We start from the raw sequence: 72089 nt of genomic DNA on the forward strand, positions 1-72089 counted from the left end.
ACTCTGCTTAGGGAAGGAATGGGTAAGATCTAAAAAGCATTAACTAGGGAAAAGCTGGAGTAAATGGGGCTTCCTACTCCTCCCACTAAGTATAGTTAAATATGTACTTATGTATAGTACATTTATATAAGACAAACGTAAGATTCTGAAAGATGGAACGAGGAATGAAGATGAGCTAGGGACCTCGGCACCTGATGAAGTACAGGGTGGTTAGTGTCACCGGAAGGCTGGTGGGGAGCCTGATCTCTCAGGTCTGCCCAGTGTTCATGTGGCGGCCTTCTCCTCCAAATCCCAAGGATGTCAGCAGAGGGCTAGTGGGAACCTAGACTTGTCTCCCCACTTGGCAGTAGTGAAGCTGCCCTCCACTTCTTCTGTTGGCGTGGTTTGAGAGGAGACCGGCTAAAACTTAACATTAATTTTGATAAAGTCCAATTCATTAATTTTCTTTTAAGGACCATGCTTTTGTTGTCCTGTCTGGAAACATTGAAACTCAAAGTAAAAACAGATTTCTTCCTATGTTTTCTTCTAGACATTTTTAAATTTCACATTTTACACTTTGTGATCCATTTGGTGTTAATTTGCCTAGAAAGTGTGAGGTATGTGTCAGGTTTAAATTTTTGAAAAGACGAGTGCGGTTACTCTAGCACCATTTGTTGAAAAGATTATGATTTGCCCACTGAAGAGCATTTGCACTGTTCTTGGGAAACGGATATATAGTTGTGTGTGTGTGTGTGTGCGCGCGCGCGCCTATGTACATATATTCCATGTATCTAAGACTTTTTTACTCTAGCTTATTAGTTAGGTCTTGAAATCAGGTAGTGTGAGTCCACCGATTTTCTTTTATATGAATTTTAAAATGAGCTTCTTGATATTTACAAAAAGGCATGCAGGCATTTGAAGTGGGATTGCGTTGAATGTACAGATCAAATTAAAGAGAATCGACGTCTTAACAATATAGAGTCTTTCAGTCCATAAACAACATATACCTCTCCATTTATTTAGGATTTCTTTCATCAGTAGTTTTCAGCATACAGATACCAAGGTTTTCTGGTGTTGTTTTTTTAGTGCTATGGGAAATTATATTGTTTATCTGATTTAAAATTCCAGTTGATTGTTGTTTGTATATGATTGGCTTTGTACATTGGCTTTGTATTTTGGCCTTGCGGAAAACACTTATAGTTTGAGGAGTTTGGGGAAGATCTTCCATGTAGACCTACTCCGTATCTTTCATTTTTGTTCTTGCCTTATTGCATTGGTTGGAACTTCCATTACAGTCTTGAGTAGAAGTGCTGAGAGTAAACACCCTTGTCCTTTTCCCAATCTTAGGTGTAAAGCATTCTGGTTAAAGCATTCTGACTAAGGCATTCATCACTCTTAGGTATGATGTTAGCTGTAGGCTTTTTATAGATTCCCTTTATTAGGTTAATGAATGGATTTTGAATTTTGTGAAATGTTTTTGCCTTAATTGATGTGATTGTGTAATTTTACTTCTTTAGATGATGAATGTGATTGGTTTTTGAATATTGCAACAGTTTGCATTCTTGGGATGAATCCCACTTGATTCTAATTTAATATTTCTTTTTATATATTGCTGTAGTCTTGGGCTACTTTTTCTTTTTTCAGGATTTTTGCATTTTTATCATGAAGGATATTGATCTGTAGGTTTCTTTTCTTGAGCTGTCTTTGGTTTTGCTATGAGGATAATACAGGCCTCATAAAATGATTTAGGAAATAGTCACTCATCTTGTGTTTTCTAGACGAGATTATATAAAATTGGTATTATTTCTTCTTGAAATGTGTGGTAGAATTCACTGTAGTTAAAACCATTTGGTCCTGGAACTGTTTTTTGAAACTGCATATTTTTTGACCACATAAGTCAATTTCTTAAACAGATACTGATCTCTTTGGGTTATCTCTTTCTTCTTGAATGAGTTTGGTAGTTTTTTTTTTTTTCCCCAAGAAATCCGTCCATTTTATTTATATTGTCAAATTTACAGACATAGGGTTTTTCTGTTATTATCTCTTTAATGTCTGTTGTGTCAGTGAGTTACATCCTCTTTCGCATATATCTTTCTGATATTGATAAGGTGTGTCTTCTGTTTTTTCGTCTGTTTTTATCATTAAAGAAAAATCTTTCTAAGCACTAAGCTCAGGTTTGATTGATTTTTCTCTGTTGTTTTCAATTTCATTGTCTAATCTTGGTTATTTTCTTCCTTTTTCTTTCTTTAGATTTAACTTCTCTTTGTCTAGTTTCTTAAAGTGGAAGCTTAAGTAGCTGATTGGGGGTCTTTCTTTTCTCATATAAAAATTTTAAGCTGTAAATTTATCTCTGAGCACTACTTTAGTCGCATCCCACAACTTTCTGTATGTTTTAAACAGTTTTTGTTTTCGTTCACTTCAAAATATGTTAATTTTCTGTGAGACTTCCTCCTTGACCCATGGGTCAATTAGAAGTGTATTAATTTATAAATACTCTGCATTCTCCAGGTAAGTTTGCGCTACTGATTTCTAGTATAATTTCTCTATGGCTTGAGATCACACTTGATATGATTTCTGTTCTTTTATGTTTGTAAAGATGTGGCTTATAGCCCAGAATGTGGTCTGTCTTGGTGAACACTTCATGTGCATTTGAGAATAATGTGAATTCAGCTGTTTTGTAGTGTATTGTGCCCTTGGGTTGTGAGGGTGTGGTTTTCACAAGTGGTATTTCCTCTCTTCTAGCTGTGACTGTGGGCTACCGTGTGTTCCTGCCTCTTTTCTTGTTCCTGTGCTGCCTTTTCTTCCTTCTTTGCTTCCCCTACCTGCCATGAATTGCCACCAGTGCCTTAAAGCAACGGATTTGTTAGAGTAGATAGGAATGTGGTTCTGGGTGGAATTTTGGCTGTGGCTGCTGATACCATCACCCAGAATGTCCTGTGAATGGAACTTTCTCAGGATTTTTGTTGTGAGCTCTTGGTTTGGCTCATGGAGGAAAATTTTGCAAGACGGGACAAATCCTTTATTTCTGTGGGAAGAAAAATCCTTTATTTCACAGGGAAGAGTGTTCCAGGTTTTTTTTGGCTTGAGTAGGGTTGATGCCGTCAGCAAGTTTTTCTGTTCTGTTAGACAACCGTTCTCTCAGACCTTTGGGTAAAAGAAACAGGCTTTTCTTGGAGCTCTTCTGTCTCTGCCTTTTATTGTCTTTGGATTGCAGGCTTCTCCAGCGCCCCATATGGGATATATGAGAAGCAGAAAGAAAAGCCTTGGAATTCTCTGCCATGTCATTTCTTAAGTCCCAAAGTCCACTTTTCCATTTTGTAGCATCTTCATTTGTTAATTTTTCTTTTCTTTGGTCCAGAGATTTTTAATGGTAAGAGGGAGGGACCTAGGAAGATGGGGCTGCTCCATCTTGGCCAGCACTGGAAATAATACCTGTTTTTTTTAAACAACATAGATGAGGAGAGAGAGTATCTGTCTTTCTGTCTGTGTGCATGAAGTATTAATCTTTGGAAACAGGCAAAAGATACGGCTCTAAGCACCTCTTCATAAGTAATGTGAGTCATAGGATGTTTTCAATTTTTCTCATTTTAGGATTTTACCAAGTCGATGTCCACGTTGAGGGGAACCAGGAAAAACAAGAGAAACCTCTGTGGCAAGTACTATTCATGGATAACAAAACATTGAGTACAGAAGTACAGAAAGTTTTAGAAAAACCATTTAATCTGGATTCAACTGCAGATTTTTCGGGAACAATGCCCTATAAATGTGACTCTGGTAGAATGAATTTGCCGGTTGTTTCTGAATTAATTATTAATGATAGAAACTATTCAAGAAAGAAAGCTGATTACCTGAATGTATGTGAAAAGTTGCAGGTTGATGTTAAGCAGGAGAAAACTCATAGTGGAGAGAAGTCTTATGAATGTAATAAAAATGTGAAAGCTCTCAGTTATGAGAAAGATCATCAGAAATTTCAAACTCTGGAGCAATCTTTTGAATGTAATGAATTTGGGAAAGTTTTGCATGATAAGACTGTCGGTGTTACAGCTAAGAGTTCTCTAACAGGAGAGGAATCCTGTAAGAATTTTGAATTTAGGAAAAACTTTGATAAAGCAACTCTATTTAACCACATGAGAAATGGCACAAGGGAAAAGTGCTTTAGTCTTAATGAAGATGGGAAACCCTGTGACAAAACCACCATTGTGGAATACAATAAAGTTCGCATGGCTATGACACGCTATGAATGTCATGAAAGTGGGAATAACTTCAACAGGAATTCACCCCTCACTCAACCTCAGAGAACTGTTATAGGACAGGTTGCTTTTGAAAGCGGTAAATCTGAAGAAAACTTGAGCCAGAGCTCAGCCCATGTAGTACATCAGAAGACACAAACTGGAGATAAATTCTGTGTTTATAATGAATGTACAAATGCCTTCTGTCAGAAATTAGACCTTACAGTACATCAGAGAACTCACACAGAAGAGAAATTCTACCAGTGTGGTAAATATGGGAAATCCTTCCATCAAAACTCAGCCCTCCATGTACTTCAGCAAAGTGACACAGGAGAGAAGTCATTTGAATATAGTGAACGTAGGAAATTCTTTTACCAGAAAGCACACCTCATTCAGCATCAAAAGATCCAGTCAGGGGAGAAACGTTATGAATGTGAGGAATGTGGGGAATCCTTTTCTCCCAATTCACATTCTATTCATTATCCTGGAACTCATATGGGGGTCAATGTCTGTGAATGTAGTGAATGTGGGAAAACTTTCTGTCAGAAATCAAACCTCAGTGAATATCTGTCAGCTGATACAAAAGAGAAACCTAGTGATAACAACGGACGTGGGAAATCTTACAAGAAGTCTTCCCTCACCGTACACCAGAGAACACACAGAGATAGGAAACCCTTTCAAGGTAATGAATATGGGAAAACATTCTCCAAGATGGCACATCTCACAGAATATCAGAGAATTCACACAGGGGAGAAGCTGTATGAATGTATCGAATGTGGGAAAACTTTCTCCAAGACATCGCATCTGAGAGCACATCAGAGAATTCACACAGGCAAAACAGCCTATGAATGTATTGAGTGTAGGAAAACTTTCTCTCACAAGACTCACCTCCTTGCACATCAGAGAATTCATACAGGGGAGAAACCTTGTGAATGTAATGAATGTGGGAAAACTTTTGCTGATAATTCAACCCTCAGAGCACATCAGAGAACTCACACAGGGGAGAAACCCTACGAGTGTAATGATTGTGGGAAGTCTTTTGCCCATATATCTGTTCTCAGAGGACATCAGAGAATTCACACAGGGGAGAAACCTTACGAATGTTATGACTGTGGGAGATCTTTTGCCCATCATTCAGCTCTCAGAGCACATCAGAGAGTTCACACAGGTGAGAAACCCTATGAATGTAATGACTGTGAGAAAACTTTTGCCCATAATTCAGCTCTCAGAGTACATCAGAGAGTTCACACAGGGGAGAAACCATATGAATGTAATCTGTGTGAGAAAACTTTTTCCCAGAAGACGCACCTCAGTACACATCAGAGGATTCACACAGGGGAGAAGCCCTATGAGTGTATTGAATGTGGGAAAACCTTCTCCCAGAAATCATACCTTAGTGGTCATGAGAGAATTCACAGAGGGGAAAAACCTTATGAATGTAATGAATGTGGGAAAACTTTCTCCCAAAGGACACACCTCAGTGCACATCAGCGAACTCACACAGGGGAGAAACCGTATGAATGTAATGAATGTGGGAAAACTTTCTCCCAAAGGACACACCTCAGTGCACATCAGCGTACTCACACAGGGGAGAAACCGTATGAATGTAATGAATGTGGGAAAACTTTTGCCGATAAGTCGTCCCTCAGGGCACATCAGAGAATTCACACAGGAGAGAAACCCTATGAATGTAACGAATGTGGGAAAACTTTCCCCAAGACCTCACACCTCAGAGTGCATCTGAGGACTCACGCAGGGGAGAAACCTTATGAATGTAACGAATGTGGGAAAACTTTCTCCCGCAAGTCGTATGTTAGTGCACATCAGAGAATTCACACAGGGGAGAAACCGTATGAGTGTAATGTATGTGGGAAACCTTTTGCCCATACTTCAACCCTCAGAGTACATCAGAGGATTCATACAGGTGTAAAATCCTATGAATGTAGTGAATGTGGGAAAACTTTCTCCCGGAAGTCACACCTCAGAGCACATCAGAGAATTCACTCAGGGGAGAAACCTTATGAGTGTAACGATTGTGGGAAATCTTTTGCCGATAATTCCACCCTCAGAGCACATCGGAGAACTCACACAGGGGAAAAGCCCTATGAATGTAATGACTGTGGGAAAACTTTTGGCCGTAAGACAACTCTTAGAGTACATCACACCAGAATGCACACCAGAGAAAAAACTTTTGCATGTAATGAATTTGGGAAGTCCTAAAGGAACTCATATGTTATTAGGTAACACAAGGGAGAAGCTCATGTCACGTAGACTGGCAGATTATTTCCCTTAACTATTTCCTTTTCCACTAGGCACATACCTTGCCTAAGTTTCCCAGTCTGTCCTTCATCCAGGTGTGGCTGGTCATGGAATATGAGACTACTACATTTAAGCTAAGTCTGGACTTAAAAAGTCCCCTTAGATTCTTCCTGTCCTGTGTTATACTGGAATGGAGAGACTTCCATGCAGACTTGGCTGCTGTGTGTTGAAGATGGTAGAGCACAAGGTGAAAGAGACTAGAATCTGAATAACTGGGTGAAACAGAATTCTCCACTAACATCTTCACCAGTTGGCTTTTTGTTTTTTTAGGCAAGGATTAAGTTTGGCTCTGTTGAGCTCTTACAGATTTTGGTCTATTGATTAAATGCAATAGCTTAGCCAATTCTCTGTTAGAGTAGGATGAAACACTGAATATAATGAATGTCAGAAGACCACCAAGAATTCAACCTGTCATTGTACATCAGAGACTCCACATGAGGAGGAAGAAAACTTCTGTCAATATGTTGAATGATCAGCCTTCATCAAAAATCAGAGAAATCTCAGGGAAAAACACAAAAGCCTTTTACTGCAAAGTGAACTTCATTAAACATGAAATAATTAAAACTAGACTAAAATCTTATATTTTGATAAGTGAAACTTTTTACAGATACATTTGTGTGTTGCCTAACAATGGTATACGTTCTAAGAAATGGTTGTTAGGCGATTTTGTCGTGTGAACATCATAGAGTACTTACACAGACGTGGGTGGTGTAGCCTACTACACATCTGGGCTGTATGGTACTAGTCTTAGGGGACCACCGTCGCATGTGTGGTCTGGCATTGACTGAAACGTTATGTGTCTTGTGACTGTACTGAGTTTGCTTCAGAGAACTTTTTTCTGAGGAAATAAATCAGTTTCTGAATTGAAGATCAAATCTTCGCCTAGAACTGATGTACCAAAACTTGTGTTTTCCATGTAATACCAAGTTTTATAGAATATAAAAAAGAAAATATTTACCTCTACACAAACTGACTGTGGAATGTGAAGTTTTAAAGATGGAGGAGTAACTTGAATTCTTTGGACAGTACCAATAAATGTTTGTGACTAGTGTCTGAGCTATGTGGTACATCTGTCTGAGTCTCTGTAGCAGAGAATTTGTTATTACTGGTGAGTTCCAGTAGAAGGCAGTAGCCAAACCTGCTCTGGACCTCTCCACTTTCCTTTTCTGTGTGACAGTCTGTGTCCTTCTGTTGGCTTCCCTCAGCTTGATGCTGTGATTTTGGCCTGCCTGCTATGTCTGAATATTAGTCTGGTCCAGTTGTTCTAGGTCCTTGGAAATCTGTGAGATTTCTCAAGCATTCTTGTGTGTATGTGTCTGTGTGTGTTGTGTCTGTGTGTTTGGTGGATGTTGATTTTTGGAAGCTTTTTTGGCCTTCATTTTATGCCACTCTAGTGGTTCATTTTGCACGAGTAATTATAAAGCAAATCCTCCCCTCAGCCATCTTGTATGCATGTAGCCTGAGGATCCTGTCTGGGATCTTTTTTACACCCGTGATGCTTGCTCACGCTGCACTGTTGCAAACCAGTGTTGTTTCTGCCCTGCTTGGGCAACAGGCTTTGGAATTGGGGTGAGAAATCAGGGCTACTTTCATGTCAGAAGCACCGCATTGGTACTGAAAAGCAGACTCACTTTTTGGGAGACTATGTAGTATACATAGTATAGTCTTAGCCAGGAACATATTTGATCAATCTGCCATCATTTCAGGCTACATGGTTTGGTCAGCACAGAGAAGAAAGTAAATGAAACCCTCATTTTTAAAACCTGGACCACTAAAAATTTCTCTGAATCCTGGGCATGTTGCTTTCTGCAAGTGTAAGCTGGTAGATTGAGCATGAGGACAAGTCAGGTGGTTCTCAGGTTAAGTTTTCTATTCCCTATCCTCTGTTGATAACCATGTGAGGGAAAATGATGGTATATCTTGAGCATTAATTGGAGAATAGGTATTTCTTCAACACTGGGTTATCACTTAACTTAGTGGCATCACTGCCAGAGAAAGGAGCCAGGAGTAAGAGCCCACCATTGGATGAGGGTTTATCATCGCACCACCGGAGGTGGATCAACACTCCTTGTGGCAGAAAAGTTCCAGCAGCGGAGAGAATATGTTTGCCCCTCCTCAGTTTCTGACACCCTGATGCAACTAGAGCTTATTGCACAGTGCCAAAAGGGAAATGAAAGTCAAGAGATCTCTTTCTACATGCTTGATTTTTCAGAAAACTATAGATGAAAAGGAAACTATCTAACTTGGAGTGCTTTCCAAAAAAAATTTAAAACTAACTTCAGTTTAGAATCGTTTTAGATTTCAAGAAAAGTTACCACCATAGTTCGTGTATACTCCTCACTCAGTTCCCCGTATTAACATCTTATATTGCTCTGGTTCATTTGTCATAACTAAGTAACATTGATACATTACTAACTAAACACATCATTTTTTAGATTTCGCTAGTGTTTCCCTACTGTTTTTGTATTCCAAGATGTCATCTAGGATACCACATGGCATTTAATTGTTATGTCCCCTTAGCTTCCACTGGTCTGTGACCATTTCTCAGACCTTCCATGTGTTTGATTACCTTGACAGTTTTGAGGAGTGCTTGTTGAGTATTTTGTAGAATATCCCTCAGTTTGGGTTTCTGATACCTTTTTTTATGATTGCGCTGGTGTTACGGGTTTTTTTATAGGAAAACCACAGAGATGAGATGCCATTTTCATCACATCAGTAGTATGTCCTGTCAACATGAGTGATCACTGATAATGCCAAGCTTGATCACCTGGTCGAGGTGGTGTCCCTCAACTGAAAAGCACGTGTAGCAAGCACCGTGCTGGCTACTTGGTAAATATTTCTTTTATAAATTATCAATCTATCAAATTGTGCATAAAATGAGATCAGAATCCTTTTTATATGTTTTGATTTCAATGTTGGAAATAATAGAAATGCAGATAGGTTAAAAGTCATAGCACCCAGAATTTAAAAAGAGCCTCAAGCTGATCCTGTTGACAGTCCACATTTTTGGTTTTTAGTGTTTGTTGGAATAAGAATGAATCATTGCTCTCTTCTTTGCTCCCCAGGAATTAACTTCAGGATTTTATGTATCTTCATATCTCATTCTGAGAGTGGTGACCAACTCTTCTATACCTCTTAATCCCTGGCATTTGGACTTTGAGTAATGAAAGGACTGAAAGAAAGTTTGTCTGCATTTCATGAGCCCGTCAACCCATAGATTATTATATTAACTCAGATACCAACAGGAGATAGGAAGAATGACCAGCGGGTTTAACTAAGAAATGTATGACGATAGCAGAAATAAGTCAGAATTGAGAGCAAGGTGGGTTATCAAAAGCCAAATGCCTGTATGGGGTATTTTAAAAGCATTGATAAATTGTGTGGTGCTAGTAAGAATAGTTAGAAAGGAATGGGTGTGTTATCAGACAGAAAGTTAAGTTTAGACATGTAGGTTATAGGCAGGTGACATAATGAGAAATATATATAAAAGATGTAGGAGCACATGGTCACTCCCAGGTGGTAGCTTAGTAGCCAAACTGGAAGGGTTATAGAGAAGCAAGAGTTACTGTTGAAGCAAGAACATGTGGGCATATGTTATTGCACATGTACAATGCATATTGTCATCAGACAGTGTAGATGAAAATCTAACAGGAACTCCTACAGAAGTAACACCTCTGGGAGAGAAATATATCGATTGGAGTACATGTGGAGAACACGTGTTAACGGGCAACATGCTCTCAAGACAGGCGTATACCTCTGGTAGAAGATGATAACCCAGCAGCACAGGTAGAATGTAATCGTATCCCTACTGAGAAAGCAGAAGCAAGACTCTATTGTTAGACTGCTCAGGAAACCAGAGGAGATTCTTGGTGGCCAGAGTGCAGGTGGCTCCAAGAGAAGTAGGTCAGAAACCAACAAGCACTGAGAAAGTCATTAGCACAGAAAATAAGGGAAGGGCCAAAAGAGACCACTGAATAAACTGAACTTGAGAAAAAGAACTAGATTATACATGCCTCATGGATAGATAACTTGCAAGGAAGAGAAAAAGTGTACGCATTGAGAAGTAGCCGCAAGGCCGAAAACGACAGAACTGCCACGTTACCAAAAAATGTGGTGCACTAAACAGTGACGGTTAAACAGGGTTGAATGGCTAAAGAAGACTCACAGGACCCAAAATGACAATGCTTATAAATCTACAATTTATTAAGGGGAAAGGGTGCAATATAGCAACAGTATAAAGTAAGGATTTGCCTCACAGCCAGGGGTCTGGATAAGAGGCAGGCATGAGCTCCCATTTTCCTCCATGGTATGGACACAATTTCACTGTCAGAGAAGAACTTACGTGTGCACAGAACACCTCAGAAGCGTAAAATGGATTCACTGCTGGGGTTTTTTGTACCCTGCTGGGCATGTAGGCATGTTCTTGCTTTGTAACCAGCCCCAACAACAAAGGACTCTGAGGGTCTCAGTGAGAACAGGTGCCAGTCATCAATTGCACTGTTAGCAATAAACGCTGCTGATAAGCTGTTAAAAGCTGCCCCCAAAACCTTTTGGACCCGTGGCTACAAGGCAACACTATTAATCAATATATTTCATTCCTTGACCAATGATGTGCAGGATACTTCAGCTCAGGTCTGTTCCAGATCTGCTGGACTTAATTCTCACAGCAAAGTCCAGCCCCCCTGATTTTTGGTGAAAGCCTTTGACAAAAAAAAATCATCACTCTTAGTTTGACGGCAGTCATTTGCCTTTCAGCAGCTTGCAATCAAATAGAGAATCAAAATGCACATACAGACTTCAAAGAGTTGTAATAACAATGGCTCTCCAGAGATATATGGCTATCCCATCCACTAGGCAACCAAACATTTGCATTGTCGGGCCCAATTTGGTGAAATACAGGGAGAAGATTATCCATCCCATTAATCCCTTTGGAATTCTTGCCGTGAGTCAAAGTAGGAGACATAGTCTCTGGTTTTGGAATGTTTCCAGAGTCTTGGACCTTAATTTTAGCCCCATTGTAGAGACTTCCAGATCTGGCATTAAAAAAGAAATTGTTGTGAAGTAGGGATGAGTTGTTTGTAAATTGGAATGCATGTAAATTGGAAAAGAAGTAAAATTGTCTACAGATGACATGAGAGAGAAAATCTGATAGAATCTATGAAAAAGCTATTAAAAACTAAGCAGCTACTATTTATTCTTAATAAGCAAATAAAGCTACTAGTACTAATAAGTAAACTAATCAAGGTTGAAGGATACAGGATGAATATACTGAATGTCTTCCTATATACTAGCAACAAACAACTGGAAATTGAATTTAAAAATTACAGTTTACAATAGCACCAAAAACTATCAAATATCTAGGGAATATGTAAGATCTTTCTACTGAGAACTGTAGAACAATGCTGTGAGTAATTAAAGAAGACCTAAATAAGTTGAGATAAACCATGTTCATTGGTCAGAAGACTCCATCTTGTTAAGATATCAAATCTCCCAAATTATACGTTATTATATGTATTGTATACATTCAGTCCCATCCAATGAATGTATTATATACTTTTAACCCCATCCTTTCAAAAGCCCAAGTGATCCTTTTATGCAGATTGACAAGTTGATACTAAAATTTGTACAGAAACGCGAAGGACCTAGAATGGTAAAACTGCTTTGAAATGTGAATGAAATGAAATGAAATGTAAAGTTAGAGAATTAACATGACCTGATATTGAGACTGCATGTAAAGCTACCGCAATCGAGACAGTGTGGTACTGGTGTAAAGTTACACCAGTATAACAATGGAACAGAATAGAGTCCAGAAATAAACCTGCACACACGTGGACAACTGTCTTTTTAAACTTTGATCCCTACCTTGCGCTGTATTAAAAAATTAAATGGAACGTAGATCTAATCGTAAAAACTAAAACTAAAGAATTTGTAGCAGAAAACATTGGAGAAATGTTTTACCTTGGGTAAGGCAAACATTTCTTAGATACAACACCTAAAGAATGATACATAAAAGAAAAAAATAATTGATAAATTGGACTTCATCAAAACTATAAAACTGCTCTTCAAGAGACACAATTACGTGAATGAAAAGCCACAGCCTGGAAAATTTATATCTGATAAAGGACTTGTACTCTTTTTTAATAATAAGAAAACAGCCCAATTTTTAAAAATACGGACAAAAGAAGATATACAGATGGAAAATAAGCATGTGAAAAGCTGCTTGTGAACATCGTTAATCATTAGGGAAATACAAACTGGAAAGCTCAATGACACATCACCACACACCTATTTGAACGGCAAGGATTAAAAAGAGTGACCATGCCAAGTATTGACAAAGTTGCACAGGAGCTGGAATTCTGGTACATTGCTGATGGTAATTTTTCAATTGGTATAGTTTTAAATTGGTAAATTTTAAAATGGTACAGTACAGACACTTTGAAAATTATTTTGGCAGTTTCCTAAGAAGACAAACATATGCCCACGATTCATTCCAGACATTTCACTCGTGAGTATTTACCCAAGAGAAAAGAAAGCCTATATCTATACAGAGACTTGTACATGAATGTTCATAGCCATTTCATTTGTAATAGGAAAAAACTGGAAGCAACCCGGCTGTCCATCAACTGGTGAATGTGTAATTGTGGTACATCCATAAGATGAATCTCAAAATAATTACGGTGAGTGGAAGAAGCCAGATAAGCAAGAGTACATAAGGATTTCATTTATGTAGCATGCCAGAAAATGCGAACTAGTCTATAGTGATAGAAAACAGATCAGTGATTGCCTGGTTTGGCAGGGAGCAGTAGAAGAGGAGGATTGCCAAAGGGCACCAGGAAGATTTGGGGGGTGATGGATGTTTTTACAATCTTGATTGTTGGTGGTAGTTTCATGTGTTTATTATACATATGTCAAATGTCATCACATCGTGCACTTTCAATATGTGCAGTTTAGTGTACGTCAGTCATACCTCAGTTCTCTTTTGGGATAAGGGACAGATTGACAATACTCACTGAACTCACTCTGTTATTTTCAAGTGCCTCAGACAGAGACGGGGGTGCAAGAGTAGGGGGTGGAGGTGGTTGGCTGTCAACCACAACTCTGATGGCTAAGTTGGCCCAAAGATCTGTTTGAACTCATTGAAGAGAAGGTGTGAAAAGTCACTTTGCTTGTAAGTAATTTCTCTTTTTAACTTCTTTTGTAAACAATTATTAATTTGCCCTTTCCCTCTCTTTTGCCGTTTGATCTCAGAAATATCTTACAGGCAGACTCTGAACATTAACCTTGGTTAGAGTGGCAGGACAGTGTCCTGTAGGGTCTGAACAAACTATGGAACTTATCTCCCCGGCCTTAAAACTCGCCCAGCTTCTTCCTCCTAGGCATTACCTGTGCTACCACACAGAGTCGTTGCCGGCACAGGGAAATTGACGATTCCTCTCAAAGCTGTTAAGGGACTGAAGAATAAGTGAAATTGTTTCTTAAGTACCGAAGAATTTCCTAAAATGTGCAGACCGTCTCATAGACGGCTATTGAATTATTTGTTCAACTGTGTCTGGTGAATGTGTCTTCCAGAACTAGACTTCTTAACATTTCTAATGTAGAGACTAGACTTAAGAGCCACTTTTTATTTCCCGATGACTAATGGCCATAAACTGTGCAAGTAACTAAGGAGCCAGTGGTGAAAATCCTCAGAAATCTCCTTATTTTATTCGAATATGGATGAGACTGATATGGGTGAGGTATGATTCTTCCTGAGGCAAAGTTCCTTTCCAACTGTGAATCTGTGAAACCAAGCAAGTTATGTGCTTCCAAAAACAATGGTGAGACGGGCATAGGATGGACATTCCCATTCCAAAAGGTGGAAATAGGAAGGAAGGAAGGAAGGAAGGAAGGGGTGACGAGTCCCAAGCTCGTCTACAATCTAGCAAGGCAAACTCCAGAGGTCTTAAGCCTCTAGAATCATCCTCTCTGTCTCGATTCTCTGCCTCCCGGACCCACTGGGTGGCAAGGATACCCTCACAGTGGACCGAGTGCCACCCATTCCATAGCTCCCTGCCATGGTCCCACCAAGGCCATTGCTCTCTGCTGGGGCCTTCCCCGTGCCTGAGCTCTGCCAAGTGGGGGTAGGTCCCAGAGGGCCCCACTCCTGTGCCTTTGATTGGAGGCCATCTGCCCTGTTGAAACCTAGGCAGTGGTCCTGATGATCTCTGAATCGCCCTCAGGGTCCTTCCTGCCTTTTCTTGAAGGATAGCACACAATCACAGCCTGCCTTCATTCCATCCCATTTTCTCTGTTTCCTTTAGTCCTAGCTGGAAGTGTTTCTGCTGGTGTAATCCCGTTTCCATTCCTGAATTCTGTTGAGATGGCTGATTACGTCCATGGTTCGCACCCAACTATTCTCCTTATCAAATGCTCAGTCCACCACACCCTTAACTGTTCTCTTCAGGGCACACTTTTTCATTTTTGGTAAGCTGGACAGGCTGAGAATTTTCCACATTTTTCAGTTCTGATTCCTTTTGCTTAAAAATTCTGTGTTCAATTCATCTCTCTCGTCTCACAATTCACTCTGAGTAGTCAGGAGGAGCCAAGCCACTCCTTCACTACTGCTTAGAGAGTTCCTCAGCTAAATATCCAGTGTTATCACGCGCAGGTTCTACCTTCTGCAAACAATAGAACATTAGCACAATTCGGCCATGTGTCTTGCCACTTTATAACAAGGATAGCCTTTCTTCATTGTCCAGTAACATCTTCCTCATTTCCATCTGAGACCTCATCAGAATGACTTTTACCGTCCATATTTCTACCAACATTCTGTATACAGTTATTTGTGTGTTCTCTAAAAAGATGGAAGTTTTCACTACAGCGGCTCTCCTCTTTTCTTTCTCAGCTCTCACCAGAATTGCCTGTAAAAATACTTTCATGACAATATCAGCATTTTCTAGGATGAACTTCAAAACTCTTCCAACCTCTGCCCATTAGCCAGTTCCAAAGCCACTTCCATATTTTTAGGTATTTGTTATAGGAGCATCCCACTTCTCAGTGCCAATTTTTGTCTCAGTTTGGACTGCTACAACAGAATACCATAGACTGGGTGGCTTAAACAACAAAAATTTATTTCTCACAGTTCTGAAGGCTAGCAAGTCCAAGATCAAGGTGTCTGGCGAGAACCTGCTTCCTGGTTTGCAGATGGCCATCTTGTCATTGTATGCTGGCACAGACAGGGGAGAGAGAGAGAAAGCAAGCTCTCTTATATCTCTTCTTATGAGGACACTAATCCCTTTCATGAGGGCTCCACCTGTATGACCTAATTGTCTCCCAAAGGCCCCACCTCCAAATACCATCGTATTGGAGGATAGGATTTCAACATATGAATTTGAAAGAAGGGGGACACAAACATTCAGACCATAGCACTTCCCCAAATTCTAACTGAGCAACTTGGTTGCATTGCTGAAGACACTAGCCTTCTGCAAATTGCATTTAAGATGCCAAGTGTAGAAGACCTTGGCCTCAGGACCTGGCTGGAAAACATTGGCCCCGCTAGAATGTACCCAAAGTTCTCTTCAATATAAGCAAAGAATTGGTTGAGAATGGCTCTTACATAGAGAGATCCTGGGGAGGTTTGATGCCTATGACAAGTGATTATTGGTCCTTTGTTAAGAAGGAGGGAGAAAATTGTAAGGATAGGTAATTGCATTACTGAGATCTATGAACTAACATAGAATAATTCTCTGCATGAATCGGCTTAGTTTTTTTCCAAATGAGAAAGCAGCTCCACTCCCCAGACCCCCTCACATGTCCTTGAAACATGCCAACAGTCTGGGCATCTGCTGTCTTGATGGGGATTGTTTCTCTTGAATCTTCTGCATCTAATTTAAAACAACAAAATATAGGCCATTTTTATTGTGTTCTGCGTTTGCATCCTGATTTCCTACCTTTCTGTTCTCCTAGTTCTGTATTTTCTCAAGGAAGTAATCAACCACATTCTCCTGTAAGCTGTGATGATTAAGCTAGAAGCTACTTACTCTAGCTGTGCTGATTCCTACCAGGTTTTTTGCACCACCAGTTTTCTTGCTCATGGGCACTATGTTTTCAGTGGTTTGACTTTTGAACTTTGTGTTGATTTTGTACCTGTAAGAGACTTTTTCTGTCTTCATAATTTATTTATTATCCCTTACTATTTCTCTTCATTCCTGCTCATTTTAATCTCCTAACAGTAAAAGTATATAATGATGTACATGGGAGGAAGGAACTCATTGGCTGAGCAGATAACCAGTCAGCTTCAAAGAAAAGAACAGCCCTAAAACCTTCTCGGCTGTTAAGGACACTGTCTATCTAAACATAACATAGAGTAAACAGAATTGTTTGTTACAAATAGTTTAGGTTAATATGTGGAACTAATTCACACACACACGCACATGCATACATGTGTGTGTCATAGGTCATTTATATCATACATTGTTAGTGTCATGTATTATATTTTTGAAGTTATATGAACTTTAATAATTGAATCACTAAGACTACAGTGGTGTCTGTCATGCTGTGTGTTAAAGCATGCTTAGCCTCTCTGTAAGAGAGAGCCCCAGAGACCTGAGGACGTTTATCTATGTAGAACCACAGGGCGTCTGAATGTATGGATTTGTGATACTCTCGAAAATAATCCTGTACTTAGTGAAGGGTACAAGGGACTTCCATGTACGTTTTTGCGACTTCATATGAATCTACAATTATTTCAAAATAAAAAGTGTAAAGAAGAACTCTGTCAAAAGAAATCTGCTGATAAACATGAAACGGTAACTTCATCAGAAACATGCTGATTAGGCTTCTTGTGGTTGCCACCTTGTTGGTTGCTTAACTTGATGCAAAATCCACCTCATGCCAAGTATAACAACTAACGTATCTGTTACATAGTTTACTGAAACAGGTAACATTGATATTTGGGACATAGACAAAACAAGATGAATCATAGCATTTTGATATTCTTAGCTTATCTAAAACAATAATTTATTAAGGGCTAGCTGAAGCTATGGAAAGAGAGGTGTACTTGACAGTAAATGCCTCACCTGCCACCTCTGCCTCCACTTCCTGCAGGGCTCTCTAAAGAAGGACTCCGTGAAGAATTTGGAAGAGCAAGTGCCCCACTTCTACGTATTCATCTCTTCCCACTGATGTGCGGTGCTCCCTCTGTAATAAATCAAGTGTCAGTGGACCCAACGATGGGTGAGTTACTGAGCTTTTATTCTTTTCCAGTAGGATATTCTGTCCATCATGACATCTATATCATGCTGTCTTGATGACCAGTTTTATGAACCTTGATTGATAGTATGGCAATTTCTCCCATCTTTTTTTTTAATTCTACAGTTTTGGTTTTTTTTTTTGTTTTTTTTTACTATTCTTGGACCTTTGCCTTTTGTATAAAGGTAATAATTAGTTGTCAGTGTACTCAGAAAACCTGGTGGAAATTGCGAGGAGAAATGCATTGAGTGTATAGATTAATTTGAGAATTGAAATGCTTACTATAGTGAATGGTAGCATTCATGAACATAGAATAAATTTCCATTTAGCTCTACAAATTGCTGTGTTTCTTGCTCATGTTGATGGGTCAAGGGAATCAATAAATTATTATCTGTCTTTCTCACTGAAGTACTTGAGGAATTTAAGACAGATCAAGGGAGAAAAGGTGAAGGTCAAAATTTGAGCTTCTAATTAAATGGCATGTGGCAGACAGGCTTTAGATGAGTGTCATGTTACAGCAGACATTCCATTAATTACCTCTAAAGTGTTCTAAGGTCTCCATGGACCTCTGAGGCCCACATAAGGCTCCAGAGGAGAGAGTTCTAGGTATTCAGGGACGTGGGCTCTCGGGAGACGTCAGAGGCATTCTGAGACTGGTGGGGCTACCAAGTAAAGGGGATGGTGTGCCGTGAGGGTGAATTTTCTTCTGGTCCCTTGGTGAATAACAACAGGGAACATTTATAGGGGATTTAACTGTGTATCAACCACCATCAGTGCACTTTATACCTATTGTATAAACCAATCATTAATTAATTGTATCAGTTGTATCCTTCGTACCCAGGACACACTTATGATGTGAGGAATATTATTATTCACATTGTAGAAATGATGAAACACTAAATAACTTGCAGAACAACAATCAGTTTCTGGAGGTGCAGCTATCCAAACTCAGAGCTCTGTTCCCATAGCCTGCATTTTTTCCCAATGGCCCTCAGAGTGTGGGAAGGGTGGCCTGAGAAACGCAGCATCTAATTTAGTGGGGCTGTGTGTTTGGTGGAGGCCAAGGGGGAATAGCAGGGTGAAAGGCCCCTGAGTTCCCTTTACCCCCACTAGGCTGACATGAGGTCTACACTGTTCCTGAACATTCCTGCTGACTGTAAACCAGATTGCTCAAGGGAACAGGCACCACCTGGGCATGAAGAGACATGCTCCCCATGGCTGCATTTTTTATCATGTAAATTGCCCAGAAGAGCCTTCTTTTCCATATACCTCCCTGGGCATCTTGCAATGGGGAAAATACTTCTGACATTGTTGCTTCCTTCTCCCAAATTTTCTTCTCTCTTGTGCTGGAAAGGTACATATCCTTAAGTAATTCAGTAGTCTGGCAAGTATTAAAACTCTTTGAGAAAGGTGCTTGAATATGCATTCCTCTGCAACTCGCTCTTTTTTCTCTCCAGATTCCATATGTGAGAATCCTATTCTGTGTTCTTTATTTTCTCTCCTGTATGGTATTCTAAAGTAGGCATATACATAGATTATCAGCTGTCAGGTTATTTACGTGTTTATTTTGATCATATAAAGAGGGGTGCTATAAGCTTTCGTGTACAAAATGACCCCAAAAATCTCTTCCACAACAAATGTGTCCATTGTCAATTCTTTTATTTTGTTCCCGTTAAGCATAGAATCTGAGAGTGTGGAGGGCTGGGGAAAGTGTGTTAAGACAATGGAGGGAGCCTGTGGGTGAATGCTAACTATGATAGCAGACAGACGTCATGCCTGCCCTGTACATGTATTCACGGACACATCCCAGGAAGTTTCTCTGGCGTGTTTATTTGAGGATGAACTGAGTAAAAGAGGGTATTCCTTGTCTATTGCTGTATAATACTATTACCATTTACTTAGTGGCTTAAAACAACACAGTTTCCACAGAGGTTAGCCGGGTCGTCTCCAAGACTGCAGTCAAGGTGCTGGCCAGAGCAGATTTCTTGTCTGAAGACCCCAAATGGGGAAAGATTCAGTTCCGAGCTCACCGGGTTGTTGTGTCCAAGCTCACTTCCTTGTGGCTGTTGGACTGAGGGATTTGATTTCTTTGTGGCTGTTGGTCATAGGCTGCCCACAGCTACTTGCCAGTGTGGACCCCTCGACATAGTTGCTGGATTCATCAAAGTCTCCTCACAAGATGGAGGTCACAGCCTATGTGATGGTCATGGAAGTGATACGTCATCACACTTGCTGTATTCTCTTGGTTAAAGGCAAGGGGCAGGTTCCGCCTCCACTCACAGGGAGGGAACCACAAAGGTTGTGAACAATAGGAGGCGGGGATCATGGGAACCACCTAAGAGTCTATCTGCCACAGGGGTTGTATCAATTTCCAGCAATGTATAAAGCTTTGCCTTGTTCAACAGCTTCTCAAAATTTAGTATTGTCAGAATTTGCCAAACTGTTGGGTGGGCAATACCATCTTATTTTAATTTTTTAAAATAGCAATGCAGTGAAGCTTATTTTATATATTTATTTGCCTTTTTGGTAAATGACCAACTTCTGTCTTCCACTTAGTGTTCTATTTATTTGTGTGTCTTTCTCACTGATATTAGAAATTCTTTATATTTTCTGAGTATTCTTTATGGCATCTGGAATATTGCAGATACTTTCTGCCAGTCTGAAACTTGTGACTTTTTGTTTTCTGTAAGGAAGATATTTTTCCTTTCAATGTGGAAGAGTTAAATTATCCCCTCCTGTTGGGGTTTGGTTTCAGACAATATTCATGAGGAAATTCTCTTATTCTTTTTACTAAATGACTGAAATATTTGTGTTTCATGTTTAAGTCTTTAATCGCTCTGGGATGAATTTATTGTAAGGTGTAAGGTACAAATCCGTAGTGTTTCCATATGGATATCTGATTGGTCTAGCTACTTTTTAAATATCCGTATTTCTAAGCTGTCCTGCAGTGCCGCCTCTGTCGTGGATACCTGTGTCCATTTTTCTCTCTTCAGCTTCATTCGGTTGTTTGTCTCTACCTTGCCAAACAAAACTTCCTTAATTTATTTTTATTATAAATCTTAGTATCCAGTACTTAAGTTTCTTCATGTAATTACTGCACAAGAGTGTCTCTTGTCTTTTGGCAGGCCTTTGTTCTTTGATATAAGTTTTATGTCAGCTTATGAGGGTCCTCAGGAAATCCCATTGAGGTTTTGGCTGGAATCACACTGATAATTTGTGTAGAATTGACATTTTTTATGATTTTGGCTCTTTCTATTGATACTTGTCATATAAATCTCCATTTATTTGCTTTTCCTTTTCTCTCTTGTGAATAAGTTCACCTTTGAAATGGTGAGACCATGGTATCTGTTTCGCAGGGTAAGTTATAATAGAAGTGGGGGCTATACTTATTTATATTCTTCAGTCAGTTTGACCCCAAGTTCACAGTATTTCAAGTTGCTATTGAACATTTTATATATTTTAAATTAAATAGTACTTTATTTTACCAATTACTTAATTACCGAGTACCCTAATCCTATGAGTTAAATTATCTTTTCTCACCTCATTGCTATGTATGTTCCCTCTGTAAAAACCAACAAACTGAAAACATGTGGCTGTAAATACTAAGTATGTTTCTAGGGCCTTGATTCTTTTCTTGTGGGCTGTTTTGTCTCTGACTGCACCTACACCATGTTGTCTTGATGATTCTGGCTTTCCAAGCCTTTATTGGTAGCTAGGCACATCCTCCCAATGAATTATTTTCCTCTCCAGAGATTTTGTTAGTTTTCTCGTGCTCACTTTTTTTCTTTCAAATAAATATGAAAATCTAGTCGTCAGTGTCCTCAGTCAACCTGGTGGATATTTTAAGTGGAAAGGCATTGAATATATAGACCAAATTGAGATATGAGATGCTTCATATATGGAATCACCTTACCCATTAACATGGGCCTGATGCCCATTTAGTTTTGTACATTGACAAGTTGGAAGGACATCTTTAGGGTTTGAGGAGAACAATAAAAGACTTCCTCTCTTCCCAGTGGAGTCTCCTAAAAATTGAAACACATTAAGGGAAGAAAGTAGATGAAGTTCCAAATGTTTGAAAAAAAAATGTCTCATTGATAAAGAATGCATGGGATACAACATTTAGCTTTGGATCACAGCTGATTTTAAAGTCCCAGAACTTAAAAGTTCTGCTCAAACCTGAGGCCCTCATGATGCCTGCCAACCTTTGCAAAGTTGGAATGGGTTGGTACTTTGGTCTGGCCACCTTTGCTCCTGGATAGGTGCCCACTTTGCTCTATCAGCCTCATCTGTTCAAAGACCCTATACTGGGCGTATCACAAGGTGCCCGGTACAATGGGAATAGGTTGTGTGGAGTGGAGGAGACAGAGGGCAGTGAGAAGCACTTCAGTATGTGGGACACGTTAGCATCAACTCATTTAGCAACAATACCCTTAGTAACAATGCCTAGAACATGGCCCTTAGCAACAATGTACTTAAAAATCATGCCTTTACCAACAGCATCCTTAACCCCTAGCAACATTACCCTTAGTAGAAATGCCGTTTGTTACAACTCCCTTAGTAACCGTGGCCCTTAGCAACAACAGCCTTAACAACAATCACCTTAGCAACAAATAGCTTGACCTGAACACCCTTGTAAAAAAACTTGTCCTTAGCAACAATCCACTTAGCCACAGTGCTCTTAGCAACCAGGTCGTTAACAAAACTGGTCCTAGAGACAGCACTCATAGCAACAGTATTCTTAACAACAACGCTCTTAGCAACACTGTCCCTTAGCAACAATACCCTCAGCAACAATGTCATGCCCTCAGCATATCACGCTTAGTTAAAACTCCTCAGCGTCGACACCCTTGACAAATAAGGGCCTTAGTAAAATCTTTTATACCAACAATATTCTTAACAAATTCCAGTCCCCAAATTCTCTTAATAAAATTGTCCCTAGCAACAACACTCAGCCACAGTGTGCTTAGCAACAGTTACCTCACAACAGTGGTCATAGCAACAGTGCCATTAACAACAGTACCCTTAGCAAAACTTTCTTTGCAACAGCTCCCTTAACATTAACGCCTTTAAGAACAACATCCCTTTTAAAAGGCCCTTAACAACAACTCTATTAGCCATAACACGCTTGGTCACAATGCCATTAGCAACAACGTTAGCAACAATGGCATTTCTTTTAAAGCACAGCCCTGGCAACATATTCTCTTAGTTTTCTTCACTTTCTTTCCAGGATATTTTCTCTCAATATAGGATTCTGATTTGAGAGTTCCTTCCTTTCAGCACTTTAAAAATGCTTTTCCAGGGGCTGGCCTGGTGGCATAGCAGTTGAGTTTGCACATTCTGCTTCGGAGGCCTGGGGTTCGCCGGTTTGGATCCTGGGCGCAGACCTACTCACCGCTCATCAAGCCATGCTGAGGGGGCATCCCACACAGAAGAACTAGAAGGACCTACATCTAGGATATACAACTACGTGCTGGGACTTTGGGGAGAAAAAAGAAAAAGAGGAACATTGGCAACAGATGTTAGCTCAGGGCCAATCTTCCTCAAAAAAAAAAAAATGCTTTTCCATCGTCTTTTGGCCTCCATACTTTCTGATGAGAAATCTGCCTTAACTTCAATCTTCGTTCCCCTATATGCAATATGTCGTTTTTCTCTGGCTGCTCTCAAGGTATTTTCTTTATCTTGACTGTTCAGCAAATTGACTATTATGTGTTTGGATGTGGTTTTCTTTGAGTGCATCCTGTTCATGAGTTGCTGAGATACTTGGATCTGTAACTTTATATTTGTCTCCAAATTTGGGAAGTTTTCAACCGTTACTTCTTCAGATATATTTTCTGCACCAATCTTTGTCTCCTCTCATTCTGAGATGGATGACATAGTTTTTAGATCTTTTGATGTTGTCCCATGGATTCTTCAGGCTCTGTTCATTTTTTTCAATATTCTTTCTTTGTTTTCAGGATGAATAATTTGTAATAATCTGTCGAGCTCACCAACTCTTTCCTCTATCATTTCATTCTCCTATTAAGCCCCTCCAGTGATTTTTTTAATTTGTGTTATAGTGTTTTTTAGTTCTAGAATTTTCGTCTAGAAATGGATAAATAGCTTGTATTTAATTTCTAAGAACAACTTTCATTCCATTTATTTCAAGAGTGTTTGCTCTCACACATCTTGGAGCAGGTTTATAACAGCTGCCTTAAAAGTTTTGTCTGATTGTTCCAATATTTGGGTCATCTTATGGTTGCCTTCTGTTGATTGCCTCATCCCATGATAAATATTTAGGTTTTCCTGGTTCCTTTTATGCCTAATGATTTTTGGATTGTATCCTGGACATTTTGAATACTATGTTATGAAACTCCAGGTCCTATTTAAATATTCTGGAAATTTTTGTTTTAAAAGTCAGTCATTCTGGCAAGATTTAGACCACAAGTCCTTACGAGGCTTCTGCAGGCTTTTGTTCCACTATTGGCTTAGTTTCCCAAGGCTTCACAATGATATTCTAGTTTGCCCCAGCTGTGTGCCTCCCAGATGCTAGTCTGGGACCTAGGCAGCATCTACACCACAGTTCAGTTCTGAAATCCTTTGCTCTACTTATTCTCATTGTTTTCATGCATGCACAGCTTAGAGATGAGCTTAGGACTTGATAAACACAGGCTCTTCACAAACACAATCTGTGTGTTCCTCCACACACGCTCTTGTTCACAGGGGTACCCTTTCCTGGTTGTCTGGGTAGAAAGCTCTGTGTCACACGCCTCTTGCAACTAGGCTTACCTTGGAGACATGCACTGAGATAAAAGCCTGTGGGGCTACCACAGATGGCCTCACAGCTCCCACTGTCTCTTTTTGGTGTAGGCTGAGGAAAATCAAGGAGAACTTTTCTTCACAGAGACCTCCTTGTTGCCACTCAAGAGTCTAAAAGGTTTCACCCCACAGGGGCTATCTCTGCTTCAACAGTAGAGAGATTTGGAGGCTCTGTCTCATTCCTGGCATTTGAGAGGCCAAAGGACTCTGCCCCATGAGGGCTGTGTCTACTATACTGTTTGGAGTGGTGGGGGGAGCTTCCGTATCTTGCCTCGTGCTAGGGTATCAAAAGGTTTGCTAGCCTTTGAAAGTCAAAACAATTCCATACTGTACAGAACCCCCACTCCTGGTACTCTGAACAGAGATAGTGGGGTTTTATTGGAGCTTCCCTTGTCTGTTTTCAGTTCTGGTTCAGGCTGTTCTAGAGGTCAAGCCCGGATATATAAAAGGAAGAAGAAGGAGGAGGTGGAGGAGGAGGTAGAGAAGAGGAGGAGGAGAAGAAAGGAAGGAAGGAAGGGAGGGTGAAAGGAGACAGGAAGGAGGGAACCAACTCAACACTAGATAATCCTTTTGGAGTCTACCTGCTCTTATGCAACTTTCACAGTCCTCTGATACTTATCTTATGTATTTTATCCAGAATTTTTTGTTGTAATCATTAAGAGAGATAAGGTGGAGTGTGTTTACTCCGTCTTAACCAGATTGGAACTCTCCAACTGAGATATGTGGAGCTGTGCACTTTCAGTCTGTCCGTGTTGAAATGTTGGAACAAGTGATTGATATGACCAAAACACTTGGAAAAAACATCAAAGCAGTAATTCTAATTATACCATCTATTATTCCTTTTTAATAATGTTTAATGTTTTCATTTCAATAAAATTTAATTTTCACACATATAAATATATATATACATATACAGAGAGAGAGAAATAGTATGTAAAAAATGTATTAACAGGAGAATGCAGTGTTATTTAAAATCACAGTACACATGCTCAGCTCGTACTGTTGTAATTATAGAAAAATCAATTACCTCTTTGTCATTAAAGAGCATTTGATTTTTTTCATATATTTTATCTTTTACTCAGCTACTCAAAACAATATTAAGCTCTCTTCTAAAATGTACTTAGTAGAGGTTTATTTCTTTTCTTTTGTCTAACTAATAGCTTATTATACAATTGAGATCTTTGAATATCGGGAAAGATACATGTCAAAATTGCTTGTGAGGGCCGGCCTAGTGGCGCAGCTGTTAAGTGTGCACACTCTGCTGCGGTGGCCTGGGGTTCGCAGGTTCGGATCCCGGGTGCGCGCTGACGCACCGATTGTCAAGCCATGCTGTGACGGCGTCCCATATAAAGTAGAGGAAGATGGGCACGGAGGTTAGCCCAGGGCCAGTCTTCCTCAGCAGAAAGAGGGGGATTGGCAATGGATGTTAGCTCAGGGCTGATCTTCCTCACACACGTACAAAAAATTGCTTGTTATTATTCTGTCATGTTAATATTCTTCTGCTATCTGAAATCAAAAGGTCTCTGGTCTTTATAGGTATTAATGGAACCTATTTGTCTGCATTATTACTTTGAAAAAACAAAAAATAAAATTTTTTTCATGGTGTTAACTTTTAAAGAAAGTTTAATTGGCTCTAATTTGTCTGTTGGAATTCAATGCAGTTATTTTATATGTAACATCTTTTAAAAGTCACTATTTTCATTGAGTGTGTGTGGGCCCAGATAACATTGCTATGATAGTCTTCTTTTGCACAGCGCTGAAAAGCTCTGATTATTATGTGGGAAAGGAGTGAGCCAGCACAGTCTTTCAGAAATTAACCAGGCTATACCCCCTCTGCTGGTGGGTGAATGGAGGAAGGCTGCGGCCCTGACTGATGCCTCTGCAATTTCTTAGAAAATATGGACACCCTAGAAAATTACTCTTTTTGACCATACTGCCAGGTGCCTGAAGTAGCTATATCTCTTTACTGAGCTACAACTTGGATCAGACAAAAATGGACCGTCCTTGATGATGTTCAGAAGCAAAGAAAGCTTTGAGGAGAAAGATATGGTTCTTAAGTCCTAAAGGGGCAAGCCCATACCCAGAGGAGATTCCTAGTGACAGAGCCCTGTGAGTATTCCTGTAGAAGTCTGTGTCCACCAGGCTTCCTTGTTTTTATTACAAGATATGAGTCGTTGGAGGAAACAAACTAAGATCGAAAAGGTAAGACCCAATCCTAGAGATACTGTTTGTGCCGTGGATACAGCTGTAACTGAAGCCTGTTCTTGAGCATTCTGTTATGTGAGCTAAAGCCAAGGTTGAAGTATGTCTTTGCCGTTTACATCCAGAAGAGTCCTGGCCATGTTTACTGAATGTACCTATTCTCTGAAAATTCAGGGACATTTATATGGTGACCTGTTGTTTAATTTTTCAATAATATACATGTCAGTTACAAGAAAAGGAAACAAACACTAATAGCTTTCTTTCTCCTAAAAGTTATCCAGAATTTAAAGAAATGAAGAAACTAAACAGAATAAGTACATTGAGTTTATATCTAGTCTGGTCTATATTACCGTCTAGTCAACTATTAGACTAGCAAATATAGTCTCCAGAATGGAAAAATATAATTGTTTTTTTGGGCCAATTTATTTGGAGAAAATTATGAAAACATGCAGGCCATCAATAACACTGATAACTTATTAAGTGGACAGTCTGCTGCCAGGTGTTACTATGTTATATTATTATTATTATTATACATTATTGTTATATATGTCATATTATTATATATGTTTATTTCATATGTTTATTTTATAATTCCCTATCTTGTTTTATCCATTGTGTTTTATCCATGAACAGGCAATTATTGTCTTACTGTGTACTTTGCTACATTTTACCTATAAACCTACTATCCAACATCTTGCACACAAAAGTTGACTTTTCTCCCACTTCTTTCCCTACATCTCAGAATAATCTCGTAGAGACCATAGGTCAGATAGTCTTAGTGCTAAAAGGATTACAAGAACAATTGTTTTATTCCGCGCTCATCTTTGTGAATACAAAACCCTAAATCTCTGAAGTGTTTTGTGTCTATTTCTAACACTATGTTCCTGAGTTATTATTATTTCATTATTAGTTCTGAAATTAAAAACTTGACAAGGTATTGAATAGCTATTGCAGAATACTCCGTGAAGAACTACCATTAAAATAGCACTTATTTTAGTTGTATTTCATCACCTTATTTTGCAGGTCAGTGCACCGTTTCTTATTTCTTTTGAAATGATTGCACTTAACCAGTTCAAGAAGAATAACTATTATCAAGTTAATTGCAGTCCATATATTCATCTTTTGGTGAACTTAGGTTGAGAATTTAGCACTGAATTTCAAAAGATTCAGTTTTTATCTTTTAAAAATATATTTTATGTAATAAAGAATTTTATTATCCTTGATTAAGTCTTATAAGTCTGAAGCTTTCAAGACAGGAAAGAGACAGGGATTTCTGAGTTAAAAAGAACATAAGGATTGAGAAAGGAAATACTAATGTTGTTTTTAACTTTGAGGAAGCCAGTGAGTTAAGACCGTGAATGTGAAGACTGATAGTGAATGTAATGAGAGATTAGCATAGGCCAGAGACCTGTACTAAGTGCTGTATGTAGTATAGGATGCTTCAAGACCATCCCCATAAGGCAGTTTGCAAGTTTTGGGAAACAGGCAAAAGGCTAATTTATTTTTTCGATTCACAAGTTCATAAGAACAACGAGCTTTCCAAGAGACTACAGTCAACTACGTCTGGCTCTAAGAGAAAAAGTGCTCTAAACGTTACTTAGTTTGTTCTTTCTGTAAACCCTTCAGGAAGGCAAGACTGAATTAGAGAATTGTGGTGAGTTCTTTTCGGAATGTGTGTGTTGCCTGTAATGTCCTTATCTAAGAAGTCACCCCACAGTGGTGGGCCCTGCCTGCCATGTTTGTATCATGTATTCATGCCCAACACCTGAGCTGATTAGTTTAGAGGGAGACAAGTGACCAAGCTGGGCCAGCCACATTTCTTCTCCAGAACTTGGGAATTGGAATTGACGGATACTCGTCTGTCCTCACAGGACGCTTTTTTTTTTTTTTCCAGCTTTACTGCCGTATAATAGACAAATAAAATTGTAAGATATTTAAAGTGTACAACATGATGATTTGACGTACATATACATTGTGAAAGGATTCCTCCCCCGCTATCCAGTTAATTAACACATCCATCACCTCACGTATTTTTTGGGGGGGGTTGAAAACATTTCATTTCTACTCTCTTAACAAATTTCAATTATACAATACAGTGTTATCAACTATAGTTATCATGGTATACATTAGAGCCTCAGACCTTATCATCTTATAACTGAAAGTTTGTACCCTTTTACCAACCTCTCCCTATTTCCCCTACCCCCCAGCCCCTGGCAACCACAATTGTACTCTCTGTTTCTATGAGTTCAACTGTTTTTTTTCTTTTGAGATTCCTTATAAGTGATACCATGTGGTATTTGTCTTTGTCTGGCTTATTTCACGTAGCGTAATGTCCTCCAGGTTTATCCATGTTGTCACAAATGACAGGATTTCCTTATTTTTTAAGGCTGAAAATATTCCATTGTGTGTATATATACCACATTTTCTTTATCTTTTCATCATCTATGGACACTTAGGTTTTTTTCCATACCCTGACTGTTGTGAGAAATGCTGCAGTGAACATGGGAGTACAGATATGTCTTTGGGATAATTGTTTTACTTCCTTTGCATGTGTACCCAGCAGTGAGATTGCTGGATCATATGGTGGCTCTGTTTTTAATTTTTGCGGAAGTCCCATACTGTTTTGCATGGTCGTTGTGCCGGTTTACATTCCCACCAACAGTGCACAAGGGTTCCTCTTCTCCACATCCTCACCAGCACTTGTCATCTCTTGTCTTTTTAATAATAGACATCCTAACAGGTGTCAGGTGATACCTCTTTGTGGTTTTGATATCCATTTCCCTGATGATTAAGTGATGTTGAGCACCTTTTCATGTACCTGTTGGCCATTTGAGTGTCTTCTTTGGAAAATATCTATTCAGGTCTTTTGCCCATGTTTTAATTGGGCTGTTTGTTTTGTTGCTATTGAGTTGTATGCATTCCATGTACATTTGGGGTATTGACCCCTTAGTGGATATGTGGTTTACAGCATATTGTCTCCCATTCCATAGATTGCCTTTTCATTTTGTTGATGGTTTTCTTTGCTGTGCAGAAGCACTTTAGGTTGATGTAGTCACACTTGTTTATCTTTCCTTTTGTTGTCTTTGCTTTTGGTTTCGAATCCAAAAAAATCATTGCCAAGACCAGTGTCAAGGAGCTTACCCCTTATGTTTACTTCTAGGAGTTTTACAGTTTCAAGTCTCATGTTCAGATCTTCAATCCATCTAAGGTTGATTTTTGTGTGTAGCGTGAGATAGGGGTCCAGTCTCATTCTTTTGCATGTGGCTGTTCAGTTTTCCCAACACTGTGTATTGAAGAGACTATCCTTTTCCCATTGCATATTTTTGACTCATTTGTCAAAAGTTACTTGACCATATATTCATGGGTATATTTCTGGGCTATCTATTCTGTTAGATTCATCCATGTGTCTGTTTTTATGCCAATACAATACTCTTTTCATTACTATAGCTTTATAACATAGTTTGAATCAGAAAGTGTGATGACTCCAGCCTCGTTCTTCTTTCTCAAGATGGCTCTGGCTGGTTGGGGTCTTTTGCAGTTCCGTACAAATTTTAGGATTCTTTGTTCTATTTCTGTGAAAAATGGCCTTGGAATTTTGATAGGGATTGCATTGAATCTGTAGATCACTTTGGGTAATATGGACGTGTTAACAATATTATTTCTTCCAATCCATGAACAGGAGTTATCTTTCCATTTATTTGTGTCGTCTTCAATTTCTTTCATTGACATCCTATAGTTTTCAGTATACAAATATTTCACCTCCTTGGCTAAATTTATTCCTACGTATTTTATTCTTTTGATCTTATTGTAAGTGAGATTGTATACTCAATTTCTCTTTCTGATAGTTTGTTGTTGATTTATTAAAATGCAACTAATTTTTGTATGTTGGTTTTGTATCCTGCCACTTTCCTGAATTTGTTAATTAGTTTTAATAGTGTTTTGGTGGAGTCTTTAGGGTTTTCTATATGTAATATCATGCCGTCTGCAAATAGGGACAGTTTTACTCCTTCCTTTCTGATTTGGATGGCCTTTCTTCCTTCCTTCCTTCCTCCCACCCTCCCTCCCTTCCTTTCGCCTATTTGTATTGGCTAGGACTTCCAGTACCACGTTGAGTAAAAGTGGTGTGAGTGGACATCCTTGCCTTGTTCTTGATCTTAGAGGAAAGGGTTTAAGCTTTTCACCATTAAGTACGATGTTAGTTGTGGGCTTGTCATATATGGCTTTATTGTGTTGAAGTACGTTCCTCTATACCCAGTTTTTTGAGAGTTTTATCATGAAAGGATGTTGAATTTTGGCAAATACTTTCTCTGCATCTATTGAGATGATCATATGATTTTTATCCTTAATTTTCTTAATGTGATTTATCACATTGATTTGTAGACATTGAACCATCCTTGCATCTCTAGAGTAAATCCCACTTGATCATGGTGTATAATCCTTTTAATGTACTGTTGAATTCAGTTTCCTGATATTTTTTGAGGTTTTTTTGGATCTATGTTTATCAGAGACGTTGGCCTACAATTTTCTTTTCTTGTAGTGTCCTTATCTGACTTTGGTGTCACACTGATGCTGGCCTCATAAAATGAGTTTGAAAGCGTTCCCTCCTCTTCTTTTTTTTTGGAAGAGTTTGAGGATTGGCATTAATTCTTCTTAAGTGTTTGGTAGATTTCACCAGTGAAGCCATCTGATCCTGGACTTTTTGTTATTGGGAGGTTTTTGATTAATGATTCAATCTCCTTACTAGTAATTGGTGTGTTCAGATTTTCTGTTTCTTCACGACTCAGTCTTGTTGTTTGTTTTTGGAATTTGTCCATTTCTTCTATGTTGTGCAATTTGTTGGTGTATAATTGTTCATAATAGTCTCTTGTAGTTCTTTGTATTTCTGTGATGTCAGTTGTAATGTCTCCTCCTCTGTCATTTATAGTTTTATTTATCTGTGTCCTCTTTCTCTTTTTCTTGGTTAGTCTAGCTAAAGGTTTGTCTCTGTTGTTTGTCTTCTCGGAAAACTCTTACATTGATCTTTTCTATTGTCTTTTTAGTCTCTATTCCATTTATTTCTAATCTGATCTTTGTTTTCCTTTCTTCTACTAATTTTTGGCCTTAATGGTTCTTCTTTTTCTAGTTTCTTAATGTGTAAAGTTAGGTCATTCTGTTGAGATCTTTCTTTCTTAATGTAGGTGTTTATTGCTACAAACATCCCTCTTAGAACTTCTTTTGCTGCATCCCATAAGTTTTAGTATGTTGTGTTTCCATTTTCATTTGCCTCAAGATAAACTTTGACTTCTCTTTTGATTTCTTCTTTGACCCATTGTTTGTTCAGGAGCATATTGTTTAACTCCACATATTTGTGAATTTTCCAGTTTTATTCTTGTAATTGATTTCTAATTTCATACCAATCTTATCACAGAAGCCTTTGGCTGGTTCTTTTTAAGAACCCCAACAGCTTGAGATTCCTCACCTAATATTTTCTTCATGATATTAATAAAATATAAATGCATTAGATTCATTAGCTAATTGTTAGAGTCATTAGATTATCATTCATTTATTTTATTGTCAGTAAATATTTACTAAAGAGCTGTCATATGCCAGAAATTGGGCCAGTTGTTGAGAATTCAAAGATGAAGACAGAGCTCTTGGCCTAGTGTATTTCTCATTTTAGTGATGAGTGTATTAATTCAATTTCTGTTAACAGTGTTTGATTCCCTTCCCCCCAGTATCCTGGCTGGATGCTGGTGATTGTGTTCTTTTATAGTGAAACTACACTGGATCCCTGTTATAACATTAGTTATTGAGCATGAACAATGAATTGACTACTGACAATTCTGTAGAGCAGAATTTACTACTAGCAAAATTGGAGTCCACTAAAGGGAGATCAGTTACTAGAATGTCAAAAGGACTAACCAATCAAGATTCCTCATAATAAGGTGATACAAAGCCTTATATTATGAAAATTATATTATGTTGAGTCTATAATATGACTCTTTATTGTTCTTAACACTGCTTAAAAACATAGTACAAGAAAGTGTAATGATTTTGGCGCTTTTACTTTTCTAGCTTCTCATTGTAGTTTCCTGATTGGCTCCAACTACCCTTCTGACCCCTTTAAACTTTGGGTAATCCACTTAGATTCTCTCTCCCCTCCCTGTCCTTCATAATTGCACAACTACTGTAATCTACATGCCCATTCCCTACCTCACCCACTGAGTTACTAACTATTTTATCTCCCTGTTTTACTTTTCATAGCAATTACCCTTATCTGAAATGATCTTGTTTGTGCATTTAACTTATTTCCTGTCTCCCACACTAGAGTGTAAGCTCCATTAGAGCAGGGTCCTTGTCTGTCTTGTTCACTGCTGTATCTCCAGCACATAATAGGTGCTCAAAAACTATTGTTTGAGTGAGTGAGTGGAGGAATGAATGAGTCAAGAAAGATTTGCTCTGAGGGATACAGACAGAAAACAGGTCATGACTGCAGGATACTAACTATCCAACTGAGGAGACAAGAGGTCTACACATGAAAGGGTGTGATGTGCAGAACAACTGATAGGTGACTACAGTGGGTGATCAGGGGAGAGAGCTGTTGCTGGGGATGGGCCCAATCAGGAACAGCTGCAGAGAGTACATATAACTTGCAGACTTCTCCCACGAAGCTTCCTGAAAGCTGAGATCTATACATGAGTGATTATCTCTGCTTGAGAGACCAGGCAGGTCTGTACAGAAGAAATGTCTTCCATGGCCCTGCCCTCCCAGCCTCTCTAAGTACACTCCAGTTCCCCATAAGTAACTCTTTCCCAGGGACTTTTACATTTGCTGCCTCATTGATCTGGCATGTTCTTCCTCTAGAGACAAGTTGACTCCTTATGTTCCAAATCTCACCCTAGATCACATTCTCTGAGAATATACATCATCTGAAAATTGCTGTCTGTGCTTTTAAAATCTTTATAACTAGAATGGAAGCTCCGTGGAGCACTGAATTATTGTGTCTTGTGCTTTGAATTATTCCCAACACCTAGCACAGTGCTGGGAACTGCGTTAAGTTTTTAATAAATGAATGAATAAATGACTTTGAAGAATGGACTTGGGGGAAAGTGGTGCAGGCAGGAGGAGACTGATGGAAGAAAGATGAGGACATACAAGGAGATGAGAGGGCAGAAGTCAAAGCTTAGAGATAAGAAACAGCTTGGGTAGCCTAGAGTAGGAGCAGCAAGAATGGGAAGGGTGGAGGATAAAGCTGATTACCTGGGAAGGATTGTTCTTAGGTGAATCTCACTATCCTATGGTCTCTTTGGGGGATTGGTTCTCACCCATGTCCAGATGGTAACAGTTGTGTGTGGCATGTTTATGGAACCAGCTCCACATTGGGACTGGGAGCTTCTCCATATGTGCAAACCACAAAGTTAGACCTGGCAAACCTCGTTGGAATCCTATTTCAGCTTTATTTCTGCCTAGTGACAAAGACGCAGAAGGGATGTTAACACGGCTCCAATGCCCTATGGTAATCAGTGGGTCTAGTTTATGTAATTAGGCATAAGTAGTTGCTAACTGCTCCTTTTCTCTAGTATTTGTTTTACAGTTATCCTAATGTCATTTCTTTCCTAATGATGTTAAAAATGTTTAGTACGCTTCAATTGTATTGCAGGTATGAAGATGTTGCCATGGCATCCCCTCTTGTCTGCAGTTGGCAGATCTCACTAATAGTGATTGCTCTCTCTACAGGGCTGAACAGTCATGAACTGAACAAGAATGTTTGGAGGATAGTTGTGATGCTGCGTAAAGGGCGGTACAGCGCTTGAGGTTCCACTTCCACTCAGTATTCAAGATGGTCAGCTTCAGTTGAGATTTTGGGGGGTGATTTCAATGGGCTCTTGTGGTAGATCAGCCATGCCATTGTTTGACAGTAACTTGAGCACATGTCAGGGCATTATTGCTGTTCGTTATCACATTCTGCAGCTGTGTGCATGGAAACTGCTTTGCAGGTCCTCCTGTATCTTTTCTGTTGCAATGTAGTTTCTAATTCTGCATGGCCAGGGACTGTTTCTTTTGTTATTATTGTGTTTTTTTAAATGACTGCAAACACCTCCCCGAAGAGATATTCTTGAACGGCCACCAAGGTGGGTAAGTTTCATTATCCTCATTTTACAAATGGAGATACCGGAGCTCTGTAGAGATGCATTTGCTCATCCAGGGTTTCCAAGCTGGCTCTTCATAGCAATATATTGTCTTCATAGAGCCATAGACTATCCACTGGAAGGCACTGCAGTTGTCAGTGGACATAACTCTCTTCCAGTATGAATTCCTTTTTCATATCCTTTGGTTCTTTATTAAATATATTACTTCTAATATGATGTCAACATTAGCATATATTAAAGAGGAAACAAAGAAAAACAAAAAAATATTTGGTAACAGAAAATGGCTTTGTTCCTTGGGTTGAAACACTAAGTTCTTAACTATAAGTTGTCTATATACATAAACTCTGTGAATCACCCAAACGAAGCCCTTCTGTGTAGATGCAAAAATGACAAGTATAATTCCAGTGGGCAAATGCAGTGAGAATCCCCATAACGTGCATTAATAAAAGTTTCCTGAAATTTACTTTAAGGAATTTTGATCTAATTTTAGATATACTTTATTTTTCAGACTATTTGAGGTACATGAATGATGCTCTTCATTTAAATAATACTAATCTACTTTTTCTGATTATAGCATAATCCATGCATATTATAGGTAATGTAGAAATTCAAGATAGAAAGAACTTTCTATGCATCTGTGTATTTTGTACACTCAATAAATGGTGGTTGTTTCATATATCATTAAATATACTTCGAGATATTTTTAATGGCGCCGTGGCATTTCAGTGTAGTGGTGTATGGACTTGTAGGCTGTTTACACTTTTTCACGGTTATAAGCATGAATGTGTAAAAGATTCATGCTTTTTGTGACTTCAAGATTCTTTCCTCAGTGATAAATCACCAAGTGGAAATTCTTAATGAAGTATGCGCACATTTTAAAGATTTTGATAATATTGTCAAATTGGCTTCCTGGAAATTGCCTCTAAAAGGGTAAAGTGGACACTATCTCAAGCCATCTCTAACACTAGATGTTAACTTTTGTTTATTTTTCTACATATTAATTCATTTTATGGAAAATAGTATCCCTGTTTCATTTTACTTTATATTTTTTGGATTATTAATTTGGCTGAAATTTTTATGTTATATGTGCTGTCTGTATGTCTTCTTTCTATGATACGTTTTGGTACTAAAAATTGCATTCATTCCTGTTATTTTGTGGCAGCTTATCCCCAGCAATAAAAGTATGCATTGCTGCATACTGGCATCATAGCGGCTGTGCTTTGGATTTCATCCCGGCCTTGGAGAGTTGACAAAGTAGTGATCAGAAAGGCTTTGCTAAACCCAGTGTGATGTTTCAGCATTATCTGTGGTGTAGTCACAGCAATATCATAGGCTCTACAGTACCAAATTTGGCAAATGTACAGATATCTTTTTGTGTGTTGGTAAATAAGTATCAGTAGTGGATCAATAGTAGCAGAATCTGTCAGAGGACCCTCAGATGCAATTACAAGATATTTATTGTACCGCTTTAAGGAGATTTTTCTGGCAAGCTAGAATACATTCTATATGCCTATTTAAGAATATAATATGAGTGAACATGTAACTCATTTCAGTAGACCACTGAACAGTGGGAGCTATAGAACATCAAATGGAAGATAAAGTTAGTCTCTTGATATTGCCATTAATATGAGTACTTTGCATTATGCAACAATATATTTGCTTGCAAAGTTCATGAAATAAGCAATGAAAATGTAAAGATATTATAGAATCCCTTGGACTGTATTGCTCAACTTACAGGCCAATGTTAATTTTATCCATATTAATTAAAGAAATCAGTTTTTTATTATGTTACAAAATTATTACAAAATGTGAGAAAGCAATGCTAAAAATTACAAATCAAGAAGCAAAATCACGTGTATTCCAAATGGAATTGCAAACTAACTCTTAAATTACTTAATGTTAAACCTCTAAAATGTGGTTTTGTCTAGTGGATTAAAATTTTACCAGTTATTTCCAATAGCAAGTAAAAGTATTAAAATGCACTTAATATCAATTTTCAACTCTTAGAAATGGGAAAAAATTATGATCCAGGAAAAACTGAGACAGTATTAACTTAAGCTTTCTTTTAAATAAGTACAAAATATTTTCCCCATTCATATAATTGTTAATTAGGCTGCTTTTAAAGAAATCTATATTTGACTTGATGAAAATGGATTTGGAGCATCTTATACGATATGGAATAAAGCAGTTAAATGTAAACGCTTATTTCAAGAGATAATTTTTGATGAATACTTTTCTAGTCTGCTGTGGTCACAGAGGACCTATTAACATAGTTGGGGCTGTGACAGAATTAGAGGAATACAATTGGTACGGCAGGCGGAGCCTCCTGGATTCTTTCTCAGTTCCTGCTTCATCCTGTAGGGATCACACTTAGCCTCTGCCCAGTGCAGTCTCCCGTTGAACAGTCTTCCATGTGATTTTGTTCCAGAAGTTCTCGCCCTGGCAGAGATGTCTAAGACAGGGAAGTTCAATTCAGATTTCCCTTTGCCTGCCTTCTTCCCCCTCCACTACGGCCGGCCCACTTACCCTCACCAAGGTGGGGCAGGTCCAGGCTGCTCACTGCCCAACCACACAGCCCGTGAAGGTAATCATGAGAAATTAAAATTGGTCACATCTTTCAGATAAAAGCCGTGTCAATCATTATTTGACTATTTTGTAAAGTTGAAGTGCAGTTTTAAAGGGATAGAAAGGTGACAGTGGTGATTTTAAAGAGTTTGAAATGGCCAAAATGTAAAATAGGGTCTTGCTAGGTCAGCTCAACTTGGTTGAGTACATTCCTCTCCTGTTCTCAAATTTTAGAGAGAACTGAAGTCTAAAATGTATCCTTCTTCTAGTTATAATCCAAATATGTGAAAGTGAAAAGGAATTAAAGTGAGTAAACAAATTCTTGTTTTCTTGCTTTCTTGTGTTCAAGTTGAAGTTCAGGTACAGAATTTACCCTGCCCTCTTATTTGAGAGCTAATGGCAGTCCCTGACTTGTGGATGGCATTATGGCGCACTTTTGGCAGGGGCAGCCTGGGCTGCCTAGAATGATTTTGGACTTTTTCATCTTGGAAGTTGGGTTAATTCAGAGACGTGTCTCTCAAGAGCCTCCTTTTTAAGGAGTCCAAAGTTAATAGGACAAATGAAGTCGTAACTGCTCTGGCTCCGCAGCCATTAAATGCAGAAATTTATCCAATTGCCTGCACCTAGAAGAACTAAACCAGGCAACATTTTGTTCCCCCAACCCATTATGAGGTGTTGCTAAAGGTTATTTCAGGAAGTCGGTGGATCTTAGTGCCGGAGGGAGATGGAGAGACTCTTCTTGGTTTTAGCATTGGCAGGATTCCCATCTGTATTATATGTCAGCCTCCACCTCAGACAACTCGCCCAGCAAGAGGTTCCTTTGACACTGTAAATTGACTCCATTAGGATGAGCTCTCTTTCAGAGAGTGGCAGTTAAGCTGTCACTGACTGTCTTCTTGCATAGTTTAAAAACAGACTATGGTGGCAGCTCTAACTTCTTTCCAGTTCAAACCTCTGAACTTCCATTTCCCCCTTTTTGCTCCATCTTTCTGGCACGTTAGTACTGAACTGGACACCAGCTCTAAGTAATGGCACAGTTAATGTTCCGAGTCCTCGAGGGCAGGCGTTTGCGCTCTTGTGCCTCAGTGCTCTTTGAATGCTGTTTTACTGTGGAGTTGCTTAAGCCATTTCACTCATAATCCTGAGTCAACTTGGTGTTGTGTTCTGAGTCCTGAGTCGTGTGGTGGAACATGACTGGATGCTTCCCTCAAACTTAGAGGACTGTACAACCAGAGAGTACATTTTGTTGTATGTAAGACAAAGAGTTAAATTAAATTGCAGACTTACAGACTTGTATTTCTTTTGCTGAAGAGCTAGATTGGGTGTGAGACCCAAGATCTGTCTGTGCTGGCTCAGACACTCCTCAGCCACGCGAGGATTAGATACTCAGAATCACCAGTTCAATCTGATAAATTGTATTTACATATAATAGTGGTCAATTCAGTTGATGAAATCTTTCTCTCAAACTTGTTGGGTTAAGCTTTTACACTGATGGGATTTTTAAAATTTTAAATACCTATTGTTTAAAATAACACTATCCACAGATTACCATTAGTTTATTTATGGAAAAATAATAAGTTTATCAAACAAAAATAATCTTCAGTTTTGCTTTTTTTTAAATCTCTAGATGTAATTTTTTCTTAATTTTCTTATTTTAATATTTCAAATTTCTATAGTGTTACTGGAACCATTTTTCAGAGATGAAAGTATCTTTGATATTTACAGTAATTATGTTAAATTTAGGTTTATTAACTATTAATACACTAAGAAAAATGCTATTCCTCTGTTGATAAGAAAAATGAGAGCCTATTAACACCGATTATTTTTATTACTCCAGTTCATTAGTTTTCTTGGATAATCAGATCAATATTCAACATATAAAATTACTATTTTTCGTAGGAATGATCCATTGTTTTCTAATTAGTGTCTCGAGGCTCTCCAGGCTGCACACCAAACTAGTTACCATCTTTAAAATAATTCTTTCTGATTTGCAAACTTTTGCACAACAAGCATATAAATATGTAAGACCTTAAATATTATTTTGATAGGGGCAGACAAAGCTCACCTTATCACATAGATAGCCTGCATTTTTCCTGGCACAATGCCGTGTGAAATATACACGATACTGCAATATATACTATAGCTGTAAAAGCCCAAGTGACACTTCAGTAGAAGTAAATAAATCTTGGCATATTGAATAATTTAAAAGAGTAATACCTGTGAAAAACATTATTTAAATGTGTTTCTTATGATTTTAAAAATTCTTTTAATAATAGATTAACATGTATCTTCACTATTTGTGAAACAAGGACATGCATTCAGTTTGTCCTTCAGCATTCACAGACAAATCCTATGGAATTATTATGTGTTATAAACCCATAGTTGATAAATAAATGAACTAATCAATATCCTCTTGAAAATAAACCTCTTTTTATTTCCATGAAGCCTCGTGATAATTAGGAACCTGAGTGGCAGAGGAGAGTGGCAGATGCTGACAGGGAAGATGCAGGTTATAGAGGAAATTCACCCAATCCAAGGGCATGCAGACCTGGCTGACGCGGCTCTTTGGGCTTCAGATTTACTGTTCAGTCCTGATAGGATCCTTGAGCAGTCACGGTATGTAGGAGATGGAAACTGGTCTACATTCAGCATCGCTTTGTGCAGGACATAGTGTTTATTAAAGAAAGTAATAGGAATGGGAGAATGTTAAAACATATAGATTGATAATTTAAAGTAATTGAGGCAGTAAGCCTATAGGCATTTTTGTGACCTTTCTTCTTATGTATTTTCATACAGAAAAAAATATTTCAAACAGAAAAAATTACATATAGAATTGTTTGCCACGACACTATTGCATATATCGGTAACATTTTATCATATTAAATTTTAAAGAGAAAAATGAATTGTTACTCCTTATGTTATCTGAGTAAAAGCTAGGAGGAAAAGCAAGGGGAGAATGGCAGGAGTGAGTCCAGGAGAGACGTGGAAGGGGGACGACCCTGCGGGACTTGCAGGCACAGGTGAGAACTTTGGGTTTATGATAATTAGCTTGTATGCCACTGGATGATTCTGAGTTGGGGGTGGCACAAACAGGCTCCCATTTTAAGGGATCACTTTGGCAGCTCTGTGAAGGGCCCAGGGAACGGGGTGAGCACAGGACAGACTGGGAGGTTACAGGGCAGTCGGAGAGAGAGGGACTGGTGGGTCGCAGTTCCGACTGGTCTCTTTCCCGTACTTTGTTCCTGACATTCCAAACTGCATAGTTTCTAAGGTTGGTGACTGAGCGGTTTCCTTGACCTTCTCAACAGAATGTGATGCTCAAGGCCTGTCCGTGGGACACATCTCCTGAGGGCTGAAGGGCGGACAACAGTGCTTGCTCAGCTTCACCTGTGGTTATGGTTGTGGGTGTGGTTCAGTATAGGGTTGTTTGTGTGGCTTTTTGATCAGTGTCTGCTTTCTCCATCTTGGAGTGGACTATAATCTTCACCAGAATGGGAAAATTATTTGTGTTTTAACTCACTGGTGTGTCCCTGGTTCTAGCACAGTGCCTGCCACCTCCAGTTTCCTCAGTGTGTTTTCATATGGGAGTGAGTGTGTGTGAGGGAGGGAGAGGAGGGGAAGAGACAGACACTGGGGCGGAGCAACTCACATTGCAGAGAAACTGGACAATGTTTCCTGTGAGTGGAACGCCTAGAGCCTTGTGAGCTGTTCTTTTCTACTTTCTCAAGTTACAATTATCACTTCATAAATTTTCTTATCGAAAATGTTTTACATGCTTTTTCCTTATGACCAGAGCAAGAGTTGTTTCCTGGGAAAAATTTAAATGTCTCACAACAATTCAAGTATTATATTTAGTACATTTCTTTTCTATTATTTATTGAAAATATACCGGTATTACTGTCTTATACAAGGGAGGCCCTAAAAAAAGTTTTGTTCTTTGAAGCACTGGGACCTTAAAGTATAAGGGACAGAAGCCACGTTTTCATAGTTCTGTTTCTTGAGCATCCAGCCCAATGGCATTGTGGTGATGGGACAACAATGACCATGGGCACATGTGTCTGCTGACACAGGGACTCGCTTTCTCTCTAAGCCATGTGACTTAATCCCCACAAGGTGAGAATTTCTTTAAAGGAGTTTATATGTTTTTTACATGGGAATGTAGTCCTAAGAAGATACCAAATTCTTTCTCCTACCTTAAAAATACATATGAATGACTTGTATTTTTGAGTTTCCATGAACAAAGATCACATGCATCCTGTTACTAAGGAGAAAAAACATCATTTTGAGCCACCAGAAATCGCCAGATCTCCTTTAACGATGTTGACTAAAAATAGTGTCTTTATTTAGTGTTCATTGCGTCTATATTTAGTGTGTATATTTTTAGTATTTGTCATCTTGCTTAATAAGCCTCTGAATCACTCTTAAAAGAGTGTTTCCCAAAGTTTTTAGAATTTCTCCACAAAGCAAAACATAACAAAACAAAGTATTGGAACTCAAATAGGTTTAGGGAATGTTATGACACATATGTCTATCTTGGATAACGTGAATAAAGCCTCTGTCAATTTCCAGCTTTAAAAAAAATTAATAAAACACTAACTTTTTGCTTTGCTTAACCCAAAGTTTTCCAAACTTCTTTGACCACAGAATTTTTTGACAAAATGATATTCTTTATTGTCCATTTTGATATTGCTCTACAAAATCACAGCACAGCATCACTAAATTACTGTGACCTGTTAACTGGAAGAAGGTCATAAAATGGAAGTTTCACAGCAGTATAAAGAGAATGAATGAAAATATAAAAATGTTTACTTTTTGGATTATAGACAGTTTTCAGATTATGTTAATTTTAAATAAGCAAGTCTACCTGCTTTCATATAGTAATTCTACTTTTAAGCCATTTCTGATAAGTCATTTATTATCATGAGAACAATGTAGTAACAGTTTGTCACACTGGAGGTTAAGACAGAGTTTCCTCTCAAGGCTCCCTCAGATTGGAGAAGATTTTAAATTCCATGCTTCCGTGAGATGCGTCAAATCTCTGAGCAGCAACCTCTGTGCCTTCCCAAACTTCAGGGGCTTCGAAACGTTAGCTACCAGCTGTCATTGCTTAGTTCTTAGGTCATTGTGACCTCTAGTAAGTCTTCAACAGACTCAGTTCACTACACAACTAAGGTAGACCACTTTATGACTGAATTGTGTCCTTTCAAATTTCATATGTTGAAGTCCTAACTCTCAGTACCTCAGAATGTATTTGGAAATAGAACCTTGAAAGAGGTAAGTAAGGTAAAATGAGGTCGTATGGGTAGGCCCTAATCTATTATAATTGGTACCCTTATAAGAGGAGGAGATTAGGACACAGACATGCACAGACTGAGGGGCAACCATATGAGGACACAGCGAGCAAGTGGCCATCTGCAAGCAAAGGAGAGAGGCCTCAAAGGAACTAAACCTGCTGACACCTTGATCTTGAACTTCTACCCTCCAGAATTATGAGTAATAAATTTCTGTTGTTTAAGCCACCCACTCTGTGGTATTTTGTTACGGCAGCTCTGGAAAACTAAGATAACCACTCTTAGGGGAAAACAATTTATGTGCTTTGTTATTCAAGTAGGATAATTTTAACACTGATGACTTCTACCTTGAGATTATAAAAGGCAGTGAAAAACATTATGATAGAGTGTATGAATTGTGTCCTTTGAAACAAAGCTAGTTAATAAACACTTCTCAGCCGTAGGTGATGCTGTGTGTCTCTCTGGACAGCAAGGGGATAGGAGTGGATGGGAGAACCTGCCTTCACACAAGCAGTTTCCTGGGTTGCCCTGAGCCTGACAAAGAGGGCTACAGCTTGGGCACTAGGAAGGCAGCAGCCACACAAGGCCTGGGGAGCCCATAACTAAATCGTGAAGGAAGAATATTATTAGCCAGGCCCAGATGCATCATTTCCTCCCTTCACTGCTCTTTTGTGAAAAATTCTTCCAAATACATATATTTGTCCCCAAATGTAGTGTTGGGTACTTTCCCTACTAGAAAGTTAGTGGAAAATTTGTTTTTTATCAAATTTTTTCTTCATCTCTTTTGGGTGAACTTTCATGGTTGCAAAGTCACTCAGGAAAAAGTTCATTTTCCCAATACTTCCTCTGCACCTGTGACCCCCAAAATTTTGTCTGACCTACAATTTCAGGGAACTCATCACCCAAGTGAACAGGTGCTTGAATGTGACATGATGCTCTCGCGTCTTCTCTGTGGTCTTCCTGTGAATTGTGGTCACCTCGCAGCGTTAAAGCATCTCCATGAGAAGCCCTGCAGGGGCTATTCTCAGTTCTGGGTGTACTGTCTCCTGCTGGTTTCTCTGAAGTGCCGAGAAGCTGTCCTCTCTATGCAAAAAACTGTTCTCACAAACTGCATTTCAATGATTTGGCTTTAATTCTCAATTTGTTTCTGTTCCTAAGCTTTTAAGGCTTTTTACCAACCCATAAGAAACATCTTTGAAAAAAGATAATCCTCAGATGTAACATGCTAAGCTTTGACCTAGTAAGTCTTTAAGACTGATGTTTTCCGAGGAACAAACCTTCTTCTTTGCTGTGCAATAATAGAGGATCAATATAAAAATAAGTACACAAAGTGAAAAAACCAACAAAAGTATTGGTATCTTCACAGCTAAATTCTTAACATATTTTCTGATATATAGGAAAAAGGAAAATTGGCAAATATTTTAAATAAGTACCAATATTTTAAAAAATAACTGAGCCTAAATCTCTAGATTTACCAATTTTATGAAATAAATAAGAAAATAACATTTTATAAAATTTTATGAAATGAATACAATTTTGTAAAATTGGTAAATCTAGGCAACAAATGACTTGCCCAAGTTATAGACCTAGTAGATGGAAACCAGAGGCGACATTCTACAAAGCAAATGTATTGACACTGTAAATAGGTATGTGAAGTTACTAGTGTAAAATTGTGGTGGAAATAAACAGGGCAGTGATCGTCCTCCCGAAGTTTAAGAGCGACACCCGCACTGAGACCACTGAGTTGAAGTGGTCATTGGAAACAAATGGGGAGATTGTGAGCACACAGAGAGCAGGTGGTGCTGGCGTTAGCTGAGCATTAGGACTGTGTCATGTCTTGGAAACGTGTAATATCATTTGAGGACATCACTATATTTTAAGGAATAAAATATTAAGAAATGTAATTTTGCCAGATGGCATACTAGGAATATTGCCAAGAATTTGACCTATTTGTGAAAAATCCTCACATGATTGTTAGTGAGTTAAAAAATAAAATAAACCCTGCAAACGTAATGCAAGCTGTTACGTGCAAAATGATGTGCTGGTTACACAGCCCTTGGAGAGGTGAGTGCGAGTCCAATGGCTCTCTCCTGCTTGGTCTCCCTCCTGCTTGGTCTCCCTCCTCAAGCCCGGTGGTTGCAGGTCTTTGTTATGTTTCCAAAGTGCACAAGTCAGCCATCTCAAGTGCAGGTCTTGTCCCCAGTAAAACAGGAACGTGACGGTGATACCGTTTGGCTGGACAATAACTGAAATATTTTCTCTCATTGGAGACTGACAGTGTCTTAGTTGTGTTTAAAATTTGTGATTCTCAAGCTAATGAAAACCTGTGGAACAATTAATTTTGCAAATCTACACATGGAATCTGTAATTTTTTTGTTCAGAGGCAATTACATCACCAGAGAACAAAAATTACAAGCATTTCCCCAAGCAAAGCACCCCATTTAGTGTAATGCTGGCAGTGTCTGAGTATCCCGAGGACCTCCAGGGGCACAACTGATGTGCTGCCGCAAGCTGCCAGTTGCTGAGTGGTTTCACATTCACTAGGAAGGACTTGTCAATGGGCGACTGCTCAGGATCCTGAAGAATGGCTGTGAGGTCTGCGTGTGAGGTCTCTGTGGGGCAGTGGGAGGTCTCTGGGAACTGTCTCTAGATGAAGTTTCTGTGTGAGGTCTCTGTGAGGCCACATGAGCTCTCTCTGTGTTGTCTCTGCGTGGGAGGTATCTTTGGGGAAAGGTTTGCTGTCAGGTCTCTGTGGGAAGTCTCTGGGAAATCTGTGCTAGGTTTTTGTCTGAGGGTCTGTGAGGCCACATGAGGTCCCTGTGTGTGGTCTCAGTATGAGGTTTCTGTGGGGCAACATGTGGTCTCTGTGAGAGGTCTCTGCTGAGAGGTGTCTCTGTGAGGTCTCTGTGTGTTGTCTCTGTATGAGAGGGCTCTGTGTGGGTCTCTCCATTTCTGGCCTTGCTGCATCTTGTGGAAGACTGAGCAGCAGGAGAAGGACAAAAGGACTTGCTTCTTTCTGTTTTCTTGCTGTTCCCTCAGCGTTGCCCATCTGTAGCACTGCTCTTGGCAGGAGCCGTGGGGTCCACTCCAGCTCCTCCACACTCCCAGAACTCACCTCTCATGACCCTGAGAGGACCCAGCAGCAGCCAGGCTCAGGATCCCAGCCCTGTGCCACTCCAGGGACCAGCGGCTGCCCTCCGCCCTGGGTCCCAGCCCATCCTCCTGGTCCTGGCTTTGATCTCACTGCTGGGCCTACTCTGATGCTGCCTGAAGAATGGGGCCAGAGGCAGGACCTGGCTACAGGGAGAAACCAGCAGCACGAGCAGGCCTGTGCCTACTCCCTCCCTCCACCCCAGGTCCCAGTACCACATGTTAGGGGTCCTGATGGGCATGGGGGACAAGGCCCATTCCTGTTGTCGTCTGGATCAGGGGCAGGACTCTCCACCATGGAAATGACACTCCCTGGAGCTGTGCCCACTGTGCTCCCTGCATGTGGCACAAGCACAGAATCCCTCTGGAGAAATCGCTCATCTCCCTGCTGTCCCATGTGGACGGGGTCAGGGAGGAAGAAAGCTGGGCTAGGAGGACAGAGAGCAGTGGGCCACTCGTGGACTGCACCCCCCCATTTTGGACAAGTCAATTCTGCCCCGCCCTGTGACAAATCCTGTCTGATTGCCTCTTCTCCTGCTGGGCTATGGAGTAAGCAAGGACTGGGAGCCAGGCAAGAATTAGTACGTTGTGGCAGGCCAGTCTGTCAGCCTCTTAAGTCCCCACCTCTCCAGTGGGAGCAGTCCTTGGGCCATGTGTTTTGTAAAGGTCACTAGACTGGGAGTCACTTCCTGAGTTCCCTGGCCCTGGCTTTCCCGCGTATTGTTAAGGCATCGTCTCTAGAGTTCAGTAGGTGATGATGTGCAAGCTTGTTAAATATATTGTTAAGAGATTAAACTACCCTGATTTGCTTCACTTCTTCAAGTTTGGCCCTCTATTTTGGGCCTAAAGGTGGCTTCTGAAGGTCTGTGATGTGGGAGCTGCAGCACAGTGGAGACCCTGGGGTGGGGCCACGATGAGCCACTGGGCCCTTACGTTTTCCTCCCCTCTAGGCCCATAGATAGCTGTCCATCATCAGGGGGCTCCTCGTTCACTGAACACTTATGGGCACCTTGTGCCACTTTGCCTCCTTCCTTGGATCCAATTGTTTCAATTCTTCTTCACCCATATCCCACCCTAGGTTCACAGTGTCCGATCGTCAAATAGTTACTGTTCCATTCATTCAGAACTCCTTCTCTGGGGTTAACATAGAGGGAAGGTAGGTGACCCGTGAAAAAGGCCATTCATTCATTTGGGGCGGGGGTAAACACAGCCCCAGCAGCCTCTCTGATGCTCCCCTACCTACACACACAGAGTTGGAAGTGCCATCCTCACTGCTGCTCTAAAGTGCGGGAAAGCGGAGGTGGGGGATGGTGACGCCATACATTTCATTCAGGCTAAGCTAAGAGGGTTTCACAAGGCTCACCTCACTCCCTGCCTTCGTCAAGGAGAGAAGGGGCTCTTAAGGGCAGGTGTCATCTGTTTCCCTCCAAGAGATCAAGGGGCAAGATTTCTCCTGCTTCTGAACTCAGGGGCCAGCACCCCCTCCCCCAAACTTCCATCCACTCGCCTGACACTTCCTGGAGCCTGCATGGAAAAGTCCAGCCCTAAGGTGCCTCTGTAAACCTATACCCTACAGCTGCATACAGTTCAAGGTAGAGTCGAGGCAGGAGAAAGGAAGGTTGAACCAGATCCTGGGGTGGGGTCTTGACAGGTTTTTCTCATCTTGTTTTTAGAGTAAGTTTTTGTTGTTTATGTAATGACAGTATTATGAAAACATAAGGTGCAATGAAGAGACTTGGGGTAAGGAATGAGCTTGCAATGCCACTGTCAGCCTCCCTCCATGCCCCTCCCTTCTAGAAGCCAAAGCGCATACTGGGCACAGCATAGACAGAAGACACTATACTACCCTGTTGTGAGAAAAAAACCGTATATATTGGGGAATATTAAATATCTTGGGTGTGCTAAGAGAAAAACCTTTTCTCTACATGGATTGAATTTTTTCTTGGAGACATGTTTTCCTACTAGGAAAGGCTAAAGAAGCATTTGATGGTTGACCAGGTAAGACACGTCCCCGAAGAAGACAGTGCCTTGGACAGTGCTGGTGGCGGCCTGGGACACCTGGCATCCTTGGCCCATACTGGCAGGGACTGACTGGAGACAAAGGCTCCTTCGGGGGCAAGGATGGGAGGCGTCTCAGGCTCAGCTGCTCTTCGTTGAATCTTACACTTTTTAAGGACTGTCGGTGTCTGACTTGCTTTTCCTTGACAGAACAACTCTGGCCCTTGGAGGTTGCTTGGTGATTGCAGGCTGTGTAACTCATCATTCTTCCTCGCTCTGCATAGAGGGGAAGCCTGTGGCAGCAGGAACACACACATACAGGGGCTTGGGGTTCCTGTTTGTGCTCATTTAACTTCGTGGCATGAAGTCCATGGTAAATCGCCATTTTCTCCTCTAGAATCTGTCCAACAGCTGTCATGAGCGCCTGGGCCTCAGCAGTCTCACTGTCCATAATTGTTCTGCTTTTGACTGACCCTTGGCTCTGGGCGATGGCTGATCTGGGCTTGTGTTTTTGCAGAACATCTTGACCTTTAACTTTTTTGCGGGGGAAAATCCACTGAAAAAAGAGCCTCATCCTCTTTCTGAAGATGCTTTCTAGAGGACCCTGTTTCTTCTCTGGCAGGAGCGGGAGGTATTTGCTCCCAGCAGGGTTTACCATTCCCTTGACTTGGGCAGGGTGGCTCATACTTCCAGCTTGAGAGGTCCCCAATTCTTCAAACCTTTCTTTGTGCTCTCCTAGGTTGGGCCTCCGACAGTCCTCTCTCTCGTAAGTAGGGGCAATCATCTTGCTCTGGCTCTTCCATGAGTCCTGAAGTTTTGAGATCATGGGCTCCTGCTGCCCTTGGCTGCTCCTTTGGGCTGCCATGGGGCCACACCGCCCCTGGGAATGTAGCCTGTCTCCAGTGGGCACTTTCTGGGGATGGCATTGGGGCACATGAGAAGCCAAGCTGTCTGCAGCAAGGAGCATGTGTGTAGGACAGTCATGAGGCTGATTCGCTGACTGTACCTTCAATTTGGACTTAAATTCACTAACAACATCTGTGTTAAGGCATGGCTCTCCTGGATCTTGGGAAACAGACATTCTAGGGAGTAGGGGGTTTTTATTAGTGCCTGGAGTCTCTAAACTCCTCAGATGCACATTTATGCTTTGAGATTTTGTCAGCACATTAGTTCCCAAGATGACTCTAGACGGTGGTTGAAGGTCAGGGGACTCCTTGACCTCCACTGTCTCCCTGGCCTCTTTGGCCTTCAAAAATTGGGATCCCAAGTTCCTCTCCAGCATTGTTACCCGTTGGCAGGGGTCTCGTGAGGCCCGACCCCCACTGTCCTCCCTTGGCTCATTCCTCGCCATTGCTGAACTTGGACTAGGCTCTAGGCTGCCGCTCTCAGCCTCCACGACAGTCCCACTCTGCCAGGTTGTACCCACGAGGCTGAGTGTGAGGGACTGAGAAGGTGGCCTGCCCTCCTGTCCAGTCAGAGAGGCCTTTGAGGGACCACGGTCACCACCAGGTGGGGTTCCTCTCAGGGCCCCCTGGACTTCCTCACACACAAGTGAGGGGGCAAGGAGAGGCCTCACCAGGGTAGAAACTGACTCCTCTGTTACCACCTTCTTACCAGGATGGGCCTGGGGAGGTTTTCCCAGGAACTCAGCAAACTTGATGATCGAGTGGGTCCCAGATACACAGGTGGCTGAGGGAGGAAAGGCGGACTGTGGAAGGGACAAGGGTTGAGCCTTTTTCAACTTCAAGAGATTTATGGGCTTGAGGACCTTGAGGGGTAGGCCCCACCTGTGCTTCACCCAAAACCTTGTAATATGCGCTTCCAGCACCTCTCGAGTGTCTGCATCGAGAAAGGAAACTCTGGGGGAAGTGTTCGTGCTGGGTCCCCAACTCTTCAAGATTCCTAGATTTCTGGTTTCCATGTGAGTGTCGGACTTGGGAGAAGCGTGGACAGCAAGCCAGGATCGACGCACATTCACAGGGATCCAACCCTCACTGATCTGCCCCAGCTTCCTGCTCAAATGGGCTTTCAGGGTGCTTTCTAGATTCTTGTCTAAGATCCTTAGTAAATCTCTCCCTGAGTCACTCCTCGAGAACCTCAAGCCACTTTCCGACTCCTCAGAGTCCACCTCCCTTAACTTCACTAGGGAGCTTTCTGAACGCCTGGAGAGATCCTTTGGGAACTTCCCCAGAATATGCCCCAGGCCCTTGCCTAAGTCTTGGTTTAGCGGCAGCCCCACCTTCTGCGCATCCCTGCTGCTTTCACCTGTAAATAAAGAGGGTTGTGAGGGTCCATGCCTGCCCTTTGCCTGACATGTCCCTGGTAATCCGTCTCGAGACCGCCTTAGTTCCAGAGACTCTTGGATACTGCAGTGTTGCATGAGCCACTTTTGGAGGTGTTGCTCCAGTTGTTCCTGGAGCTCAGGACTGATTGGAAAATTCTCAGGAAGAATGGAGACCACCCAACTGTCCTGACAAAAGTTCGAAGTGAAGAGACTACAGACTTCTTGAGATCTTTTGACTACAGAGTCTAAAGCCCACCCACTTTCTAGTTGCTTCTGCAACAAAGACCATTCTGGACGTTGAATCTCAGCTGGGATGATAGATTGTGGCTTATTCTGGGGTGTAGGGCAAGATACTCCACAGGCTCTAATCTGGGGTGGAGAAGAAAGTGGTAGGATTGGGGGAGAGGATTGGAGATGGGCCTGGATCTGGAACTGAGTCAGAGGTGGGGGCTGGCATTGAGGTATGGTTAGAATCAAGGATTGAGATTGGAACTCCACATGGGATGGAGGCTGGGACTGGGAAAGCAGTGGAGACATTTTAGCCTGCATTTGAACTGGGCAGGTATTCGAGATAACATTGAACAAGAAAGACGGAGACTGTAGTACTGAAGAGCTCTCAGAGATCCAGGCAGTAGCCACCAGGGACTCACTGTGCAGAGAGGGGAGACCCCAGAAAAGCTGGTTATATTTCATCGGTAGATGGTCCCCCAAGACGTTGGGATATGAGAGCTGCTGAGGACTGGGCAGCTGTGCTGGTTTGCCTTTTGTGCTCCAGAAGGTTTGGGGGGTTGTGGTGTCCTGCTCAGCACCCAGAGATTCCAACGTATTTCCCAAATAATTCAGGTGGTAGTCTGGGCTCATTTGTTTTGGATATGATCCATTTGTTTCTTTTTCCTTCCAAATCTTGATCTCAACTCTCTTTGTGACTTGTATCTCCAGGGGCTTCTCGTCATCACAGCTGAGCAAAGAGGGATTACCAGCCTCTACCTGTCTGTTTGTGGGGTCTTCCCAGCATAAGGCTTCTGGTGGGTGGTGGGAAAGGTGCTCTTGCTGGGACTTGCACTGTGATGAGGTCGAGAAGCACAAGGCTTTGGCAGCCCCCTGCCACCAGGGCAGGGCCGAAATGGGACAGCTTGAGTGACCAAGGTCTGAGATGGCTGGGACGGGAGAAGCTGACCAAGGGGTGTGTGAAGACGAGCTCTGTGGGACAGCGCCCAGTGGGAGTGCCATCGAGTCACACTGAGAAAGTGTCAGAATGGAGTCTGGTTGGGGATGGGGAGGGAAGGCTGTTGGAGGGGCCGGGCAGGACTCTGAATCAGGGGGGCATGGCGGGGGAGGGGAAAAAACAAGCTGCCGGGGTGAAAGGTTGTCCAGGGGAAGGAAAGGCTCTGGTGGCTGAGAGGCACTCAAGGATGAGTGGGAACAAACAGAAACTGACGAGGTCATCAGGCCGGGCGAAGGGGTGGAGGCCAGAGGTACAGGGTGCTCTGTCAGAGGAGCCAGGGACACGGTGGCAGCAGCCTCTGCTACACGCTCATGGCACGGCCAGTGGGCTCCAGCAGGCGCTGTTTTGCACACGTAGCCAGGGGGGTCTTGACATGAGAGCTGACAAAAGCCACCCTTGTCAGGGAGCTTCCCCAGGCGGCTGCAGGAGACAGGAGGCAGACTGGCGCAGGAGGGCCAGGCAGGCTGGGCAGGGGTGGGCACCTGCAGCCCAGTGTCCCTCACCAGCCCCTGTGCTGACCTCACAATGCTCCTGCTATTCTTCATTCCAGGGCTTTAGCCACATCCTTCGCCCATGGCTCCCCCTCCCAGGACCTCGCTGGAATCTTATCATAGGGTCTGGGAGGAAGGAAGACCCAGGAGAGAAAGGGAAGATTCTTTACCTTTGCAGAAGTGAAACCAGGCCCCGAGCCTCCTCCAGTTCTTTCAGGCAATCTCTACGAGCTGGAAATCAGGAAACGGTCACAGTGGTGAAGGCAGGGGCCTAGGAGTCTTGCAGGAGGCTGAGTTCAAAGTCCCTTTAGGAGAGACCCTTGGGAGATTAAACTCTGGAGCCCCAGATCAGTGTCCAAGGCCACGTGATCCTAACAGTGACCTCAACGCTCCCAATGAGGAGCACTTTGTCATTTACACAGTACTTCCACATCTGTCACACCTACAGCCCTCACCACCCCGCTGTGGGGGAGAAAAGACAGGGTCACCTTACAGAGGAGTCTGAGCCAAGTTAACTTGTCCACAGTTGGACCTGGAGGTCCCACCTCCCAATCCAGGTACTGTTGGTCCACTACAGCCCCACGCCTCTGCTGGGCAGCACCCCTTTCTAGCCCCTCCTGGCTTCACCTGAGCACTCTGTTTCCTGAGGGACAACAGGCTCTGCCACTGGCATCCCCGGAGACCGAGGAGCTGGGCCCTCAGAGCCCCGAAAGCTGAAGGCTACCTCTTGGGGCACAGGGCTGAATGGCAGACGCTTACCTCTCAAAGCTCTGCTTTTCTTCCTAGTCCTGCTGCTCGTCCCTCTCGGCTCCGCGTGACCCTGAGAGCCAAGAACAAGCGAGGGCCTGGGACCCAGTTCTCCCTCTCCTCTCTCTAGAGCAGCTGCGGACGCTCAGTGTCCATGAGCAATAGGACTTTCTACGCTTAACTAATGGAGCTCTGAGTTTTCCCCTTTTATTTATTTTTAGAGTGGATAAAATATTTTCGATTTTTCTTTGAAGAACGCAAAGAAGGATTTTCTATATGAGATCCACCATGGATTTCTCCCATCCCTGTTCCTCTGCTCAAGAAACACACATTCTCAGACCTATAGGCTCATCTGAGCTTCGTCAGCTAGGATTCTGCTTCCAGAGGCCAGAGCCCACTCCAGCCCCTGCTCAGAGGCCCTTGGGGGCTCAGCACTGCCCTCACATCAGCCTGACAGTGACACCTGCCCCAAGAAGGTGGCTGAGTGAACCAGTGCTCAGGGCCTGTCCTCCCGTAGGGATGGAACTCTTAGTATCCAGTCCTCAGCCACTGGTCACTGCATTTGGGGCTTTGCCCTGGAGCCCTCTACCACACCTGGACCCAGGCTCTGAGATCTTCAGATAGAAACCCTCACGCCTCCTCTAACCCATGCCTGGCCTGGCTTGTCCCTAGAAGGATGATCTATTCTTTCCTGAGAGTTCCTATCTCAGGAGTCTCTCTAGCTGATTCAGAAAAGTGGAAATTAGAGAAAAAGAGATCATCTCTATTGGGGTTGAGCCAAAGGTTCCTTACCTTCCTGATGTTTCTATGCTTCCTAGGTGGTGGTAAGGACGGTAAGGACGGATTACTTGGGACACGGGAGTAACAGGAAGAAGAGCCCCAGTCCACACAGGAAACCGAGGATGATCTCAGTCACCCAGGAAGTGGGGCTGCAGCTCAGCCAGGTAGCGCTAACGCTACTCAGAGAAAATAGGTTCTCCTCCATCTTCTGAGTTGCTCTGCTGCCCTCAGGCAACTGAGCACTGGGAGTCTGCTAGGGGACAGAGCCCTAGGCTTGCATCACAGAGCTGTGGCCTCGTCACAAAGGGTTCCTTCCTGAGGGCGGGGGAGGGGGCAATAAGAGGAGGGGGCAATAAGAGGAGGGGGCTGAACCACCACCCCTCCCCCACCATCCAGCCCAGTAGATCACCCCACCCTCCTGGGCCTTCTAGATCTCTCCTTCTAACTTTACTCTCATCCTATCAGAACCCTTAGCCAATTTTCTACTCATTCCATCTGGAACCCAGATATTACCTGATTCCTTTTGTCCATTAGAGATCTTGACTTTAGGCTCATCAATTTCATTAACCTTAAAAATCTGAAGTTGTCCCTGGAATTTTGGCTATTCCCCAGAGATTTTTACTCTCACGATTTCTTCTGCCCTCAACTCCAGCCTCCCCACATAATGTTTTTGTCTTGTATAAACTCAAGCACAGAATTTAAATTTTCTTACACTCATTTAGTTTTGTGAATTTTGAATAGTGTTTGTTTTGTCTCATTTTCTATCAGAGGGTCCTACACACAAAAAATAAAAATTTATTATTCAAAATTCATAAATCTAAATATGAAAGAATTATAAGTATTAAACCTTCCAATGATATTTTTATTATAAGTTTGTAGCATTTATAATTCTGGAATTAGTAAAGCTTTAAACTGCACAAAGACTTCTGGGACATGTACATACACCCGCGAGCGCGCACACACACGCAGGCTCATCCTTTCACAAACCAATCCAGTATTTTCAAATCCAAGAACCCATAATTTTGTGCTTAAAAAAATTTTTTCATATATGTTTTCTTGACCCAATTTCTTCTTATTTTGCCAAAATAAAGACAGTGCCCACTCTCCACATAAGTTTTGAAACGTTTTCTTTCTTTTTTTTTTTTTTATGAGGAAGATCAGCCCTGAGCTAACATCCATGCTAATCCTCCTCTTTTTGCCGAGGAAGACCAGCTCTGAGCTAACATCTATTGCCAATCCTCCTCCTTTTTTTTTCCCCTCCAAAGCCCCAGTAGATAGTTGTACGTCATAGTTGCACGTCCTTCTAGTTGCTGTATGTGGAACGCGGCCTCAGCATGGCCGGAGAAGTGGTGCGTCGGTGGGCGCCTGGGATCCGAGCCCGGGCCGCCAGTAGCGGAGCGCGCACTTAACTGCTAAGCCACAGGGCCGGCCCTGAAACATGTTTTCTTAGTCCATTCGGACTGCCATAACAAAATACCACAGACTGGGTAGATTAAAAACAACAGAAATTTACGGGCCAGCCCAGTGGCGTAGTGGTTAAGTGCGCGTGCTCCGCTGCTGGCGGCCCAGGTTCGGTCCAGGGCTTGCACCCACACACCGCTTGTCAGGCCATGCTGTGGCAACGTCCCACATAAAGTGGAGGAGGATCGGCATGGATGTTAGCTCAGGGCCAGTCTTCCTTGGCAAAAAGAGGAGGATTGGCATGGATGTTAGCTCAGGGCTGATCTTCCTCACCAAAAAAAAAAAAAACAACGGAAATTTATTTCTTACAGTTCTGGAGGCTGGGAGTCCAAGATCAAGGTGCCAGCATGGTCACCTTCTGATGAGGACCCTCTTCCAAAGTCTTCACGCTGCATCCTCATATGGTGTTAGGGGGCTAGGGATCTCTCTGGAGCCTGTTTTATTAGGCACTAATCTCGTTCATGAGGCTCATAAGCACCTCCCAATGGCCCCACCTCCTATCATCTTTAAGAGTTAGGATTTCAACATCTGGATTTTGAGAGGACACAAACATTCAGACCTGTGCACATGAGCTATACCCAGAAGCCAGGAATGGGTTAGGGTGATCTAAGGTTTGACCCTTAAAAGTCTGTAGGTTGGAGGGTGAGACTGGGCGTCAAAGCCTTGGGGCTGAGTCAGATCTTGAGCAGCCTCTTCGGATTCCCTAGTGTATTCTGTACATATTCTCTTTTTCTGAGTGTGCCTTGCCTTCCCCCTCCCATCGCCCCCAGAACCCTGGAGCCTCCAGTCCAGCCTGAACCACATAGAGAGGGAGCTTTGAGTCCTATACGAAATTCTCTTATGAAACCATTCTACATCCCCTACTGGTAGTAACTCAGGATTCACTGAGGAATTCACATGGTAAATTTGTCTTAATGGTCCATGTGGGCTTAAAAATAATGTGTATCCTCTGCTTGTTGGCCATAATGTTTTTAATACAACTTAGTGAGAATGAGGACATTTGAGTTTATTTGCCTGTATATTCATGAAGGTGCACATTCATGAGCACATCTTCTGCATCTACTATTGCTTCTATGGGCCACAGCCTTCTCCACCTTTATGATATTCTCACCTTGAATTCAACCTTTTATCAAAATTTGGACTTAGATCTTCTTTGTATTCGTATTTGCCCTCTATATTTTCTCCATTTTTTATTTTCAATACGTTTTGTTTGATGTGGGTTTCTTTTGACATTTAAAATCTTATCTGACAATCTTTACCTTGATTTATTTAATTATTGTCCTATTATGATTTATTTCTGTCATCTACTCTATGACCATACCACCCTGAACGTGCCCGATCTTCTCTATTTCTATCATCTTATTTTATGCTTTATTTTCTATACTTTCTTTATTGTTTCCTTTTTCCCCTCCTTTTGCCTCTTCCAATTTATAGATCAAATGTTCTTCTGTTTGTTTGAAATTTGGAAATTTTCAGTATTGTAATGGTTTTATATCATTAATTATATTAATTTCCTCCTCAGTTTCTATGCATATGCCAATATTAATATCATCTCAGCAAACCAAACAAGTACTCTCGCTTCCTCTGATTTTGCTTTCTCCATCATGACAGCCGTTATTTCAACGGAATGTTTTCTGGAGCTTTACTTCTGGGTTATTTAGAATATGCTACATTTTCATGTGTTTTTTAGTATACAATAACCATCACTAACCTCAATCTTAGTTCCTATAAACCTAATAGCATGTTCCTAGGTTTATTTTTCTTCCTACTGGAGTATTTCCCCTAGGAATATTTTCAAATAGATTTACATTATAAAATAATTAACTTATCTTCTTGACTATTGTAACCCAGATTTTTTTTAGAGGCTGAGGTATATTCACATATGATTTCAATACAAATCAAATCATGCCCCCTGCACCTGTGGTTAAAAAAAAAGCCATAATTATGATGCTGTTAATTCATTTGAGATTCCATGATCAAAATCAACCTATGGACAAAGCATGGAAGACCTTGTTATAATTACAAAAGACAGTGTAAATTACATAAGACTTTATCATGTAAACATCTTTGCTAAAAGTTGGAAGGCATGATGGGGAATGTTGCAGAGGGAAGGTGGTCACTAATCTCCACATTCTACTGAGCCAGTCAGTGTTGCTCAAAATGGACAGACAATATATTATTTAAGCATAATATTAAGCACAGTAAGTATACATTAGAAAAAACAAAAACTAAAAAACCTTAAAATTATAGGTTAAAGAACAAATAGAAAATGTACTCTTAGGAGAAAAAAGTGAGAGAAAGGAAATATGTTCCCTATTACTCATAAGAAGTCAATTGATTTTATTTAAAATTTGTAAAACAAATTAGATGATTATATAGCATTATTTAGAGTTCAAGGGAATAGTACATAGTAAAAAAAGAAAATGGTAAAAATTGCTTACCTCTGAAGAGCAGGACCAGGGATCTGAGGAAGAAAAAAACATGATTTTTGTTTTCATTTCTCACCCATCAAAGTGTTTGAATAATTTTCCATGCACATGTATTGCTTCCATTTTAAAAATGTGTTACTTGTAGATCTCCTTGGAATAGTCCAAAATGACATATATGTGTAAAATTAGGTTTCCTTTAGCCAAAAGCATATGAAAAGAAATTGACTCATTTAATGTCTTATGATACTTGAAGTTAGACATTATATAAATTATAATTTAAATTATAATTTTTGGAAGAACATAAATATTACATAAAACAGCCAGAACATGACACTTGGCTCTATTTTCTGCTTATCTAAGAAGTAAAGCTCTTATAATAAAAAATAATAATGATGAGTTTAACATTTTCTAAGGAATATTTTTAATAAAAATGCTAGTTCTTCACCTGTATAAAGCTCCTTATCATCAATAGTAGAACAAAGTCAATCAAGATTAACATTTATATTTTCAAAATTTTCAAATTTATATTGTAACCCAAATATTTCTATCAAAATCTTCAAGCACAGAATGTTGTAAGGTAGCTGTTTGTTTATCAATCCTTTCTCAATTTTTTTGGTGGTTGGCATTACAAATCTTGGTCAGGGTATCTTATCACAGAACTATACTTGTAGTTTTTAAATGTACATCAGGGGAGAAATTTTATTCATGCTTTGACCTTATTGTTCATGTATAACTGGATGGTGATGAGCACTGCCAACAGAACCATTAGATTCAAAGAGTACCGTTGTCTCTTTTAACATAGAGCAATACCACAGACGAGCAAGAAAGGATCTAAAGGCTGCAATTCTTCAATTTTTAATCACGTGCTTAAGTGATATGTAAGAAGTTTTGATAAGAATAAACATTTGAAAACCATAGCCAATTTTGCTATTTCATTATTTAATACATTGCATTAAAAGGTTTAGGCAATACAGATTAATTTTGAAATATGTAGTAAAGAACTGAGTAATGATCGGCATTCTCATTGATATGTTTAAATAACTACTTAACTACTGTAGTTATAAATAACTGTAGTTGTAAATAACTACTGTACATGTTTAAATAACTACTTAGTCCACAAAAGATTGAAAAATATAATGTTCTGGCAGGAGATGGCACTCCAAACTTAGTCTCAGGAATGTCCAATCTCAAGCAAAAATTAATTTTGACTGCCTGGTTAACTTTTAAGAGAGATTTCTTTCATTTAAGTCCAGTATGTGTTCTACTATGACTTTCAAATCCTTTCCTCAGAGATTGTTTACCTAAGCGTTAGGATGTCAGAGAAACTAGGAAACAAAGACGTCTAGCTAGAGAGGTAAACTTTTAAGTGGGACGCACATTCTGACTGTATGAATTTGACTTTGGTATGGCATGTGTGTTTTGAGAACACTAAGAAAATGAAATCCAAGGTACCGACAGGTCCCATTGCCTCAGTGTGGCCCCTCTTATGGGGCGATTGTGCCGACCCATCAAGGACTCTCACGGCATCCACCGCAAAGTCACAGCTGTGATGAAGTGTGACCCAAGAGGGAAGGACAGGGTCTCTTGAGAAGATGAGCAAATAATGTTAAAATAAAACATTGGAATGAATGAGCCTTTCTCTAAATAGAAACAGTAGAGTCCCTGAGAATGAATCCTTAAAGAGCTTGGATTTCTTAAATAAAAAAAAAAGATTTAAATCCATGGTCTGGGCCAGATAGAACAAAATGAAATAACGATAACAAATAGGGTAGTGAAATTCTGTACTAGCTGCCATAAATGGTAGGAGTTGCTTAATGCTTAGGATGATGGGAAAGAAGAAGCGAAGGAAAGATGAAAGGTAGAAGACTATTCAGAGAAACCCTTTCCTAAAAATGCATGATAAAACATGTAAAAGCATCTGTTTTGGGCCGGCCCCGTGGCTTAGCCGTTAAGTGCGCGCGCTCCACTACCAGCAGCCCAGGTTCGGATCCCGGGCGCGCACCGACGCACCGCTTGTCCGGCCATGCTGAGGCCGCGTCCCACATACAACAACTAGAAGGATGTGCAGCTATGACATACAACTATCTACTGGGGCTTTGGGGGGAAAATAAATAAATAAAATTATTTAAAAAAAAAAAAAAAGCATCTGTTTTAATGCATGGCTGAGTCAAAATAAGGAAATTCTTCGGAGACCTGGAAGAACAAGCAAGTATAAATCCAGGGGTTAGTGAGCGCCTCGCCTGGCATTTGCCTGGGAGTGTCTCCCAGCAACTAGTACCCAGCCCTGAGTTTTAAAGGGCCGTGAGCCCCTGATTCGACAGACAGAGACTGACGCTCAAACAGGGAGGGATATAGGCTACAACACCTCCCACATAGATCCAGGATCTCTAAGGCAGCACTTTAAGTATCTGGACTAGGAAAATCCCACCCTCATAAGGAGACAGTGAAAATACATGCCTGCCTTTTTCTTGGCCCTAATAGAGTAGGGAAAAATGAAAAAAACAACAAGTTTTCTGTAATAGTTCCTAAATACAAGACAATAGCCACATGGGTTTGGGGTTTGAATTCATACTATTTGGCCTGAAAAACATCAAGGTGGAAAATCAGCTCCCTGTAGTCCTGGGAACTAACTGATCTGAGAAATGGAAACATGAAGAGACCCACACATATTTGGAAATTTGGTTTATGACATGTTTTCATTGCAGATAAGTGGAGAAAGAGGTATTTTTCAAAAACCAGTACTGAGATAATTGATCTCCATAGGAAAAAAAAAATGAAATTGATCTTTGTCCCATATACCAAACACAAAAACTATTTTAATTGATTAACGTAATAATTGATAAAGGCAGCTTCTAAAAATTTTTAGAAGAAAAATGAGAATATCTTTGATCTTGGTGTACCTGGAGGAAGAACAAACCACAAGCAAAAAATTAACTTGACCATATAAAAATTAAAGACTTCTATTCATTAAAAGATACTGCAGTGTGAAAAAACAACCCCAAAACCTGGCAGAGATATTTGCAGCACATGTTACCTGGGTTTAGTATCCAGAATATGTAAAGGCCTCCAATAAATCAATGAGTGAAAGACAACAACCCTGCTAAAGACAGTGAAGGAAAAACCCACTCATCCTCCCGTGTGTCTCCTTCACTCTCACATGACTGCCACACTCACAACACTTCCGGCACCAGAAGTGTGGGGTTTTTTCCCTACACCAAGCAATTCTCTGTGATACCAGCTGGGTTTCCTACAATTCAATCCAGTTCTGACACTAGCCAGAGATAGTGTCAAATCCTACAAGTTAAAGGCTCAGTTCCACAAGGCTGCCCACCCCCGCCCCCCGTGCCAAGCACAACTCGAGCTGTTACCTATGCTTCTGACCCACTGGTAATAAATCAGAGGTCCCCATGACTCCTTCTTTGCGTTCGATTAATTTGCTAGAGCAGCTCAAAGAACTCAGGAAAGCAGTGTACATCCTAGATTACCAGTTTAATATAAAAGGATATAACTCAGGGACAGCCAGATGAAAGAGGGAAGGTATGTGGGAAGCGGCAAGGAGGTTCCATGCTCTCTAGGAGCTCACAACTCTCCCAGCACATCCATGTGTTCACCAACTCAGAAGCTCTCTGAACTCCATACTATTGGGATTTTTATGGAGGCTTCCTCATGTAGGCGTGATCAACCATTAACTCCGTTTCCATGCTCCTCTCCCCTCTCTGGAGAATGGGGAATGGGGCTGAAAATTCCAAGATTCTAATTATGGCTTGATCTTTCTGGTGATCAGCCCCCATTACTATGTCCTACACATACTATGTATACTGTGTCATGTGCTACATGTTTGTTGTATGTAAGCACAGTATGTAAGTATATAAGCTTATTTACAGTATATAAATGCTTGCTACTTTACATATATTCACTCTTCTAGAAAATCAAAACAGACTCTTCTCAACTACCCATATGTTCTTTACCCTCAGGTATCACTGCCCATCATACTACCTCCCTCCAGGGTCCTGGCTATCCTGCCTAAGTTGCTGAGTTGTGGATAGAAGGTATTCTGGATGCTTTGAAAGTGCTCTGTAATCTCTCTCTCTCTCTCTCTCTCTCTCTCCATACTCAGCTGCAGTTGCCAGAGTTATTAAAGGACTATTATGAAAGTAGGCTCATTCTACATGTACAAGCTCAAGTTCTATTTTTCTTCAAGCATCTTCTGGTCTGAGATGATATGACATACTGGGAAGGGAGCATGAGAGGAAACCTCAGGTCATTTGTCTTTCTAGTTCCCAGACTGCTGCCCCTACAGACCTCCGGGTTCCAGCACACACTCCTCTGTTCCTCCACCCAATCCTCTACTCCAGGCACAGTCATTCAGCAGCTTGAGGCTACCCTACCCCCAGAGAAATCTTCTTCCCCCAATGGGTCTGTTATGTATCCTTCATTGCCATATATTTTGAAAAACATTTTTCTCTGCCTGTGTCTCTTCATATACTACTCACTACAAAGAGCACTAAAGCCCTATCCTCTCCTCCACTTTGTCAGTCTTGCTGCTGTGAGTTCTCCTAGTATCTTCCTGGATAACAAATTCCAAGGGCCACTTGGTATTGCTCCTTCGTAGCTAGTGCAAAATGTTTATTTCATGAAATACTTGACATACATAATTTTATAATTATTAATCTACATACATATTATGTATTAGTTTTTAAAATTCTTTATAAAAGACAAGTCTCAGTTATACCATGTACAATGGACTGAATGTTTGTGTTCCCCCAAAATTCATATGTTGAAATCCTAACCCCCAATGTGATGATATTAGGAGGTGAGGCCTTTGGGAGGTAATTAGGTCATGAAGGTGGAGCCCTCATGAAGGGGATTAGTGCCCTTATAAAAAAGACCCCGGAGAGCTCTCTTGTTCTGTTTCCATCATGTAAGGGTGCAATAGAAGTCTCCAGCCTTCACTAAAATTTGACCACACTGTCACTCAGATCTTGGACATCTAGCATCCAGAACTTTGAGAAATAAATTTCTGTTTTTTATAGGCAACCCAGTCTATGGTACTTGGTTATAGCAAACAAAAGTGACTAAAAAACCATGTAAGATCATGCTTGCAAGGATTTTTATTCCATATAACTAGTCTCTATATGTGTAATATGTTTCAAACATTCAGACATACTTTTTTTTTTTTTTCGTGAGGAAGATTAGCCCTGAGCTAACATCTGTTGCCAATCCCCCTCATTTTGCTGAGGAAGATGGGCCCTGGGCCAATATCCGTGCCCATCTTCCTCTACATTATATGTGGGACTCCTGCTACAGCACGACCTGACAAGCGGTGGGTTAGGTCTGCACCTGGGATCCCAACCCGTGAAACCCCGGGCCGCTGAAGCAGAGCACGAGAACTTAACCACTACACCACCGGGCCAGCCACAGTCATTCAGACATACTTTTGATCAAAGATTAATCTGTTGCATATTTTATTAGTAATCAATAAAATCACGTTTGAATTTTTCTAGCCAGATAAAATATCCTGTACCAAATGAGTCGATCAAAATTCTTTGTTAGCATGAGGTCTGAAAGCTTTCACTCAAGCCAGTTGCTGCAGCCTCATATCATCAAATCATGCAGGAAAAATGGAGAAGTGACTCACTGCAAGAATAACTATGTGCATGTTGAAAAGATCCAATTCATTTACAAAACAGTTATGCAACACTACTATATCGAGCACTGTTCTCAGTACTGTATAACAATTAACTATCTAATAGTTGAATCGTTAACAACTGGATTGTATTATGAGTGTTGTCTATCTCTGGGACTTGAAGCCAAACAAACCAAAAAATAAATAACTAAAAAGCATCACTAGCATATTTGAGAAACATAGTTATTGGCAACAATGGAGCAAACCAACCACAGTTCTGAGGAATTCTTACTAACAATTCCTGGCACCTAACTCTTCCACCAAATCAGAATCTGTGGCTTCTACTTGGCGAAAGTGCCACTCATTTCACCCTACGTGCTTGAGTCACTCCTCCTCTTTCTCCACCTTCCTGCCAGCTCTGTAATGCCTCAGCCACGATGCAAAGTTCAGGGTCAGTCGCGCCTCTTTTAAGGGACCTTCTGAGGCACCTGAAAAATGCTCTCTCCTCGTTCTTATTCCAAGATCTACTACAACTTCTATTCAACCACTTAGGAGCATTCGCCTACTTGCGTTGTCTCTGTGTATGTCGGACTTTTCTCCCAGATGGTGAGTTCCTGGGCGCAAGGAGCATTTTTGTAACTTAGTATCTTTTGGTAATTTAGTCCACCTCTGTATGCCCGCCAGCAGTTTCTCGCTGCAGCGGCTGCCCAGTGAACACAGGAGGGAATGAGTAAGCCTTGCTGCAGTTCAGGTTCACTGAGCCTGAATGTGAAGCAAATTACAAGAGGACAAAGCCCAAGAAACTGGTGCTGCTTGGCTGAAGCACTGTGAACACACTGGGGAAGCAGACATCTCTGGTCTATGTTGAGTGGAACTTCTTGCAGCAGAACATAGATGCAGAGGTCTGTGAATACACAGCAGCCACCTGCCCAAAGGGCAGCCCAACATCAGGGTCCATCTCTTCACAGAGCTTCTGTGGTGAGAAAGAGCTGCAAAGAGTAACGTGGGCCAACTGGAAACCATATATATATACAGTGTAATTTTTTCAGTTGGAATCCTGTGAAAGAACCCTGAGATCCTGTAGAGCAAGGCACACATTGTCAGATGAGGCCCAGGTGGACCTGGTGTTAGAAGACCTGCCCCAATTCACACGGCCAGTGAGGCGCATGGAGAGGTGTGCACCCAGCCTACCTTTTAGTCTGATAGTTTTTGCCCTGTACCCGCCTGATTGTCCTCTACATTTTAAATAGATTCTTCCAAGAAGCTAAAAATTGATATGGGCATCTAACGTGTGCCTAACTTAGCTTAATAGCTGACCTTTGCCTTTAAGGGATCTATAAACTATTGGGATGAGAGGAAGGAGATAAGGGAAGGCCATAGATAACTGGAGTATAATCTGCCATCCAATACCTTTACTGTATAGTTATCTTCATAATAAAGTCTACCTGTTATCAGGAAACTGCCCCACCCCCTTCCTGCAGTTATAGACTTCAAATGCTCCATAGTTACAGGTTGTCATTGAGTTTGAAAAAAGTATATGTTGATTTTGACAGCAAAAAGGAGGCAGTGGTACAAGATGGGGCAAAGCACCCACCAAAGTTACTCCCCTTCCCTCCCCCAGGGACTGGGAGCTTGAGAGTTATCCCCCTGAATGTTTGCATTTCAAATATACAGCTTTCACGTTGCTGAAGGGACAGTACTAGGTTGTAGATTTACATCTCAAAGGGCAGAGAAAAGATTTATAATTGAAAGCTTTCTAAAATAACTGCTCTAAGAGGAGGTTCAAGGGCCTATCTCCCTATCACCGGGTTTCAGCTGGAACAACCAGTAAATTCTCCTGGCAGCAATGAGGTTTTTCAGGAAGGCAATTTAAGAGGGGCTGGGTTCATCCTAGGGATGTAGCCTTAAACTGCTAGAAGCCATTCTCAAGTTGAGTGGGCTGCTAGTGCAGGAGTTTGGGTAGAGTGGTTATGTGCTAAGAGCTCTTTTGCAGATCTCATGACCAGGTGTTCACAAATGTCCATCTCTTACCCGTTGCTTTGCTTTCCCCAGACTTATTCAGGCTTCTCTCCTCGCTGCAGCCCACTTTAGCTTACCCACAAGTCTCATCAAGAACCAAAATGTAGAGTATGGTCCCTTATTAGCTTATCCCAAGGAATGAGAGTCAGCTGACCACAGGGAGACAAATTTCCTGTCAAATCTCACCAGTCCGTTTATTCTCATGCAAATCTCATGCAGTCTGTTTACTTCCCCTCATCTACCCAACTCCCTCTTTACTGCTTAATCCTCCTTACTCTATAAAATAAAAGCCATTTTCTGCTTGATTTTGACATGCTTGCAGATTTCTGAGATTGGAGCGTTTCTCCTGTTGCAACGTCTTTTTGAATAGTGTTTCTCTTTATCTAAGTTCTGACTTGTTTTTATTTGATGGAGGACCATGCGAGAGATGCATAAAAGGGGCTGCACATATCTACTGACACCTTGGAAGTTTCCATCCCCTTTGAACCGTGCTCCACTCAGACCAACCAAAGCGTGGGCCAGCAGCCGTGAGGAGTCTCAGGGTAAAGGCGAGATAGGCACGCAAACCCTCAGTGTAAACAGTGAGAACCACTGACCTAGGTCTTTACGACAGTTGGCCACGTGGTCATCAGGGGAGACCAAAGATGCCCTGGGACTTTGAGGTGTTGGCATTATGGTTGCTATCTGAAGAGAAAAGTAGAAGTTTAAATATGAATATCTAAAAAGCTAATTAGCTTTTCCTTAAAAAGTAAAATAAAGGAAATGATGTCTTGTTACAGAAATTAAATTAAAAGAAATTTTGGAACTATGGAAAATCCATTAAAAAACTCAGGTTTACCTTAGTTAAAACCTATCTAGTGCTATTACTGTGACTGTTGGTAGATCTCATCTTTCTTTGTCTTTTGGGGGGTTTTTTTGGCCCTTTCCTACATCATCATTTTTGAAATTTGTTTCTCTCACATTAACCTAGTATTACCTCCTAACAATTCCTATTTAAAGTTCTCCCTCATTATTCCCTTCCCCACCTTCATTCTCAGTTATCTCCAAAGAACTACTGTAACAAACCATTTACTCTGGAGGCAGGAATGAGAAGTGCAGACTTCTTTCTGAGGCCTTAAGAATGCTCGTCTCCTTAAATTTTTGCTTTTCCACTCCTGCTTCAGACATTTTTGAGACGTAATGTTTTTTTCTCTCTACCTTCAAATACTTGACCTTCATCATCAACAGGCCGTCAGACAAATCTGCAAGCAAGCGCTGTATCATCATTAGACTCATGTCTTACGTGTGACCATGGGCATTCCTGTCTTGACCTGTGAGAACTGCAAACTCTCAGCACAAATGACTGGGTCCAATCCCGTTGCCCCCACTCCCCCCACACTAAGAGACTTGACTAAACTGTAGCATGGCTTCTGTTAGCTCAAGGCCACGTCCCTAGGATGCCCTAGCCCCCTTAAAATTCCTGCCTGAGAAAGCTCAATGCTGCCAGAAGAATTTACCTTTTGTTCCAGCAAAAACCTGACTATAGGCCACTCACTTCCTTTTTCTTAGAGCATTTGCTCTAGAAAACTTGCAATTGTAAATCGTTTCTCTGCCCATTTGAGATATAAATCTTCCACAATTCAGAAATGTCTGTCCCAAAGACCTGGGGGCCATCCTTTGAAATTTTAATCATCAAGAAGGATAGGGCCCCATCTCCTAGTCTCTGTGGGAGGGTAGGAGCCTAACTTCCATAAGTACAGTGACAGACACAGATGGCCCAATCATATTGACCAGCGTCCCCCAGCATCCTCCAGTACTTTTCCTTTAGCACACCCCAGTGTTTAAAAAGCCTCCTGCCTTTTTTTCAGAGGAGTCAAGGTCAGTTTGTACTGATGTCTCTATTCCCTGCTGCAGTAGTCTGAATCAAGTCTGTCTTGCCTCCTTTAACAACCGTCTAGCTCTGTTTCTCTTTGATACCTGTCCAAGCTCCTAGACTCAACATCCTGGCTCACCTGAACTCATTGGATGATATTTTTAAAAATATTTCTTTTTAGGACAACTGATTGCATTCCTGATCTTTTGCCTATTATTCTAAGCTCCTCAGCTGGCCTTGATCGTAAACTGCAGCCTGTACTGATAACTGACACCTGTGGGGTCTTGGTTTGCTCGTCTTTGCTCTGCCTGTGACCTGGCAACACCAACCTTCCCCTCACAGCCCCTGGCCTATCCCTGCCCAGCTGAAAGTTTGGACTAGGCCCAGATCTGGGGGAACAAAAAGACCCATATATTCTTTCTTCCTCTTAGAGTCTAATACAGGGAACTAGAATCTAGGGCCAGCCACCCTCTCAGGCTTGCAAGTTCTAGTAGATAACTTCCCTTTATATCACTAAATGCTTGGAGACAAGATGGTGCGATGACACATGTTTTCATAATCTTGTTTTTTTTTAAGGTTTCTGACTATTGCTGTTGTTTTCAGCTGATACCCAGACCTTGGACATTGATCAGATGTTACTGTTTTGTATTGAATTACCATGATCTTTTCTATTGCTTTCAAAAATTTATCTTCCTTAGATGTCTATATATGTACATATACAAAATAAAATTCCCTGAAATATATCAATGATAATTCTTCTTTTACAGAAATATTTAGCACTCAAGTTTTAAATCTAACCAATAGATTAGATTAGATTGGTGTTTTGATATTTTTGAGAAATCATATTTTACTATTTGTTTTTAGTAATGTTAAGAAAAGAAAAACTTTCAGTATTGTCTTAACATGAGTACAGCCATATTTGGCCGTTCCATGGACCTACAGCCACCAGCACACAAAGGAATATAAAGCAGCTTTCTGTGTGGTGGGAACTGGCCCTTCTCCCACGAAGGTAGTTGCAATTTGTAAGATTACAAGACTCTTTGGGTGTCGTAGCCGGGGACAGACTGGCCATCTGTGCTGGGCTGGGACAATAGCCAGGGGGCTCAATGCACGTACACAACTGATAACCATTTGTGCATTAGAACACCAAATGCTTACTCTGCAAAAGTTTACTCTGAAACTTGCCCATACTATATAAGCTGCTGAGGACTGGGGCTTGATGAGAGTCTCGCCTCTTGGGAGGACGCCTTGCCCAGGACCACTGTCAATGGGAACTCCCACCTAGCCATGTCAATTGAAGGGACTCTCCTCAGTGTAAGGGAGTGGATGTTGTGAGTACCCAAACTGATGTTTCTCTTTTCAATTGATCTGATGTTATTTCCCTTCAGTCAGTCTGACGTTTCTCTTTTCAATCGACCTGAAGTTTTTCCCTCTTGATATTTGACCTATTCAGATCTGTTTGCTGCGTTTGCCTTTACCCTTCCCTATACAATAAAATATACATTCACTCCATTCATCTGGGTTGAAAAGTTTCTTTTACGTCTCTGATCAAATCCACCAAACCTCTCAAAGCAACTGTGCTTTTGAAATAGTGGTAGTTTCCAACTTATTTCCTTCATATGGAGAATACTTAAAATCATGATAATACTTTTATACCTCTTTCACGTGAACACATTTTTTTGTTCAATCATTGCAGGTATACTAAATGATTTGGCAGCCCTTAGTGTTTCTTCAAGAAAACTATTAAAAAATATGTTTAAAACAACATAAGAAGCATGTTTTCATCACATCAGGTCATTTTCTACTTGATGCAACTGGGGACTCACTTCAGAAGTTTGCAAAAACATCAGAGTAAAACAATAACTATTTATAGATGACAAAAGACTTAACATTAAAATGCAATTGACAAAGAAACTTGGTTATTTTTGCGACACACTTTTTAAGATAGTGACTAGAATTACAAGTGATAACATTATACCAAGACATATTAGAATTTTAGGAATTTTATATAATTTTTAGAACACATATTAATAACATTCACCCATACAATATAACCAAAAAAGTTTATCATCATTTGACAATGCTTCCCATGCAATTTAACATACCATTAAGCCAATTTGTTTAATATCTCCCTTTTTATGGGAAGAGAGAAGAAATTCTTTTGAGGTGAGGTGTTCCAAGACCCCTCTGGAAAACCTCAAAGTTATTTCCAAGTCAAAAAGACTTCATTTGGAATTTGATTTTGGGAAGTTTGTCAAAAATATCAAAATGTTTGAAAACATTTGGTCACATAGGATCATAAGTCACTGTGAAACAATGCTTAGTTATCCAAATAACCAAATTGACAACAGGAAATGTTAAAGATAAAAACACAGCGAGTTAAACAGTTTAAGGAAAAAAAAAACAAAAAAAACCACCTTAGCTCTCTTAATAGAGAGGCCTCAGCTTTTTGACCATAGAAATTATTTTGATAAAACATAAAATCTCTGCCTTTTTGGTAGACTATTCAAAGGTAAAGAAAAAAAACCTTTCATAATATCATTATCAAGAGCAGACCATGGGCCGGCCCCATGGCTTAGCGGTTAAGTGCATGCGCTCCACTACTGGCAGCCCGGGTTTGGATCCCGGGCGCGCACCGACGCACTGCTTCTCCGGCCATGCTGAGGCCACATCCCACATACAGCAACTAGAAGGATGTGCAACTATGACATACAACTATCTACTGGGGCTTTGGGGAAAAGTAAAAGAGGAGGATTGGCAATAGATGTTAGCGCAGAGCCGGTCTTCCTCAGCAAAAAGAGGAGGATTAGCATGGATGTTAGCTCAGGGCTGATCTTCCTCACAAAAAAAAAAAAAGAGAGCAGACCAACAGTTCAAGAAAACTGTCCTTTTATGAGAGAGAAAAACAAATTCTAATTGTTCACATCTTAGTTTTGATACTAAAACTCATTTACTTATTAAATTTATTTCAACCTTAGCCAGCTTGACCATGCACCAAACTCTTTTGTCAGTGTTCCATCTCTGCAAACCTTCTGTAACTTTCTTTTTTTTCATCCAGAATTTGTCCTTTCCTCTTTCCTATAATGAGTTCTACTTTAGGACAAATTTACTTTCTTAACAAAAAACATCTCTATTCATTATACCTTCTTTAACTGAAAATATACATTTCCTAATAGCATAAAATTTTTTTAATGTGGCACAAGACATGTTTATTAATAGACCCAAGTATCTTTTAGTTTTTCTGTAATAAAAAGCCAAAAGTAGATAGACTTATGTTTAGTAGTTAATGTCTAATATTTTACCTTATTTGGAAATCATCTAGATACTCAATAAATTTCTATCATTTAACTTAATTTAGCAAAACTCTAAGGTTTCAAGTTACCAAAAGGTTTTGAAGTTATTTTTAAGCACATATACCATAATACGTAATTATCGCATCTAAAAATTTTTATTGCATTAACACCTTTATAATTCATTTGTTCTTAACAATCATACTTAGATTATTCATGAAAATTTCATGAGACATTAAAGTAGTTAGCTGTCATCTTGTTATTGTTATTTTTTTCTGACAAATTTTGTAACAGAGATACCATGAACTCATTTGACTAATAACCCAGGTAGAATAAAAGTTGCATGTCTGCATTATATCCAATGCTGATAAGTCTGAAGACATGCCTATTTTAATTAAAACAACAAGCTTAAATTAGTTTTAATACCAAATATTTGCCTAGATCACATGATCCTGAAATCCATTTGGGTTAGTTTCTATTATATATATATATTTTTTTTTGAGGAAGATTGGCCCTGAGCTAACATCTGTTGCCAATCTTCCTCCTTTTTTCTCCCCAAAGCCGCAGTAGATAGTTGTATGTCATAGTTGTACATCCTTCTAGTTGCTCTATGTGGGATGCCACCTCAGCATGGCTTTATGAGCAGTGCATAGGTCCATGCCCAGGGTCCAAACTGGTGAACCCTGGGCCACCAAAGTGGAGGGCGTAAACTTAACTGCTACACCACCAGGCCAGCCCCAGTTTCTATTGTATTTTTGAGAGCATACCTAATTTATATAGCGCTTGTTTGTTTTTAAGCCAATTAAATAGAGCTCTCAACAAATTAAATTTGATAATACCATCTGGAGGTAGAAAAATATCACACATGTACAACATACATATATATGACACGACATACATAGAGAACCCATAGCTATTGTTTTAAATTTACTGCCATGAATCAGGTACAGTAATATAAATCTCACTAGTCATAAAAGAATAGTTTCTTCCAAATTTTGGAAGATGGAATAAATTAAGGTTAGTTGCTTAGATGGCTAAAGCTTTTTTTTTTTTTTTACTAATATTTGTGGAGGAAACACTTAAGATGCTAGATTTTGGGCAAGGGCTCTTCTATAGCCATTTGCCTCTTTTTTCCTTTTTTTCTTCAGTCTTAGGAATTGGTGATGGTCTAGATAACGGTTCCTGGAGAGGTTACAAGCTTTTTGAGATAAATAGGGGAAGTTTTTGGGATTGCTGAAAGGGAATGGGTGGAATCTGAGCTGCCTCTAGAGTGCATTTCTGGTTTTGCAAAGATTTGTGAGATAAGGACAGGTGATCTCAATTCCTCAGAAATTGGGTTGTAACTTAAATGACATCATAGGTTGATCAACCTGTCCAACTACATCATCCCTAATTTGCTTCTTCCCTTGTGGATACATAGTTTTCTTTTAACTTAGAGAAGAAGGCTTATTAAAAAATCCTATTAGGCGCTAAATATCAGCTTCCAGTTTTGGCCAAATTTCTGATCACAAGTTATTAAATCCTTTCAAATATCTTGCCAGGATTCAGCCAGGACAAACAATAAATATTTCTGGCAGTATTAAACAACTTCATTAATTTTTAATTTTAGTTTCCTCTGGCTGCATAAGGGAATAACATAGCAGTTTACCAGAAATCTCTAAGAGTCTTGTTAACTCTGGGAGGGGCCCATACAAGGCCCTGCTTCAAAGGTAGATATGGTGGTGTCTGTGAAGACATTAACTTAATGCACTTTTGTATAGTCTTTTCTTTTAGGAACCTCTTATATCTTAGTTTTTCAATAGCTTTTTGCAATGAAACTTTCAATAAGGCTATTTTGGAATTTTTAACACTGTTTTTAAGTGCACCTTTTAAATGGTCTTATCTAATTGGAACATTCCTTCTAATGGCCAGTGTAGTTCCCCTGAGGGCTAGCAGCTATTTGGTAGGACCCTAGCCACAAATGGAGTTCAACCCAAACTTCTGTCCAGCCATATTT

The 72089-nt window shown here is 40.6% G+C and overlaps 2 protein-coding genes and 1 long non-coding RNA gene across 4 annotated transcripts in view; 2 read left to right on the forward strand and 1 right to left on the reverse strand.

The window, feature by feature from the left end:
- LOC131419899 (zinc finger protein 658-like) overlaps nt 1-7577 on the forward strand; it is a 17982-nt gene extending 10405 nt beyond the window's left edge. The window contains exon 6 of the mRNA XM_058565403.1: nt 3571-7577. Within this exon, the coding sequence (XP_058421386.1) occupies nt 3571-6428 (2858 nt within the window). The 3' untranslated portion in view covers nt 6429-7577. The remainder of the gene's footprint in view (nt 1-3570) is intronic.
- Nucleotides 7578-17614: 10037 nt separating this feature from the next.
- LOC131419908 (uncharacterized) lies at nt 17615-44193 on the forward strand. 2 transcript variants are annotated; one of them, XR_009223385.1, is made up of 4 exons: nt 17615-17741; nt 39896-40066; nt 40384-40470; nt 42790-44193. It is a non-coding gene; the product is annotated as an uncharacterized LOC131419908 (long non-coding RNA). The 2 variants fall into 2 exon arrangements; XR_009223386.1 differs by lacking the exon at nt 42790-44193 and adding an exon at nt 40759-41074.
- Nucleotides 44194-47812: 3619 nt separating this feature from the next.
- Nucleotides 47813-53621, reverse strand: LOC131419907 (spermatogenesis-associated protein 31A6-like). Its single transcript, XM_058565423.1, is given in 5 exon segments — nt 47813-51818; nt 52060-52120; nt 52649-52709; nt 53429-53489; nt 53491-53621. Coding segments are annotated over 5 exon segments (4320 nt in total).
- Nucleotides 53622-72089: the final 18468 nt, after the last annotated feature.

The sequence above is a fragment of the Diceros bicornis genome, chromosome 22 (assembly GCF_020826845.1).
Source record: "Diceros bicornis minor isolate mBicDic1 chromosome 22, mDicBic1.mat.cur, whole genome shotgun sequence".
In the NCBI taxonomy this organism is placed as follows: Eukaryota; Metazoa; Chordata; class Mammalia; order Perissodactyla; family Rhinocerotidae; genus Diceros; species Diceros bicornis.